Source organism: Columba livia, chromosome 1, assembly GCF_036013475.1.
Source record: "Columba livia isolate bColLiv1 breed racing homer chromosome 1, bColLiv1.pat.W.v2, whole genome shotgun sequence".
Taxonomy (NCBI): Eukaryota; Metazoa; Chordata; class Aves; order Columbiformes; family Columbidae; genus Columba; species Columba livia.
In genome coordinates, this window is record NC_088602.1 from 77,465,403 (window position 1) to 77,536,687 (window position 71,285).

The window sequence follows — 71,285 nt, forward strand, 5'->3', positions numbered from 1 at the left end:
GACATGGTGGGGCTGCAGGTAGAGAGGGCGTGAGTAGAAAGATGGGGAGAAAAACACTTGGGCTTTGGGAGCAGTGGGAGAGGGGCCTGGGCATGCCGAGCGTATGTGTGCCAGGGTCTCTCTCATGTTGCAGAAGGGATTTGTGTCCAAGGACCCCATAAACCATGCCATGACCATGCTTGTGCCTACTGTGTCTGAAAGATGTAGAGTTGGCTCGTGGAACTAGCTGTCCTGCTTGGTGTCCTCCAGTATTTTCTGAGGGTAACAAGGGTTGACTCCATTTAGGGGCCAGGAAAAGCAAGCAAGTGGAGTTCAACCACTTGTAGTCCAGAAAGGTTCTGATTTTGGTGACACCTGCCAGGATTTTCCTCTGGAGAACTAAGGCCTCTCTAGCATCTGCATGCAAGAGGTGGAGGATACATAGTGGGGGCTCAACAAGGACACTCCTCCTCTGCCTGCTGCTGGTTGCAGGACACTTGGTTGCTCTGAGATGTTCACTCCAGGCTGGAGAGGAAACAGTGGCAGAGGCAGACCTGGGCAAAGCGTGGAGCTGGTGTCTCCAGGGATTGCACAGAGCACAGGCAAAGGGACCCATGTGGCCAACACTGTTGGCCCCACTAGTGTGGGCAGGGGAGGCTGCCATGTAGGTGACCAGTCAGTCTCCACGTGCACCAGGGCTGCTGGGTGAGGAGGAATGCTCTTTCAGAACATGCTGCAAGCAGCACCTGCAAGCCCAGCTCTCAGTATAAGTCCCCTTGCCTCACTGTGCAGAGAGATAGAGGTCCGTGGTGATTCAGAAGGTCCAGCCTGGCAAGGCCAGCTCAGAGGCACTTGCTGTACTGGGGTACTGCTGTAGCACTGGTACTGCAGTGGTATTCTTAGGAGCAACGACACTTGTGTTCTCATGCGCATAGACACAAGATCAGTCTGACCCTGGTACTCCTTCCTATTCCCTGGCCCCAGGCAGTTCCCCACACAGGCCCTCTGAATTGCTCGCCAGCCTTCTAAGTGGCCCTAATAATTCTCACTGTCTGCACACGAGGGTTTGGGAGGGACACAGACCACCTGAATGAAAGGACAGTGTGATGGGTTGACCATGGCCAGCTGCCAGGCACCCACCCAGCTGCTCTTTCTCTTCTCACCTCAACAGGACAAGGGGAGAAAATAAGATGAAAAAAACCCATGGTCAAGACAGTGACAATTTAATAAGAAAAGGCAAAAGCTGCACATGAAAGCAAAGCACAAAAGAGGAATTCATTCTTTTTCCCACCAGCAAGCAGATGTCCAGCCATGTCCTGGGAAGGAGGACCTCAGTACACAGAGTGGATGCTTGTGAAGACAAACGTTATAACCACAAACACTCCTCCTTCCTCCTTTTCTGTATCTTTTATTACTAAGCATAATATATGGCATAGTAATAACATATAGAATATCCTTTTGGTCAGTTTGGGTCAGCAGTTCCACTGTCCCCTTCCAACCTCTTGTCCACCCCCAGCCCACTTACTTGTGGGGTGCAGGAAGGACAGAGACAAAGCCTTGACACTGTGCAAGCATTGTTCGGCAGCAGCCGAAACATTGGTGTGATATCAATGCTGTTTTGGCCACAAATGCAAAGCAGAACACCACATGGGCTGCTGTGAAGAAAGTTAACTCCCAGACAGATCCAGTACAGACAGTAAGCATGTTTTGTCTCTTTTGCACACACTTGCAACGGCTCAGCTTTTCTTTGCATTCTCTTGCCATCTCACTTGGATCTGGGTTTGCCTCTGCAGTGATACCCATTTCTTAAATGCTGTTGTGTCAGCTCCATCATGTATACAATGAATACTCCTTAACAACCTCAGGGGTGCTTTCACTCAGAGATGCCCAGTTCCCTCAAACCATTAGCACCTGCAAATAAGGCATACAGATATTTATGCTCACACACACCCATTTTTGTTCCTACTACAAATACAGCTCAAACACAAATGCGAACTTCTGCACTGGCGAGCTACTTAGCAACCTGAACTTTTAACACAGAGTAGACTGACTGCACTGGTGAGCAGCACTTACAATAAAAATCACGTTAGCTTCCCTTCTGGCTTCCCATCCAGACAATGTGGCAGCCTGGGAGTCAAGTTAGGTCAAGAGATGTAGAGTTCTGAACTAGCTGCAGCTGCCTCAAACAGCTCTGCAAGAATCTTCGTCTTTGTTCAGTTTTGATCCTGCTTTAATAGGCAAGAGTAACTGGTTTAAGACAGCAGGCAGAGTCCCTGGGAAAACCACTGCTAGAGCAGACGCTTGGCTTTGTCCAGTGCCTGGGCACCTCACGCAGAATGGGGACTTTGTGTTTCCTTTTAGAAGATAACTAATTCATATAACAGGTTCATGAATATTCAGCTTGTGTTTAGGGTTGGGGAGAACAATTCCTAAAACAAAGAGGCAAATTCTTTTACCCTTCATTTGGGAGAATGCAGTTCTCAGCCTACGGGCTGCGAGTAGCCTGCGGTCCCTGTTTGTCACAGTAGGATCCATTAATGACCTGTGTTTTTCCAAGCCTGAGCGTGCATTGCTTGTGGAAAAAGGGATGCAGCCAGAGAGGGCTTGGAGTTAATGTTTCTGGATGAAGGAGAGTTTAGAGGTGAGTCCAACAGCGTAAGGAGCCAACCTGGACTCAGTCAATCTAGCTGTTGTAGCCTGTCTGGCTTTGTCCCCTTTCTGTGGCTGTACCTGTCCTGCGAGGCTGCAGCAGAGAAGTCTCCCAGCAGTGCAGACATGGCTTTTTCTGAACAGCTGCTGTAGCTGTTCATTTGTGCAACGAAAAAAAAAAAAGGGTAAAGACTTTGTCTTCACCAAAGAAGTTTGTCAGCAGCGTGCTATTCCCCAAGCTGTATATGGTCTCCTCCCCCATTTTCCTTCCACAGTACACATTGTAGAGCTTAGACATACTGTCTAGGTATTGATGGTAACAAGTTACTAAGAAATAATGATTGTACCTTGTTTGTCTATGTTCAATAACACTGCACGTGCTGTGAACACAGGTATTCCTTCACAGGCAATCTGCAGCTGATGAGCACGAGTTTGCTATGCTACTGTGACCTGCGCACATATCTAGGCTCTCGTATACATCTCCATACAAAGCAGTTGTTGACATTGTTTGCAGGAACTTCCAAGTGAAATAAGCTTTCCTTGTAAGATGAAATAAGCTTTCCTGGTATAAGTGCTCTTTTGCAGCATGACTATACCTACACTTGGGTTGTTATTGCTCTGACAAAGTGCTGTCTTCTCTCCTCTTCCCAGCCCCCTCTCAAAGTGACTACATCAGTAACACTTTTAAGTACAGCCTTGTTTTCCTTGTCTTCACCCCACAGGAACTCTCCAGGCTCCTGCAACAGTTCCGTGTTGTCCAACCAAAGCAGTAGAACAAGTTGGGTGACCACTGTGTGAGTGATCACCACCCTGCATTGGAGAAGGTAAACAGTCTGGGCTGGAGCTGAGTGAAGTGGACACTGCTTGCACCAAATGAAGGCAGTGTTACTTTTGTGGATCTCTGGTCTGGTCCCAAAACTCTGCTCCAGCAGAGGCAGGTGAAGATGGTTGCAAAATGTGTACATCAGTGGTACCTCCTGGCTGTGCAAGGCACCTGCCCAGAGGTGCGTGTGCTGGGGAGAAGGCTCTGTGTGACCTCTCATCTCTGCTATATTTTCCCACTTGCCAGGAAATGTATGCAACACCAGCACCCATCGCCAGGCCCTCCTCCATACTTCCATGCCTTGCCTTTCTTTTATGAGGGTATCTGTGTGGTCCTTTCTCCCCTTCCCTCTTTTAACCCAAGATCTCCACTTTCTCCTTCTGCTCAGCTCCAGCTCTTCCCCCTGCCCCAAACTGCAACCCTCCTTCCCCCTTCATTGCCATTACTCTTTTTGTTTTCCCAGGAGACCAGCCATCCAGGCTGTCCATCTGCTTACTAAGAAGGAGGAATGGGGATGAAAGAGAGACATGGTCCATGGGCAGCAAAACCTGGTGCAGCATAACCACATGTTGCTTTTTCCCTGAGCAGTGAAGGAGAGGACTGTCACACTGGTGTGGTTGTGTTGGCATGGCAAAGGTGGGAGGGAGGAAACTGAGGGAAGGGACTTGAAACTTCAGCTACCCCTTTGTGTTTTCACCTCCTCCAGTTTATCTGGTGCCCTGTGGAATTTACAATCCTGCCCCCTGCAAAGGGCTGTTGTTATTTCAAGTCACAGAGTGCCTTCCAGCTGGGTGATAGACCTCACATAGTTTTGCCAGCTAGCCTGACCTTTAACAACCTCGAAGGGCTTAATGAACAATAACAAACTTTCTCCCAGTAACAGATTTGGGAAGACTGATTATCTCTGGTTTACAAGTGGGGAAACAGTGTTGGTCCAGTCCAAGTCTCTGTGGTGGAGCTAAGCAATGGATACAGCCCACGATTTCTCATCTATTATTCTGAGGCTGCTAACAATTCCTTGTCCTTTCTCCCTCTCCATGCTCAGCTGGATATTTGCCTGACTGAGGGAGGATAAGGACATTACATCTTGCCATTTGAAGAGGCAGAAAACAGGTAAAGCAAAGGAGAACGGGAGCGAGTCCAACGGAAGTGAGCCAGAAAAATCCCATCTCAGCAGCAGGAGCTGTCATCTAGGTATTGCTTTTCAGGTAAACCAGGTGAAGGACCTTAGAATTGTCAACCTTATCTGTTTCTCATTTCATTGCTATAGTGTGTTGTGAAGGTGACAAGAGGCAGGGTTTGAGAGGCCCGTGACATACAATTGGAAAACCACAGCTTCCAGAGCAGTTCTGCCAATAATGCTTTTTACAGACAGAGCAGCCCCTCAGTGAAGTCCCAGTGCCAGCAAGCATGAGGGGCAGCCCCATGTTAGATCACTGATCAGAATCCACCTTTCCCTCTCCTCCTAGCAGGATCACATGCAGGATGGGTTCCAGCAGTGCCAGGGCAGCCCTGGTAGCAGCCTCTTTCCAAGCACTGTGCCTTTTTCTTATTAATGGGACACAGCTGAGAGCCTTTGGGAATTAGAGAATAAGCCCCAGCACTGGGAGCATGTCTTCTGCTAGCCCTGTAGCATGGTGAGAGAGGCAGATGAATGCAGAGATGTGGATTTCACATGTCCTGTACAAGCTTTGAGGAATGCTCAGCTCCTGAGGAAGGAGGTGAGCCCTGAGGATGTGCCAGGCTGACTAGAAGCCCTCTGAGGACATGGGTAGGTGCCATTGCAGCCACCTGCATGCTAGGTGAAGCATCAGGTGCCCCAGCTACTGGGACAGGTGCAGGGCTGCAAAGTATCATGTGTTGCGTGTGGCTCTGTGCCTCTTGCCAGTTCAGCTGAAGGGTGGAAGGACACATAGAACTTGGGCAAGCAGAGTGCCTGGCAGGTATGGCTTTCTCTGAGCATTACCAGTCCAGCCTGCTTTGCCTAGGGTCCTGGGGTGGCTTTGCTGTGCTGGTACAAAAGCACCCCAAGAACACCTGGGCATCACCACACCCTGCAACACTTCCCTTCCCTAAGCAGCCTGAGGGCCCCATCAATCCTCTGCTCCTTCTCTTTGTCTATGCATGTACAGTGCCTTCAGCCTGTAGTTGGTAGCCAGAAGACTTTTAACTCCTTCCTCCCCATCCCAGGAGGGAAACACACAGATGCAGTCGCACCAGACAGAGCTCCTGTGCAGCTGAGACTCAGACCTTCGGCTTGACAGGAGTGGCCTCCTCTACATATCACCTGATGTTCCAGATGTGTCAGTGTTCCTCCTGGGTGCTAAGTTTCAGAGGTCAAGCTAATACCTGTAAAGATTCAGCTCTCTCGCCATTGCTTTCCTACATGTGGTCTCTCAGATTCTCAGAAACAGGGACACATAAGCTGCAAACCTGTTGGGTTTGCATTTATTTTGCTTTTTATATTCATAAAACAGAACAGGCCTGTTCTTCAGTAGTCTCCATTACTGCTTTACTGACATCCTCTCAGTGGGATTTGCAACAGGATAGCTGACGGACTGCATGTTTCTTGGATTGATTTCAGCTTGCCTTCCTTCTGGCTCTGCTACATCTTCTCTGGTTACCACACGTAGATGTGCTGAAACCCAGATCAGTAACTCACACCGTGCCTTCTGCCATCTGCACTTGCAGGAGAGCAAGAAGGAAAACCACCCGCAAAGGTTCCTCCACCTCAGCTGCCACACAGGGGTTGTGCAGGCTCGGTGCTCAGACCTGCAACTCGATCCCTGGGCACAGCCCTTTTGGTAAATCAAGCTGAGTGTCCCAAGTTTCTAATTCTCCTGCATTATTAATGTTTTGCTCAGGAATTAATGTGGGCCAGGCTCTGCTTATGGGCCTATGTGCTCATTTCAAGCGTAAGCTTATCTGGAGTTCGGAGATAGATAACGGGAGGATTTTGGCTCAGTCTTTCTTTTTTAAAAAACACCCTATGAATTTGTGACCCAGGGACAAGTATCCTTATAGATGGGACCCATGTTTCAGTTTTGTTTCTATTCCCTCCCCAGGGAAATTGGTCACTTAAGGCCAGAGGTAATTTTATGCTGTGGCCAGAATTCAGACTAAGTTTGCGTTATATTGGGTTAAAGACTTGGAGAGGCGAGCAAAAACTTTAAGAGAAAGCAGCAAGCTGGGCAGAGGGCTCAGAAAACATGACTTCTGAGGAATGTATAGTCTGGTGTGTTTTCCTCTGGACACAACTGGAGAGAGACCAGAAAACCTGCCCTTTTGTAAATGTTGCAATGCATTATTCTACATGTCCACAGAGGCAAGGCAGGCCTGGCTTGATTTAAAACAAGGATGACTTATGCTAGGCACTGGGGAAATATTTTTCAAGTTTTTAGGGGCTGCTACTCCTACAATAAGTACCCACAACCTCTGCTGCTGGGCTAACACCCCTCAGTTCTTAAAAGTCTCTGCAGTTTGAGTCGGGTGGGGTAGGTATCCTTGGTGCGGTCTCAGAGCAATGGGTGGGTTAGGTCAGCATGAGCTAATCGGTGAGGCAATCGGGTACGGCCCATGGCCTTTTTACTTGGAAGAAGGTGGCTTTTGAGGCATGCATTCAGTCAGCATCCCCTTCATTCCGCTGTGTAGGGCTGGGTGATGAGAGCCAGAGATCTCCCTGCTGTACCACTGTAGGAGAAAGCATGGGGGCACCTTGTATACAAGTGCATGGCGCAGTGGGGAACTACAGTTTTCTACTAAGGATGTAGCTGGAGTTTCCTAGGCTCCATGGTGAATCCTCACCAATTAGTACACAGTGTTTTAGACGTAAATATGGCTAGAAATGGGACAATGCCTGTGCAGTGAAACTTACAGCTTGATCTTCTTCATGGTTTAACTCTAAACCCTACCCTTTGGATCAAACTTTTCTTTCTCTTAGAGGTTTAGGGTAGAAATCTAGCGTCACAGTCAGATTGGTGTAAAGGTCTAGTAAGAGTGAGTAACGTTTCAGCTACACAGTGCTAAGCACAGAATTAGGTGCAGTAGTTGAATTACCTTTTTTATGACGCTACAATCTTCCTTCAAGGCATTCTTTTTTATAGTGGCAATGACCCAGTTCAGACTCATTAACTTGGGTGGACTAACAGCAAAGAGCTTGGCTTTCCTGCCCCAACCACATCAAACAAACAAACAAAAAATCCTGCATCAACGGAGGCACAAGTGCTACTTGCCAGCAGGAACCAGAGGTGTAACCTGCATCCACTTGCAGGGTTGTTTTGCACCTCAGTCTTCTCTGACCACTACATTTGCTAATGCTGTTGCATCTATGAGAGACCTTTTGCAATTTACTGCACTGTTCTCAGGCACAACAGGAGAATCAGATTTAAGAAGTTAACAGCATGAAGCGGAGTACCAGTTATTCCCAGGTCCCTCTGCAGTCCTGAAGACCTTTATGTGAAGAAGAGGAACAGACTTGTCCCATTCTGCCCTCAGCTGCCACAGCTGCCTCAGGACACCCTCCCTGGAGTCCTCATCTCCGATCACACACTGGTCCTTGTTGCGCTGTGATTTTTTTTTTCCCACAATCTTCTAAGCTGATTTCAGAATTGCCAGAAGGCCACTGATCATGAAGGCACCTGTGTTTTGCTGTCAAGGACTTTGGAAGTACTGCTAGAATCTACTTGACCCCTGAGACACTGCTGCCTGTGTTGGTGACATGGACAAAATGTATTTCCAAAACTCAAATGCAGAGCAGACTCCCTGTTTGGAAGATCAATAAAGAAATCTCCCTCCTCTTTTACCCAATCAATTTTTGCCCCCTCCTGTTTCTCGGGGGGGTATGACCTTTTATCACCCTGTCTGTTGTCTGTCATGTGGGAGAGGCAGAAAACCCAACATGACAGATCCATCTTTCTTAGGATGAAAGCTCTCCCAAAAGCCTCAGTATGATCATGAATTCCAGTACCTCAGAGAACCACCCACCTCACTCATGCTAAAACCATTTCTTGAAAGATCATATGAAGCAGTTTGTTGCGCAACTCCCAGAACATGAAATAACCCCCTTATTTATAGTATATACACCTACAACAATAAACCTCTCTCTTTTACAGCATTGACCAATATAGATTTAAAAGGCTTTTTTCCTTTCAATCAACATCTCAATTTGTTGTTTAAGCATTCAGTGCTTTGGCTTGAGAGGAGCTGGTCTTGTGACTTCCCGCAGGACTAGCTGATTAGGTTTGCAAAACCTTCTGTTTCCTCTGCTGTGGGAGAAGATGGTAGCGCTCCAATTTAGTAATGCCAGCTTCTTGTAAGAAGCTAAGCTTGTATCAGGAAGCCTGTGTTTTGAGTTTGGACGTATACCTGAGAAATGTAGCCCCAAAAATGAATGAAAAGGAATAAAGGATATTTCTTCAAGCTGTTAAGCAAGATTAAAAAAATATCTGTAACATTCAAGAGGCCTTTTCTGCAATAGCTCCAGCCTGTAAAGGTCAGCAGCAGAGCATCAACCGTTTGCAAGCAATCCCGTCCATGCCCACGGCAGCTCCTTTGGTTGGTCAGCTGAAATAACATGTTTCTGCCAGTGCCCTGGGCACCATGTCAGGTCCTAGAAGTCACATAGCTCCATGCTGGTGGCCTTGTCCAAGGGCAGCTGTCCCTTGACCAGATGAAGTCCCTCCATCATGACCAGGAGATCCACGCTGGCTCAGGCTGGGTGGCAGGTCCTGGACAGGTGCAGCACCTGAGCCACCCTAGTCCTGCTGGGTCAGCAGCACCTGGAGCCCATCCAAGGGCCACCGCAGCTGATCTGCTCAGGCTGCACTGAGCCAGGAGGAGACCTCTCTGCCCCACTCCTCAGTCCTGTTGGCCAGCATGGTGGTTTTGGCCTCTCCATCACCCAGCTTGTTCAATCCCCCTGTCATTTCAGCTAGAGAAGCGCTGACTCCCTCCAGTTCTTTCCCAGTGTTTTCCGTCTCTTCATTGCCAGTGACTTCCTTAGGGCAAGGAAATATCTTCTTTTACCCGTTGGTACAATACTTAGGGAATGATTTGCATGCTTTTATGGGCAGAGCGTGCCCTTGCCTGGAGATGCAGGAAAAGAGGATTGTACCGGCATGATGTGCATTAACTCTTCAGAACATACCTCGGGGAGGCTGTCTGGTGAGTTTTGCAATGCTCTTGGAGAGGCTTGCATGCACATTGTGAGGGTAATAAGCCACTAAGAATGAAGACAAGGCTGGTGGTGCTTGTTACTGGTGTCTTCCTACTCATTGGGGCATAAATAACAGAGAGGAGGCTCCCACTGTTTATGTAGGAACTGGAAGCAAGGCAAAGTTTTCTCATCTGTCCATTGGGATAGACTAGAGATGACTCAGGCTATTTTCCTCACTACCTCTTTGCAATATATATATATACACATATTTACTTCAGCAAGGTCTTATTCTTAAAATTTCCAGGTGTAAGTATTCCAGAGGAGCTATCCCAGCAAACCTTCCTTGTGGGAGCACTGCTTTTACTATCATAAGAGAGTCCTGTTATTTAGCTGATTTTGATAAGGGAAACAAAAATTACTGTATATTGGCAAAAAGACTTATAAGTGGATTAAACAGCATTTGCACTAAGGTTTTTGCCATTATGGAAATGTCAACTTCTCTGCCAAAAAAGAAAAAAAAAAAAGCAGGGGAGGGGAAAGATGTTCCTGAACAATATTGCTATTACGGCACAAAAAAAAAGACTTTTACAGGCTTGCCTTAAAATGAATTTTCCCAGGTATTCACTCAACTCATGATTAGCCTCTCCCCACTAAATGCTTTCAATGTAACTAGAGACCAGTCTTGAAACAAGCTGGTGCATCCAGCAGTCCTCCTGAACGCTCCTATCTAGGAAAAGATCTGAACTCTGACACTGAGCCCTCAAACCAAAATAAAATCCTCAGGCTCTTTAAAACTAGGAAAATTCAAGTTGGGAAATGCTGGGTCTGGTGGTTTTTTTGCCTTTACCTGCAACAGAGGAATCTGCTGGATTTAAGGATTAGATCAGAACATCTTGAGGCTTAAGGGTGGATCTCAGTTATGCAGCTCAGGTATATCACTAACCATAATGGGCTTTCTGCATTGTTCCCTGAGGACATGCCCGTGCAGACAATAGCTATGCGCTGGCAAGCCAAAGTCTAAACGTATCTAAACACTATGTAGTCATTAAAAAACCACACTGGGGGATGAGGAGCTGGGCTGCTGTACTGCATGTACTTGGCAGACACCTGTGTACTCTACAGAGCAATGTCATTGCAGGAGCGCAGCACATTCTCCTGGGATATGCCATTCCTCCAAGCTGCTCTCAGGTCTACAGTCTCCACTGTAATTATCTCTTAGAGTGCTAGATGTTAACGCTATGGCCCCAGGGAACGCTGATTTTTCAGTAGCTTCTGGGAAAGAACTAAGAGGGTGACAGGAGAGCACAGGGAGCAAAACAGAGGTAGGCACCTTGCTCTCTGGGGAAGAACCCAAGCTGCACATCAGCAGACTTACCACAATCTCAAGTACTGCTAAAATTGCATTGCAGTCCTGGTACAATTACATGTTGCATGAAAGTAGAGCTGCACTTGCCCAGAAGCAGGTGGTGCCAGAAAGACACTGAAAACAACCATTAGTGTCCCAGCGAAGAGCTGGTATCCAACTAAGCAGAGGCTGGGCTTTTAGGTTACCCTGGAACTGGGATTCCAAGCAGAATATGGGCAGATCTTAGCTCTGCTATGAACTTTCCAAGAAGCTCAGGGAAGACAAGTTTTGGTACAATTCACTGCCCCTAACTTTAGCTTATTCAAAAGTCTTAACCAGGGCCAAAGTTAATGGAGAAAAGTGGGGACTACCAGAGTGACACACCTCACTCTAGGTTGGGTGGCAGATGGTGGCAGAACAAATTGCTCTCTGGAGACGTGCTCTCTAGTGAGTCTGGAAACAACATGAATCCTACCGGTGCCCCTCTGTGCTGTGTTTCTGTCTGCCTCTTGCACAATGCAGATAATGGCACGATGAGGCTTTTAGTGGGACTACACTTGGAGATACAGTTTGCCAGCTCAGTAAATCCACAAGTGGCTGATGCAGTGCATCAAAGCAGCTATGAGCGAACAAGTGAGCTCTCAGAAGGGCATACCACACACACCTCTTGTTTCCCATGGCAAATGGAGAGCATTGTTCCCACAGCAGGGACAGCCTTGGGCAGCCAGGGAACTGTGTTATAAATCCACATGACCTTCCCCATTAACAGTGTTTTCCCATATGCATGGTCTGCACTGCTGTCGGCTGCCAGCTCATACTTCAGACTTGTTCTAATGTGATTAAACCCAGGACCACTTTTTCTTAATCTAGGTGTAATCCTTCAGACAGAGCCTATCACAGCCTCTGGCCGACGTGCAACTCTCTTATCTAGTGCAGCCAGAAGCGCTGCCCAAGAGTATGAGGGCTGCATGATAGTTCATCTCGTACAATGGGGTGGAGATGGGCAGCCCCCATCAGGACCTGCCACCCTGTTCCTCTCAGCAGCACGGAGGGACCACTGAGGTGCCTTGCTCGTACAGACGAGTGCGTGGGCCAGCCCGAAAGCTATAACTCAGAGGCACATCTGGACAGGTAATTCAGAGCAGCCTTTTGGCCATCTTGAAGCAGGGCTGTAAATCCCCTCAGGCTGCAGAGCCCCAAGGTCAGAGAGGGTGGAGGAAGAAACGGAGCAGCATCCTCCCCAGAGCTTCCCCTCAGTGGCTGGCTCTGCCCTGCCAACAAGGACCGTGTGACTTGCATGCCTAGAGGAGACAACGCAGGTCCTTCCCTGGTTTGAGTGTAAGTCACCACTGCTCTTAACTTTCAGAAAGATGATGAGCTCCCTGTTGCTCTGCTCTGCAGTCAGACCATGACTACACTCAGCATATGGTCACAGAGGGGTGCCAGGCTGATGCTGCTGTGAGTATATCATATGGCCATGCCCATGCAAACCCTTTCTTTGCAATGCATGCTCAAGCTGAGGCTGATTAAAGTACAAGAGCCCCCGTGTCTTTACCCAGAGTAAGCAGCATTACAGACAACACCTGCTACAACTTCACTCTGATTTTCCTGGGTCTAAAGAAATTCTTCCACAGTAAAGGTGAAACTGCAGGTTGTTGCAGGTTCTTTCTGAAACTGTAGGGGAACTACATCTTGTCCTTCCTTTTGCAGTGAGCAAGCACCCCTGGCTTATTTAACAAATGAAGCAAAGATATCTGCATGCATTTGTGTGAAACTGCTGGAAAAAATATCTGGGCTGGCACTTGACCTTGTGGACACCAGCAATCCCAAGTAAGGCCATTGAAGGGGAAGGGATTAGGCTGAGCTCTTGTGACAAAGGACAGAATGGATTTCTAAGTATTTGCTCTTTAAGAGATGCTGTACCTCTCCACCATGCCGAGGAACCCACCTCAAGAGCTCAGTTACTGCTAGTCAAGGCTGCTTTTTAGGCTCTCTTGTTTGGGTTTTGAACGCATACATACAACATTTTTAAAATTCCATTTTTGTAAAAGCCAACAACCTTGTCAACTACATGTCATCTGAGTTCTCTCTCTCATCAGTTCTCTTCTTGTAATTCATTTCCTTTTTCCATGGGGTAATATTACAGAGTGTTGATAAGCAACTCTTTTGCACCAGAAGAGTGATCAGTGCAAACAGGTAGGTTTTAAAATCCTTGAAGAGAAAGATGTTCTGCAAACAGAAACTTGTTACAGATTTAAAATCATGTTGCAGATAAGGAGGACTCATAAACTTGAAGCAAAAATCTATAGCTGGTCAGCGTTTTGCTTGCTCATGCCTATTTGAGTTGATCTGGGCAGTAAACATCCTGGGAATACAATATATTCTTGGGCTATAGCCCATCTGCATAGAACAATTTTGCTGCTGAATGCACATTTCTTACTAAGGCTAACTGCTCATCTCAAGGCTATAATGATACTGATGCACTCACGCCATGAACTGCAACCCACTGTTTTGGCAGTTCTCTTGTTTTACTTCCCCGCCGCAAGAGCTGGAATGAATTGTATTTGTTGGTGAAGGTTTTTTTTTGCTGGCTCTCCATCTCAGATGGTGGAGAATTTTATGAAGCTATCTTGTCTGCTTCAAAACCTTTTTTTTTTTAATCATCCTTTTTCCCAGCAGTTTCATTGTCCTGAAATAGCCCCATATATAAACACCAATCATGTGTGTGTGCTTCATGTTTCCCAGGGTACAAAACTTGCTGTACAAACACAGTTTAGAACTACTGCGAGCCTGCACCTTCTGGCCACCAGGCTGGCTGGCTGCACCTGGTATAGCTAGCATCCTTGCTCTTTCCTAGACTTCTTGTGCATCCCAGCTATGGAAACAAGCAATTTTTCTGCCTGTAAACTACAGAAATCAGGAGTACTTTCAAACATCAGGGATTTGAACCATAATTTGAACCATGATTTGGCTGTCCCAAATCCAGACTGGGGATCTCCTTCTTTGTCATTTCTGCAGGACACCAAGGGTGTCTTACTTGAGGCCCTACCTCTGTGGCTCAGGGAGAGAAGAGCATTTCCCTACTGTTCCCAGGGGCGGAGAATGCTTTTCCAGCTGTGAAGTGCTTGGCCATTATAAGCTATGGGAACCATACAGGAACTATACTCCATTACAAGCAAATCTGGAGGCTCCTGGTTCCTGCGTAGAGGTGGCAATGTCAGTTCACGGCAATGCTGCCTTGTCCTGGCACTGCTGTTTGTGGAGACCTGATGTGAGAGCAGATCCCCAGATAAAAGGCTCCTAGGAAAAAAAGATGGAGGATGCTCTCTGCCTCTTTGTTTCAAGTGGGATGGGTTCTCCAACCTATTTGACAGAGTTTGTCCACAGCACCTGGGCCCACACAGCTGCTAGGAGAGGAGATCATGGGGTTGAGGCAAAGCTTTTGCCCTGCTAGTAGTGACAGATGTTTTGGGACATCCAGGCACAGCCCCAGACTCCTGAATCACGAGATTAACCTCCCTCTTTCTTAGTGAGACATCCTTTGATTGTACCTGGGGGATATGTCTTTTTTCATTTTGGTTTCCTCCTTATGTGCTGCTTTTTAGACAATTATATGTCTGCTTTGTAGCACTTGCCTTACCACAATACCTGGTTTGGTAGCTTTTTGCAAAAATCTTCATGGGAGCCAGATTATCTTAAAAGTCAACCTGGACAATGACTGACTCCATTTCAGAGCCCAATACTTTCAACCTTTTCTCTATAAACCTGTGGCTGTATAGAAGAATTTCCCTGGCTCAGGGAAAACCAAACCAAAACCAAAACCAAAACAACCAACAGTGCCACTTCTAACAAAAAACTAGCTCTTCCCCAAAGTTGAAGCACTTCCATGCCATTTTGGTAGCTACCAACTGAAAACTACATCTGGTGGAAGACACAGAGGGAGTCTGGGTCTTGAGAACAGGGTCCTAATCCATAACCTATTACTGTGTGCAGCACTTGCCAAGAGCGCCCACACAGTGAGGTAAGGCTGCACCATGCTCTCTCCTTCCTTCAATAAAAAGTGCCTGCTCTAATGAGAAGCAAGTCCCTGATTCAGCAAAGCACTAAGTGTTTTGATGAACCAGGGCCAGACTGAACATCTTGTGCAGAACTCAGTTGTCTAGCGAACAATATCAAATATTTTATTGATGGATGCAGACTTAAATGAAAATTAAAGATGTGGCTATTTAAGACTGTAGGTGCCCAAACTCATATTGTTCATTTTTTATTTGTATGGGAACAGAAGCAGCCACCTCCAGAAAATCCATCCCTGTCATGCAGAGAAGAATATTCTCAGTCCTCCCTCAGCACCCTGTCAACCCGATGGCTTATATAGCTTGCCTAGAAACTCAGAAGCACATTCGGACTATTTCAGATCAAAAAGTTTCAGCCATATCCTCTCTTTTCCTACCAGGAACACCCAGCTTTAGTACCTTTATTGGCTGTGTAAGGTTTGGGGAAGCGAGGCATGATCACCCTGTAAGCCAGATCAGATAGAAGGTATGACTGACATGGTGGAGAACCACTAGACAGGTCATCACCTTTACTTGGCCATCAGTCAACAGGCAGGATGCTGAGTTCCATGCTGACCTCGGTCTCTGAAGCTGCAGCTGTTGAGGGTCCCCATCAGCCTTCTCTCCTCTTTCTCATTACCTCCAGCTGTCCTACTGAAAAGGGCTCTCCACTTCAGAGAACATTAATCTTGGAAAATGAAGCATTATGGCAGGTGAAGATGAACTCAGTCTATTAAAGCTGGCTCAACCTCATTTGTTGTGCAGAGTTCCACCTGAAATGCTGGATGCAGCAGTGTGTTGCAGCTGAAGGCTGTACCACTGTGCATGGAAGCAGGTGGACAGAGCAGAGGTTGGACTTCGGCACATTCTGACTTCAGGGTGTTTCTCTTTGCAAATGAATTTTTCTAACACAATTTTTTAATGGAGAGTTATCAATACCTTTTTTATGTTTCAAACCATATCTGTAGCATAGTAAAATGTCAAACAGAGCTGCTTTTAATATAGCAACATGTTATTCTCTCTCCTTCTCCAACCTAGAGCAACAATCTTCAATTCCCTTTTACTTACTAATAATACATCCATTTGCCCTCTCAGCTAGGTAAAAAACAGTGGAAATATGGATTAAAAAAAAGAAATATCTCATTTTTCACTAGCTTGTATACACACTTAGATGCAATTGCCCTGTTGCCATGGAACACAGGCAGGTGAAAATGCAAGGAAAAAAAAAAAAAAAAGAGTACATACAGACATTTTTGGCTCAACCTTGTGCTCTTTTAAATATATTTCCGTACAGCCACTAGCGCTAAAACAATTTGCAGAGAAGGCGTAAGTTACACGGCACTCAGTTTATCTGCTCAGGAATGGCAAAGTGCACACACAGATACACACTGTGGTTCCAGGGAGTCTAGGGATTTCAAAGCTGCTTTATCTCCCAGATAACTCACTGGCAAAGAGGGGCGAATTAAAAACAGCTTCGGTAACTAAAAATGGAACTATAGATTATGATTATGGCCTTTAGAAAAGAAGTGTCACTCAAGTGTGTGTTACAGCTTTGTCCAGAGCAAGAGTTTAACATTTTTCCTGAAGAAGTGCAAATCCTTGAATAACGTATTTCAGTGCATTGGCAATAGCTTTGTTTTTTGTGGTCTCACAGCATTCCCCCTCTAAGTAGTCTTTGAGGATTTTTGAACCAGTTGTAAAATCCCGTCTCCTAGCAGTCAGACAGGAACCACACTCTCCTGAATCCCACACATTGATCTGATTCACTTGCATGACTCTAGTAAGCCCCCACCTCCTCTCTGGTAAAACACAAAAAATCCACAGTTTTTAAGTTCTTGGGGCACTTTGAGCTTACTATTGAGAAAGGCTGAGGAGCCATAGTTCCCACCTACGGAAGTGCCGAGCGCCCAGGAATTTTGTACAGGCATAGCACTGAGGCACTCGAAATGACGGGAATGCTACGTATTTCTGCCCTTCGCCTCTGCACCCTGCAACACCATTGCTCTGAAGGAAGGTAATGCCATTTACGTGTGGTTGTAAAGGCTGGAGCCTTAATTTTCACAGGGCCTTTGAGATGTCTGTTATGTTTTTGCAACAGTATTTGAATGACTGCCTTTAAAGCTTCAGAAAAATGCAAAATACTGTCAAAAATGCAAAACGTTTGTATCCCTTAGCTAGGGGGAGGAAAAAAGTGCAGGAAGAAGCTTAGCCAAGCCTGACTGGGTGTAGTGGATCTTGATCTTTGCTCACCCCATAGTTAGATATTGTTCCCCCCACCCCCATTTAATAGAGTCACAGGCTTATCTCTTAAAGTCATATCATTAAAGGCAGGGGACAAGCCAGGAGGGGGTGTGAGACGTGTAATTACAGCTGGAAGGTCAACAGAAATACAGTTACATACAATCATCTTGTCTTCTCTGTATCCCTTTTTAGGGGAATTACCCCTCAAAAAGCCCTTTTGGCTGCTTTTCTGAACCACAATGATAGAGACCTCGTGGCGAAGCGTATCTCGCTTTACCTGCACTGCTGCTGCTTTTGTTGCCTGCTTTATTCTGCCAGAGGTAACCCCAGCCTCTGGAGACTCTTGAGATAAGGTACAAACAAGTGCATGGGAGAAAATAGTTTATTTGGACCCAGCTCCATTCTTTTTTTTTTTTTTTTTCTGAATAAGTGGGAGCCCCTGCTGTGAAGGGCACTGTACTGTCCACAGGCAAACTGCCCCAATGTATACATATTAATTGCCACTGAAAAAGCGGCTGTGGTTTTCAAGGTGAAGGCCAAAGCATGGCTCTTGTTTCAACACATGCAAAACACTGGTGAACTCAGGACATGTCACGGAAAGGAAAAATGGGTGGGAGAAGACATTCTTTCCTACTCCAGGGAGTATCCGTTGCTGGGATCCTATTTTTCCCAGCAAATGCTGCCCGAGGCTGTGGCAGTTGCAAAGGGACGAGGACTTGCTTCTCTGTGTCAGGCTACACACAGTCTGCTACTGGAAACAGGAATATGCCCTAACAGAAGCTGTCATATCTAGCAGCAAGAGCAAAGGGCTTTCAGACCCTTGGACTCTTAACTAGAACCTGCTAAAGCTTTTCTGCATGCCTGCCTTCCCTCTTGCTGTGACTCCGTATTGCCATCCCTAAAATTGCCATAAATATACTCCCTGCTGTAAAACAATCTCAGTTTCTCGAAGTAAAAAACACTGCAGAAGGGCTGTGTGATGTCCACAGCAGCTGGCTGTGGACATCACATAACGTCCCACAATATAATGTTACCTACCCCTGGAATTCGACTGCTGTTCAGCAGCCCACAATCTTACAAAAACAGTGAGGAGTTCGAAGGGAAAATGATGTATTGCTGCAAATCTGCAAAATTCACAATTTCTCCTGGAATGGGGACATGCAAGCCAAAGAACAGGAATTTTCAGGTATTAAAACCTGATTTGGATCTGACCCACTGGCAGGCATGAAGTTCCCTGTATGTTATCTCTGCGTCTCTCAGTTGTCCTGCCAAGGTATCAAAAAGGGTTTGTAATTGCTTGTAGACACTGAAAACAGAGCTCTCCTGATTTTTCTTAAGCTAATCTCTCTGATACCTATTATGGGAGAACACAAGTACTCTACCCTCCCTGCCTGTTTTGACATAATAAAATTTCCTTTGACCCATATGGATTTTCTCTCTGTTTTAAATCACTGCCAGTAACAGAACTGAGACGCATTTTTCTTCTGAAAGAGGCACTAGGTCTGAGTTTAAAGCACCACAGCCGCACACTACAGTTTCATGTCATGAAGAAATGGCAAGGTGTCCACTGTCCCAAGGCAAAAGATGGATCACATTGACAGTGTGCCAAATCAAGTACACTGATAGGTGGCACTTCAAGGGGAAATATGGCTCAGAAGTTGTCTGAAGATCTCTGTGTCCTATTGATAGTGCTTCACTGACACTTGGAACAAACCTAGGTTTGGTGCTGTGGATTGCTCTTAAGGAGTGAAATGCTGTTAAGGAGTCAACGTGAAATGAATAGATGACTTCAGGCTCTGAAATTTCTACCCAGTTCCTAATGCCTACCCCCTTCTCCCTGCCCACTGGCAAGAGCCAGGCCTTTCATGGAAAGTCTTAAAAGAAAACCTCAAAGATGAGTAATGAGAGCTAAATGAGAGCGCTGCCTCAGGGTCAAGACAGTACAGCTTGGAAGGGAGACAGCTGCCCAGGTGCTGTGAATTTTCCAGGTAAACTGAAAGCTTCAGCCTCCAAGTCTGTCAATACAGTGCCAGATCAAATAAAGACCATCAAAGGCATAAAATGGAGCTTATACAGAAGACTTAAAAAGTGTCTCTGAAACACTGACCTGCCATCTAAAATTGCATCTGATGGCTTTTACTTTAAAGTTTACTACATTCAGACCCAGTAGCACTTCAAGCCATTTTTAAGTCCAGCTGGAATCCCAAAGATGAAACATCCTGAATATCCACAGGAGCCAGATACATCCAAAGGTCTAAAAGCAGGTCTAGGGCACAGTGGCAGAGCCATGGTCCACCAATGGTGTGGTGCCTCCACCCCCTTTTAAAAGGCTGTGATGGTGGTTGTGGCGTCCCTTCCCCTCACACAGGTCTGTGACAGTTTGATGAGCAAGCTCTTGTGTAGGATGTTTAAGGCCTGAATTCAGTTCTCTTCTCCAGCTGAGGGGAGTTTCAATCCCTGCTTACCAGGGGGTTCTTGCTCTTGTGGAGCAAGAACGTTCCTAGCACCCCCACTGCTAATTTTTAGGTCCCTCAGCAAGAGAAACGTGGTGGGGAAGAGGCTACAGAAACACTTTCTTATTTCCAAGCTCGTACAGGTTCCAGGAGGTTCTTCTAAGCTGTCAAGTGGTAAAAGAGCAGGAGTTGATTTTCTTTGCCAGAGCATCTAGACAGAAATGAAAAGCAAAGTGATCAAACACAGAGTCATGACTTCTGCATTTGACTTTCCCAGACTTTGATGTTCAAAGGGAAGGACAATGGTCCCCCCAACCAGACTCCCTGAGCAGCAGAGGACATGGAAATTTCACCCGTATGTCTTCATCGTGTCCTTGACCACCAAGTGCTGGGACTGCCATGCTTCCAGGCAGTTTCTGGCAAGTACATCCACTTCTATCTCCCAGGGTACACAGTGAGATTTAGACACAGAAGGTCTGAAGCATCGTGAGCATCATGCCACCCCCATCTGCCCCTCACAGCTCACCGAAGCGGCCCACCACTCAGCGGCACGGGCTCGGGTTTGGGTGGAAGGGACCCCCCGGAAGTCTTGTCCCCCTCCGTGAGGCCGGCAAGACCGGCGGGAAACCCACAGCCCAACCCGTGAAACTTCAGGCTGCCGTGACGGCCGGCCGAGCTCCCGCCGTGACCGTCGGTCACGACTGATAAAACCACCGAACTCTCAGAGGGGCACCGCGGGGGGTGCGCGGTGCCCGGCGCTGCCCGTCCCGGCATGGCGGCGGCGCTGTGGTCCCGCGTGGCGCCCTCCGGCGGCCTCGCCTCAGGGCGGGCAGGCGGAGCCTTCTCTGTCGCGGAAGGGGCGCCCGCGTCCCGACCCGCCTCCCCCCACCGCGGAGAGGCGCGGCTGGGGCAGCCGAGGTGAGCCCCAAGGTGCACCCGCGGCCGGGGTGCAACCGCGGCCGGGCTGCTCCCGTTGAGCACCGCTCCCGCCCCCCAGCCTCCCCCCTCCCCACCCCGCTCCGCTCCGCTCCGCTCCAGCCCCGTCCCCTCCCCGCCTGCCCGCCGCCTCGGAGGGGCGGTGCGGGGCGGGGCGGTGTGGTGTGGCGAGGGTTCTTTATGCGGCGGGAAGCCGGCGGCTCGCGGAGCTGCGGGCGGCTGCGGCGAGAGACCGGATCGATCCGAGCCGGGGCAGAGGGGGGCGAGGCGAAGGCGAGGAGCCGCGGAGGAAGGAGGAGGAAGACGAGCGGCGGCCGGGGCGCTGCTATTGTTCCGCACCTGCCGCCGGCCGGGACACGTGGCGCCGTTGAGCCCCGCTCCTCGCTCCCAGCCGCCTGACCCGCACGCAGCCGCCCGCCACCATGGGCAAGGGGGTGAGCGGCGGGACCCGGGCGGGCTGGGCTGGGCCGGGGCGGGACGGAGCGCATGGCCGGGAGTGGGAAATTTCAAGGAGCCCGACCGTGGCCGGTCCCCCTTCCCCTCCGGGATGGGGCGGGCGGGGCTCCGCTTTGTGCCGGGCTGGGGCGGCCACGTCGTGTGAGAGGGCGGCAGGGCCCGGGCGGGCGGTAACGGCCGTTGGAGGGCGGCGCCGGTGCCGCCTGCCCCCGAGCAACGTGCGCTGGCGGCCGCCGGCAGCAGAGGAAGTAACGGGCTGTCGGGAGGGCGGGTAGCGGCAGACACGCCGGAGAGAGGCGGCGGCTTCTCCCGGCCGCGGACATGGCCGCGGAGGGGGCCCTGTGCCGGTGAGCCCCGGGCGGGGGTGTTGGACCCTGCCGCCTTCCCTTTGCCTTCGAGTCCTCCCGAAAAGGGGCCTCCAGGCCCCGGGGCGTGTGGGGCCCGCAGCCCCCGGGGCTGGTGTTATCTGATGCCCTTTTGGAGCTGAGCTGCGGAGCGTGGCTGCTCCCCTGTCTCACTGGCGAGAGTACTTTAGACTTCTGGAGACACGAGGGGCCGAGGGGGGAAGGGGGGTTGTTACGATTATTAGGGCTTATTAAGGTTAATTTGCCCGTTGGTAGCAGCGAGGGCGTGATGGCGGTGGCAGGAGGGAGATGGGCGCCCCGAGTTCATCTTTTGTATCCTGTTAATTGCGGTGATAAAAGACTTACAGAAGGCTGTGCTGCGGTTTCTGCCCTGTTGCTAGTGTTGTTTATACCTTGTAGCCCACAAGGAGAAGTCCTTAATTCAGATCATATTTTTAACTAAAGCAAAGTGCGTGAATGCTCTTGAAAACGGGAGCGAAGGCTCTTTGAAGTTGGATTTTGTGATCACGCGCCCGTCGGTGGAGCAGAAACGCCTCTTGGGTTGCTCTGATTTTATTTTGTGCTGAAGAAGCAAAGACCAGTTTCTGAGTTTCATTGTTTGAATGTTTGTTTTTTTCCCCTTCAAATACTTCCCTGTATGTCTTGCATAGTTGGAGGTGTGTAGGCTTTTATTTACTTTTGCTTTAGACTCATTCCAGGAAAATTCTCAAATTTCTCCTCAAGAAGAGGGTGCCTGTGCGGGGCCTTGAGAGGCAGAGTTGTCCCAGCCTCCAAGTATTCTGTGCTTCCCAAGCGCTGTTCAAACATGGACTTGACTTTGCATTGTCCTCATCAGTGTGGTACAATGGCAGCAATGTTGACATAACTGCATAAATAGTAGGAGACCTGCAAGAACATGGCTCAATGGACAGTTACTTGGAAAAGGGGGTTGAGGAGTGCGTGGAGTGCTTTTTTGGATTTTTTTTTTGGTGGTTTTTTCCTCAGTGAAGTCCTTTGGATGTTTGGCAGCCCAGTGTGATGTTTTCCAGTCTGGTGGGTAACAGGCAGCATGCACAATAAGAGGTCATCTAGGAGGTAAAACATCCAGGGGAGGCTTGATCTTGTTGCAGTCTGGATGCTTTAAATCTTTAAAGAAGCCATAGAGCTGTGTGTGTATGACTGCAGTGCAAAAGACTTTGGGGGGCTTAGGCTGCCTGGGCTGGACTAATGGGAGTTGCAAATGCTTTCTTATACAGAAAGCTATTAGTGGTCTTGCTGCTATTTCAGATTTCACAGGTTGCATAGGTAATAAAGCAATTGTCCTGAAACTGAGGTGCCCATGTGAGGGATAATTCAACAGTGTGTGGCTGCCTTAGGCTTTCTGGTAACAAGTCAAAAGATTTGTTCGTTTAGCGGTGAGAAGGCATGCGAGTAATTGGGTACCCCTGAGAATTGGGGGACTGTGAAAAAGGCAGTGTGTTGTTGCTTGCAACACTGAACAGTATGTGCCTGCCCTGTGTTAAGGTGCCCAAAAAGGAAACGTCTTTCCCCACGGGAATGTGGAGTGGAAGAGAAAGTAAGACCGTATGTGTGAGAGAACAAATTCCTTGTCCCTGTGGCTGCGAGGAGAGGCCAAGCGGCGTGTCTGTTTTACTTTAAATGGTAACAGGACAAGGGGAGGGCTGTGAGCTGCCTGGATATGTCGTTCAGTCCGAAAAGCAAATTATCTGAGGGGGTGTGCGTAGTGGAAGAAAGCAGACAGGATTTCATTTCTGTTCAGAGCTGCCTGGAAGCTGTTTGCAGACAGCACTATGTTTTGCTCCATCTGCCTGGCTGCACAGACGTAGCACACAGTTGTTAGGGGGTACTCTGAGTTGTTTCTGGGGGTCAGTGCTAATGCCTGAACCTCAGTTAAGGGGTTTTCTCCTATCAGAAATTAGGAAGGCTTATTGTGTAATGGAACAAATGAGGGGAAATTATGCAAATCAAAACAATCCTTATCTGGGACAATTAAGAAATATTAATATATTACTCTCCCTCATTCTCCATCTTTTTCATTCCCACTTATTATTATGGCTAGGGGATACTACTTTTGCCGAAAGCACTAGGCATAGTCAAGGCACTCTTTTGCAAAAGTGATGTAACAGGTTGAAGGGTCTCTAGCAAGTGGTCTATGCCTGTGGATTGCAATCCCACAACGCAGTAGGATCCTGACCTGCTGAAAACTGCATAAGGTCATGCTTTACCCAGACCTTTTCAAGGGGTAGCTGACATCACCAGCTTCTCTAGGGGAGAACTGTGTCCAGTCCACTGTTCTTCATGTGCTGCATAACTACTAGAGAATTCTGGATTGATGGTAAAGGTGCACTTGATTGATGGTGCACTAATATTCCAGGCAAAGAAGTGTGGGAGATGACACTCTGTAGTTGTCACAGCACTGGAAAAACCAGGAAGCCGCTCAGCTGTGCAGTGGTGGCATTTGGAAAGCCAGCTTTCTTCAAGCAGGTCCTTGAGAAGTAGAGGTGTTTGTCCTATTATCCAGAGAAGACTCATGGTGTGTGGGTGGCCCTGTTTTTACCATCATGATGAAAACCCTTCCAAGGTCTAGATCCCCTGTTACGGGAGGAGGGCAGCTTGTCCTTCCATAATTTGGGAAGCAGTAGTCTTCTCACAATAAGCAATTACAAGCTGTTGAGTGAAAACTGCTTTGTACTGTCCTAAATGCTGCAAGTCTGTTCAATTGATGCAGTTAATTAGACTTTTCATTAAAGACACGAGATTGAACACAGCTCTTGGAAGGGAGTAAGAAGGATCCAGAGAAGGCATTCGCGTCTCTTGCTGAGATTGCGTAGGGTCATGGAGCGGTGTTTCCAGCCCAATAGGCACAGTCCATATCATGACTCATCTGGTTAATATATTTACTGAAGACTGTCTCATGAGGCAGCAGGACAGTAACTTTTCTGTTTTCTCTGCGCAGTTGATTATAATGACATAAGTACTAGAACAGACCAGGCCTCCAGGGACTGTGTAATTTATTTTGGCTCTTGACATTTCTTCTTGGATTAGGTGATGTTAGAATAAGGTACTTCTGAACTTGTCTGCTGATTTGCACCCCTCCCGTTTCCTGGTCAATCATGGCTTGTGTTGAGAAAATCAGCTATGAATGGCTCAATTAGTCCAGAGCGGAAAAACATAAGCTGTATGTGAAAGACAATAGGATTTTCTGGGGGCTGTATAAAACTTCTTACGCTGGTGTATACAAATGTTTTGCTTAAGCCAATGGAAAAAAAATGTTACATGGAAAAAAAGCTGTGTTGTTTTTTCTGTTGCAGTTTTGATGAGTCAGGGTTCCTAGGCTAAGTCAAGGAACAGGGGTGACATTTCTGATGAGACAGACCTTCCTTTGTGCTCAGGCCATGTGATAATTCTCATTAAGATGTGGATCTGGAATACCATGGGCCGCCTTCTTGTTGTACGGCAGGAAAAGGAGGGGAGAGCAGGGAAATCCTACAGCGCTGAGGGGTAGGATGAACCCCTAGTCCCCTTCCAGCCCAGCCAACACAACCATTTGTTGACCAGAAGAGAGGCAAAGGCCCTGAAGACAGGGAACCAGGGCAGGACTTAGATCTATGTGTCAAGTTCAAATTTGAATGATGGAGTGGGAAGTTCATATTCTGTATGAACTGATTCTATAGCAAGAGCTGAAACTGTTGCTACCGACTTACCCTTTCTGTATGGGTAGGATGTGGTACTAAAGCAACAGAAGGGAAGATATTGTGTTGTTTGTTTTTTTCTTTTTAACTGAGAAACTCTGAACTCCTTGGTAAGATGGATTCAGTTAAGACCCAAATACTTAGCTGCTTAAAGAAGCGACTCTAGCTGCTTTTTGTACTGACTGCAACCAATGGCTGGGTTTTTTTTGTTCAGTTGTGGTTTTGTTTTTATTTTTTTTAAGTAGATCATACTTGTTCAAGGGCAGTGATCCTTTTCATGTTTGCCCACTTGTAGGTCATCTCTGCAGCTGAAAGAGCTAAGCACTTTTACATTCACCACTGCCTCTGATAAGCTAAGTAACTGCACTTCTTGTGGAAGTTTGACAGAACCAGGAGGTTTTTTGATCACCTGCAAGAGCTTGCTAGGCTTTTCTAGGTGGAAGGGGCAAAGGTGATAGAATGCTAGTCAAGGTACCAGCTCCTTCACCTTCATTAGAAAACATTTCTCATCTTAACCAGTAATGAAGAAGTGTGTGTTTTGTGCAGGACTGTGTTTGGACTTGTCTGCTAGAGTTCTAGCAGAAATCAAAGTTGTTCCGTTCAGAGACTGAAGGAGAAGACCCTTCATGCTGACTTTTTGTGAATTGCCCCGTGGCAAATTCTTGTGAGGCTGGAATGCAAGGGCTATGCTGGTTTAAGTTCTGCAACTTTTACTTTTTTAAGAAGTGAAATGGGAGTTCAGGTGCAGGGAAGAGAATGTCAGGAATGCTGACAGTCTGTAGTTGTGTGCCCTTTTCCTGGATGAGGGGAGGCAAAGAGCTCAAACAGCTTGGCTTTGCTCCACTTACAAAAAAACATTTCCACTGCACAGCTCTGTAGCTTCGTGCAAGGATTTGGGGGATGCAAAACCTGCATTTAGTGAATGGGGTAAGAGGGCTTCTGTGTATGTGCAATGTATGACTATGGCTGCAGCGTGGTGTGCATAGAGCTTTCTCAGAACAATAAAAATCCTTGTCTAGATGTGACTGATGGGTTCTTTTCTAAAAATAGTGAATTCTCCCCTGCCTCTTTTTTTTCTTTTTAATGTAGTTTCACTTTTGGTTTTGGTTTCTACTTGAGGTAATCATAAAAATTTCCTGTGCTTGCTGCTCAACAGGGTGATTCTTGGTTCCTGTTAATAGTTTCTGTATCCAGATTGCTCTCAGCTTGTCATTTGAGGTGTCCATGCAAAGATCAAACAAGGAGATGCTTTTGAAACCTTTTCTTAGTTTTGATAACAGTTCGACTCTGTCACTAACTGATGTTTCATCTCAAAATACTTCTCAGGGATCTTATTGGGTGAAAATGTCATTGCATAAAGCTTAGCAGAGCTGTAATAGGTCTCACGCAGAAGAGAAGGGAGAGAAAAGCTGCTATTGGAGGCTTGTGAGAGTCTGGAAGTATATTGAGTACTTAATGGAGGAACTGCACTGTGAGGCTGTACTGTTGCCTGATTTTGGTACCCTACAGGGTGTCCAAACATTTTGCAGTTTGGGATTATTTCTGCGTGTAATTTTTCTGTACTTCTTTCTTTTGACTTTCAGGTGATGTTTACATGTGCTACATCATTATTTCTTTGTCTTTAGATGCTTGTTTTACCCCATCATGACAAGATTGAAGTCTCTGTGTGATTTTATGTAGCATTAACCATAATGAAAGTGAATGAAAATCCATCTGAATAAAGAGGCTTTAAGCAAATCATCTGCTCTGTGAAGTGTAAAAAGGACTGAGCTTAGATCAAATCTGCAGAAGTGTATTACTGCTTTGTATACCATTCTTGCTGGTCAGACTGCCATAAATTGAAAGCAGATTTCTGTTGCGTAACCAGCCAGCTAGAGTGCCAAATGGAGAATGAAAGTGTTGGAGCTTAGCCCCTAGATTCGAACAGTTAGAGATACCACCTCTTATTTATCTTCAGTTGATGGACTGCTCCTTGCCAGAGGGTGTGAGAGACTAAAAGGGGGTAGGAGGAGGAGTTAATGCCTTGAAGGGAACATACGTATGCACTCAGGAATTGGTTTCTTCTGCTCTTCATCACTTTTTAGCTTGAGCTGGGTTTCATACATCAAGACTCACTGAACAAACAGCATGTAGCTTACTTTCCTCGTAGCTAGACTTGCACAATGTCTGGCTGTAATCTTTGTATCAGGGATGCTGTTGAACAGACTTGTCTGCTTGCTAGCTCATTTTTTAATTTATTGAAGTGGTATAACTTTAATAAACCGTAATAATTTTGTCTGTCTGGCAGTCTTGTGTGTGTAGTTCATGTCTACTGCTGTAGGAGTTGACTGTAAGGTGTTTCTTATGGTACTGTCTTTTCTTGCAGGCTGGAAGAGATAAATATGAGCCTACTGCTACATCAGAGCATGGCACCAACAAGAAAAAGGGGAAGAAGAAGAAGGAGAGGGACATGGATGAACTTAAAAAGGAAGTCTCAATGGTGAGAGTGTAGGGCATGGAAAGAGCAGCTTTAAGAATATTCACTGCCACAAAGCCTTGTGCTTCATGGAAAAGAGCTGGTGTGCTGACAGCATGGTGGGACTGAAGGCACTGATCTCCCTTTTGGTCCTCTCTGTCTCTAAGCCAGACATACTGGAAGTGTTTCAGCATCAAGATGATCACACAGCAGCCCTGAAAACATCACTTCTCAAAAGGCACTCTCTGCTTGCCTGTGTTACCTATAGCACAGTGTCGCTGCATTTCCTCACCCAGGCAAGCACTGTCTGGATAGCAGTGTTGCAGGCTTTATTGTACTGTCATGTGAGTGAGACTGCTGTTTTCATTCCAGCTGAGGAGTTAAGTCTGTACAGCTCCATTTACTGCTGGCCTCTGCTCAGACTGACCTCAGTATTATTATTCCTTATAATCATGCTTGAGGCTGTGGGGAGTGTCTCCCATTCCTTTCTGTGAATGCTGGATGATGCTATATGTCTGTGTATGCACATCATCCAGCTTGGATCTGCTCTCCTAGATGCTGATACAGGTTTTCTTTCTGTGCTGTGAATTTGAGGGTGGGCTCTCATGCTTTTGGCCCCCTCTGTTAGGGGTAAAGGGATGTTAAAGCTTGGTCCAGGAAGATATTTTGTATTCAGTAGCAATGCTCACTCAAAGCATCTGCTCCCTCCCCTGTTTGGGGGAAGAAACACTGCTTAAGCTGGCAGCATTACTTTAAAATTAGTGAAATTACAGGGTTAATCTTCTGTACATTCTTGCCTTCCTTCCCAACTAATTTCCTTTCTCCTCCTTCCTCACCATACCTCCCCACAAACAAAACCAAACAAACCCTACTGAAGCTTTACAAGATCTGTTGGGAGTATAGACACTGTACTGAGATACACTCAGAGTTTGTTTAAAAAGCTGTCATGTCATAACCAAGTAGTCACAAGAATGCTGAAGATGAGACTGCTTTGAGTTGAAGAATGAGATTGAGATTCTCTTTGCTGAACTGTTACAGATAGGAAACCTGGGGTGGGGGGTGGAATTGCTGAGTTGTTGCTGATCAGCCTGGAGGGACTGTGATCTCTTTCCCCCACCATCAACCATTTATTGTCTTTCAGGATGACCACAAGCTGAGCCTTGATGAACTTCATCGTAAATATGGAACAGACTTGAATCGGGTAGGTAAACTTTGTTTTCCCTCGCTCCTTGCCATGATCTGAAAAGAAACAGTCTCAGCTCAGAGCACTTCACAAAGGGAGATCTGGGTGGTCGGGATTTTTTTTTTTCCCTTTTTTGTTTAATCTCCCCTCCTTCAGTCAAGTTTCCCAGGCTTTGGGAGAATTGTTGAGCTCATAAATACTTCTCTTTATCCTCCCACAGTACAGCCTCACTGCAATACTTCGGTGACTTTGTTTTTAACAAAGTCATTGTTATCTGCTTCTGAATTGTTCCAAGGTCAAGTTGATTCTTGGATTTTATTTTTTTTCCTAAGGAGCTTGTAGTATTGCAGAACTAACACATGCCCAGATGATAGCTAGCAGCAGTTAAAATTTTACCCTTTTATAGTAAGAGGTGTGCAAATGTCCCAGCTAACCTCAAAGTCCAGGGCAGAAGCATTGCAGTGGTTTTGCACCTTTGCTCTTGTTTGCTTTGCTTAATGCATTTTTTTGCATGATTGCATATAACAGAGATTTGCATATTTCTGTCAAAGACCTTGGCTTCTGAAAGCTGAACTTCCTGGAAGGCCAGTCCAAAGTGTCATCATCTTTATGGCCTCCAACTTTCACTTGTTCCATAACCTGATAGGATGGATTGTACTGGGCTGTTCCTCAGAGCTCAAAGTCTGTTGTAGCCTTCTTGTCATGCCCTTCTTGAGTGTTTGTAGCCCAATGACCTGCAGGCTCCTCAAGTAGCATCCAGCATCCTGCAGTTCCTCTTTTGGTGTTCAGCTTTTGTATCTTGCACTTTTGTTGCAGAGTCCTGGCAGCTGTGGAGATCTCCGTTACCTGTTGCCATCTCCTTATTCCTATGACAGGACTCTGTCTGCCTTTTTGAGTAGAACATGAACAAATTCAGAGCCACCTTCCATAGTTGGCCTTGCAACAATGCCTGTAACGTGAACCTCTCTTCTAGGGTTTGACTGCTGCACGTGCAGCTGAGATTCTGGCTCGTGATGGCCCAAATTCTCTCACGCCCCCACCCACAACTCCTGAATGGGTCAAATTCTGTCGGCAGCTCTTTGGAGGATTCTCGCTTCTGTTGTGGATTGGTGCTATTCTGTGTTTTCTGGCTTATGGGATACAAAGTGTGATGGAGGAGGAGCCCAACAACGATAATGTAAGTAAAAATATCTGCTTTACCTCAGAGGCAGGCTGAGTGAGCAGCCTGTTTGACTTAAAGCAGATTAACTTCCTCTAAGCATTCAGTCCAGAAGCTTTTCTCATAAGCATGGGAAATTTGGTGGGTGAATGTAACACTTCTTGGAGTGTTTCCACACAATGAACAGCTGTTATGTTATGTTAACAATGCTAGCTTGTGGATGGCCTTTATGTACAAAATATACAGAGGCTGCCAGTACCTCCATGCTTTGTAATGGGCACTTAAATACCAAGCAATTTATCTGGACAAACTGGAAACCTTTCAGGCAAATTGTCCTCTGACTCACTTTCTCTGCTCCTTGTAGCTGTACCTGGGTGTTGTGTTGGCAGCTGTGGTTATCATTACTGGCTGTTTCTCTTATTACCAAGAAGCAAAAAGTTCCAAGATCATGGAGTCCTTCAAGAACATGGTGCCTCAGGTATGGAGTGCCTCATTTCCTTGATCTGCCAAGCTGTAGTGTGCTCAGGGTTATTAACTGTTTTAAACACTGGCTTCAATTGCAAAAGGCCTGTCTGTGAGTGGTATGTGTTGGCCTTTAGCAGACAAGATGTCTCTTGTGCCAAGCTGTTTGTGTGGGTTACTGGCTCTTAATGTTGAGGGGTCTATGAGACTCCTTCCTCTTTATGTTCCAAGTAACTGTGCTAATAGTCCAGGGCAGTTCCTGGCAGCCTGTGAGTTCCACCAGCTTATTAACATTCATAGGATGCTTTCTTGATAGTCTAGGGAGTTCAGTAACTGGTGTGATAAGCACTGAAACTCAGATTCCTACACAGACAGGGTTTGTATCATACCTAACCATCTTACTATCACCTTGGTAACAAAGAACTACAATACAAAGAAAACAAAAATAGCTATTTTTCTTAAAAAATGTATGTATTAGAGATAAACATCTTGGTACAAGTAGAAATCTTGTGAAATCTTGTAGAACTGTAGCACAACTATTTGAAGATACTCAGGTGTCTTAAACCCCTTCCTAAGAGTTGCTTTTGATACAGATTGTTTTACTGTTTTTCAGCAAGCTCTTGTAGTCAGAAATGGTGAGAAGATCAGCATAAATGCTGAAGGTGTTGTAGTTGGAGATCTAGTGGAGGTGAAAGGAGGAGACAGAATTCCAGCTGACCTTCGGATCATATCTGCACATGGTTGCAAGGTACAGCAGTGACAGTCCGTCTGAAAACTTCATTATGTAGGATGATGAATTAGTCGGGTTTCAAAGAATGTCTTCTATGGTGTGAATGGGTGGTGGAGTGGAAGAGAAGGGTGGGGGGCAGTGCCTAGTGCTTTTTCTGCTTTCCATGCTGAAGGCATCTGGTTGCTTGTGTATGACAAAATACTGTCTTCCATGTAGGTGGATAACTCCTCACTTACTGGTGAATCAGAGCCTCAGACCAGGTCTCCAGACTTCTCCCACGAGAACCCTCTGGAGACTAGGAACATTGCCTTCTTTTCCACCAACTGTGTGGAAGGTATGTGACTCTCCTACTTCCTTAAAACATTAACAATGCTCAGGATTGAACTGCAGAGGTAAACAATGCAAACACTGAGTTTAGTGTATTATTTGGTAGCCTACTCCTACTGTGCAAGAGCAGGCTAGAAGTTCCCAGTAAAGGCTTTACCTGTTCCAAATGCAGTATTGTACAATAGGCAGCACTGGTTGATTTTTTTTTTATTTTTTTTTTTCTTGCTCCTCCTAGAGGAGCAGTTGTGTAGTGTCTTCAAGCATGACTGCCTTATTACAGCAGTGTTAAAATGCAGGTAGCATAATGTGAACTAAGATGCTTAGGCAGAGCTGTAAGAAATAATACAGCTGCTGCAGAAAGCAGGAATTTCAGACATCTCTGGTGAACTTCCTGTTGCAGCTCGGATTATGGTGGTAGGTACTCTTTGTGCTGAAGTCCAGAGCATATTTTCCATACCCACAGGGTTTGTAGCTCTTCAGTGATGGTAGAGGATCCTGCCTGACTCCCGTTGTGTTCACTGCTGACAGATTCTGAGCAGCAAACTACCCCCTGCTCTTTTGTGCCCCTCATCTCTCCCCTACTGAAAAAGCCAACCCTGCAGTACTGAGGGACATTCTTGATCTTTCTTGAGAACATTGGGAAGAGAAAATGGGCCTCCCCTTAAAGGAGTGAAGAGGACACTGTCTGCTTCTTGAAGATGGCTTCCTCTAATTCCCTATGCAATCGGCACTTGGTTCCATGAGGTAAAAGAAGAGGCCATACAGCTTGGCTAGTCACACGGGAGTCTTGTGCATCATATATCTCCATTTATTTTGCACGCTGCTAGAGAGTAAAAAAAAAAAGCTGCAGTGGGAGATGTTAGCCATTAGAATGCCTACCTGCATTATCTTGGGCAAAGCTTGCCAAACTCTAGGACAGGCTGAAAAAACTCTGTGTTCTAGGAGGAGTTTTTGTTTTCTAAAACCTGTCTCTCTCTTAGGCACTGCCCGTGGCATTGTCATTAGCACTGGGGATCGCACTGTGATGGGCCGCATTGCCAGTCTGGCTTCTGGACTGGAAGGGGGGAAAACTCCAATTGCCATGGAGATTGAGCACTTTATTCACCTCATCACTGGTGTGGCTGTCTTCCTGGGTGTCACCTTCTTCATCCTTTCACTCATCCTTGAGTACACGTGGCTGGAGGCTGTAATATTCCTTATTGGGATCATTGTTGCTAATGTCCCTGAGGGGCTGCTTGCAACGGTCACGGTGAGTGAAGTTGGAAAAAAACTTGAGTTAAATATATGGTTCTTAAGGAAATGGAGTGCTTCATGCTCAATGTACGTTCACAGAGGTTAACATTAAAGTAATGGAAGGTACTCTGTGGTGAGCATAGAGTGGTGCTAGATGTAATCAGTGTAATCAGAGCAGTTTCCCATATCAGTGTCAAGTTCTGCAGCTGTTGTTCTGATGAAGATGGGTCCCTAAGCTAGACCTGCACAGAGGCTTGGCATCGTAGAAATGAAGTGAGCAAGACTAGGAATTCCAGGCTTATCTTGCCTTTCCTATGGCAAGAAGGGGCCTTCCTGTTACAACTGTTTGGGGTTTCTACACCCACATGCACACCAGCCCTTCCAGGTCTGAAGGGCTGGCAGAACATCCAACAAGCTTCACTGTAGTCCCAGCTTTTGATCTGGGACCTGGCAGAGATTCTTGTAAATTTGATTGCCTGAAGAGATGGTGGGAGCATCTAGTGTGCTCAGCTGTGTAAAGGGTGGTGGTGGACAGGGCTGGAGGTGTCCATACAGCCTTAGGAAGCAACTGAACCCCAGGGAATGAATAGTTGGGAGCTAGGACAAGATAAAAACCTCTGGCAAGAAAGGGTAGCTAGAGCTACTTGCTTCGTACACCAGTATGTTGCAGCCCTATCACCAGAGCTATTTTGAGCCTTCTCATATGTGCCCTGCCTCTGTCTATTTTGAGAGTTCCTATGATTAGGGAACTGCAACTTTAACTAAAATGTTAGTCTGGGACATGTTATTTCCTTTCTAATGCACTGAGAAGCAGGATACTGCTTGCCAGTGCTTTTCTGGAGGTTTTGTGTTGATGAAAGTGTGTTATTTAAACCTAGCAGCTGGGCCTAAATGCTGCTGTTTATTTTGCAGTGGTAGGGTGAACACGAACTTAGGGAATTCCTGCACGGCATGTAAACTGGTTGTCATTCCATGTCCACAGTAAGTTGGGTAGCAGTGTATTAGTGTACAAGCTCATCTAACCTGTCATCTTCCTTGTCTCCAGGTATGTCTGACACTAACAGCCAAGCGCATGGCTCGTAAGAACTGCTTGGTGAAGAATCTGGAAGCTGTGGAAACCCTGGGTTCCACATCTACTATTTGTTCTGACAAAACAGGCACTCTGACACAGAACCGCATGACGGTTGCACACATGTGGTTTGACAATCAGATTCATGAGGCTGATACTACAGAGAATCAGAGTGGTAAGACTATCTCTTTGTGCTTGAGGCATCTCATGAAAAAATGGCTTTTTCTGGGGCTTCCTGTACACCTGTGCTTCTAAGAACTTATGTTTCTGTCTCTCCAATCCAAGTGAAGTCCACAGTGTAAGGACTTTTAATATATGATGTACAGTGAGCACTGAAAGACTTGAGGTGGTGACACATAGAAAGCTTAGCACTGTACCACAGCTCTGTTTAATCCTTAAGCTCTGTATAGGCTGCTTTTGCTTGAAATTACTCCATAAGAATTTGAGCCTCTTGAATGCTGAGCCCATTGTGCTTGTCCTGTATGTAGAAATATTTGCTGTTATGTACTTCAGAGTACCTGGTTAATTTTGGCAAAATTAACCTCATGAAATTACCCCATTATAAGTTGGCCGAAAGCATGGACATGAGAGTTGTTGACCTTGGTAATAAACTAAGACTGTACATAGATGTGAATTTCCCAAGTTGAATTAGATGGGTGCCCTTGAACAACAGGGGTTTTCCCAGAACATCCCAGTTGTGTTTGCAGAGTGGTAGTGATGAATGAAGTGACTGTAAGACTTCAGCAGGAAGTTTCTTCTAGATATTGATAAAAGTCTGAAATCTCAGTGTGTTTTGCAATTGAGAGAGGTCTTTATCTCTCCAGAACTGTTTAGTACAACCAAATTCAGGAGTTTACTAGCTGTCATCTACCTTGCGAAATGTGCTTGCAACACATTATTAGTGTAAACTTTTTGCAGTGGTGCTGCTGCACCCTGCTACCAACTGCCACCAACTGCTCCAAAACACTATGCTTGTCTGAATCACTTAAAGCTGCTTTGCTCTTCTCTCTCTTTAACAGTAGTGCAAAGTAGCAAGCTGTAAATAAGATTATATTTGAAAGCATTTGGTTTTTACCTGACAACAGTTAGCTTGGCTGGAGTAGAAATAAATCTAGAACATTTCACTTCATGGAAAGTACATTAGCTTATCAGTTAACTGTTCAATTAATCTACCGTGAAGGCAACTTAAAAGCCATTGTGGTAGAAGCAGTATCTTTTCTTAAGCATTGTTCCTTTGGGAGCCATTTCATCCAGTTCCTGGGTGATGGATAAAGTGAGACCACCTGGAGGTGGAACCCAGCATCCCTTACTCAAGCATTTCTAAAAGAATGTTGTCTGTCCAGAATTCCTTGGCTTTGTCAGTGTGGCCTCTGCTGCTGCTGGATGCAGCCATTACTGGAATCTTGAAAGCTGAGGTGTTCTCTAGCACTGTTGCTATTTCACCCTCTCGTCTTAAAATAATCAAGGGCTCGTCAGGTACCTGGGAAGGGAGGAGGATTGAAAGAGATGTAGTGTGTTAACAGGCTCTGGGTGCTTCCTGTTTTTGAGCTGAAGGCTTCTTGCTTTTTAACCTGTGGGATTTGGGGCTTATGTGATTATTTTTGGGGGGGCTTTTTGACATTCGTCCTGTACTTTCAGGTGCTTCCTTTGACAAGACCTCAGCTACTTGGACTGCTTTGTCCAGGGTTGCAGGTCTCTGTAACCGTGCTGTGTTTCAAGCCAACCAGGAAAATGTACCAATTCTTAAGGTGAGTTCCTAAAAGAAACATGTCCTGTTCCCCACCACCACCCTCCTGTAATGGTAGTGAAATTGTGTCCTGTGGGTTACAGGAACTGTGGAGTAGACTTATCTGCCACTCTCAATCTCTTCTGCAGTCTGATACTCTTACGAGAGATGTGCTGTGGGACTGGGAAGACACGTTTCCCGCAGCAGGCTCCCTACCATCCACTAGTATTTACAGTCTGAGAGGTCACATACTTCAGACAGGGCTAGGAAAGACCAGAAAGCTTTCCTATACGTTTACCAATGTCTTGCTATTCCAAGAATCACTATCTTTGGCATTTGTACACTTAAAAGCTACAAACGTGTGGTTCTGGGGCTGGGAGAAGTAGACAGCAGAGCTGGGGGAGTAGCAGCTGTGGGAGACTGTCTTTGTCCAATCTGTTCTCACTGGCCAGTCTTGGCTTTTTAAGCTTTTGCTGGTTCGGTGCTAGTACAAATGCCAGGATAACGTCAATTCAGATTCCTGCTTCTGAACTGTGACCCAGCCAGAGCTGCCATTAACTGTACAGTGCTTATAATCTGTCAAATATTAGTCATGTTGCTTAGTAAACTACCTCCCAAGGGTGTTCTGATCCCGTGGTAATAGAAATGATGGAACAAACTATTTTTCCCTAGCATTCCTCTGACTATAACTTCAGGCCGCGTTTTTTAGGTGTAAGATAAAGAGCTGGAATTCTTCCCATTTAAGGAAGACTTGGGAAGGGGGAGTTTTGAAAAGTCTTTAGATACCAAAAAGCAGTATAAAAATGAAAAAAAAAAATCTAACAGACAAAGAGATTAGAAGAACAAGAAATATTTGGTTTAAATTGCAGCAAAGGAAACTCAAGCAGGACATTGCATACACGCAGATCTCCAGGGCTGAGAAGACGTGTCTACAGTCTCTACCAGTGCTAACCTTACAGTGGAGGAGGCATGGACAGATAAAATCTTCTCTGCCACAGGCTTGATGAGCTGATCTTAAACTGTGGGAGGGAGACCACATGTGTGTGCTTATGTATGCATGTAATTGGTCTCAATCTCTTATTTGCTGTTCTTCATGCAAGCAGCTTAGGGCAGTTCTTACCAAATTTGGCCCTCCAGCCTCTCTTTCTCTGCCTGTACCTGGTTATCTGGCTTTCTCTGCCTTCTTTTAAAAGGTGGTCTTGATTTTTGACAACAGAAGACTGCTACTCTCTCAGGCTGGGAGGCTGTGGCATTCTGAAATGCAATATTTGTCAGGACTAGATAATAGAATTATTTATTCTTTGCTCTCATATCATGTTATGTAGAAGCTGTGACTAGGCTGAAATGAATACATCTTTTTTTGTTGTTCAAATATCTGAACTTCTGTGGTGAGTCCACTGGGATATATGCTTTGATCATTGTCTCTTTCCACAGAGAGCAGTAGCAGGAGATGCCTCTGAGTCTGCACTTCTGAAATGCATTGAATTGTGCTGTGGTTCTGTCAAGGAGATGAGAGAAAGGTATCCCAAAGTGGTGGAAATACCATTTAACTCTACCAACAAGTACCAGGTACGCATGTGTCCGCTTGAGGGAGAGACACTGTGTGAAGTAATTATGTAAATTTGCACACAGTGTGCCTCAGAACTTGTTTTGGCAGCAAAATCTGACCTAGTGCTACTTGCTTGTAGAATGCTTAAGACTACAAATTTAAGTTAATGGACCATATTTAGTTACACCGTAAGAGCTTCTGGAGCTGCCTTGGCACTTAGGTGTCAGCTGCTGAGAAGAGATGAGATGTGCTTCCCGCCTGTGCATGAAAAGTGCATGGAGAATGGAAGAACTCAAATCTGGGAACAGGAATGCACGGCTGCAAAATGACCTTAACAGATGGAACTTGGATATAAAAAAGGCTATTTGCAACACTTGTGGTTATGTTCATGTTAAAGAATACATAGTAACTCCTTAGTTTGTGGACTACTTAAAATATAGATAGGTAAATGAAAAATAGAGCAAAATATCGCAAACAGTCCTGAGCTACTGTAATGTCACAAAACACTGAGTGATGTGATTACTTGTGACCTTCACAGTACATGTCTATAAAATGGTTTCATTTCTTCCACCCTAGCTGTCTATCCACAAAAATGCAAATCCATCAGAATCCCGTTACTTGCTGGTGATGAAGGGAGCTCCAGAGAGGATCTTGGATCGCTGCAGCACCATTCTTATCCATGGCAAAGAGCAACCGCTGGATGAGGAAATGAAAGATGCTTTTCAAAATGCCTACCTTGAGTTGGGAGGCCTTGGGGAGAGAGTGTTAGGTAAGGAAAAGCAGCCATAATAAACTGGAAAAGATTTGTCCCTTGTGCTCCTGTGCAGAGTCCCCACAGATTAAGTGTTCCTCCAGTGTAACCATAGTGTTGAGTCAAGGTCACTTCAGCAATTCCATACAGGAACAGTCCTGCCTTTAGCCTTTAATCTAAAAGGCAGCCTGCAGGGTCTTGTCTTGCCCAGCAGCTAGTCATCTAGATCAGAATAAAGCAAAGCATTTGGAACCTCAGTCTCTGTGGGGCCGTGTGGTGTTAGATTTGCTCCACTGCATGTGAACCAAGCTGTGTCTGGGCACTTAGCAACAGCTGTTAGTTATCCAAATATGAGTGTGACTCCTGCCTCAATAGCCCTGGCTAAACCTCTGATGCTGCCCTGTTATTCTTGCATAGCTGTTTGCAGAAGCAAGCTGTTCCTGATATGTAGGAACAGAGTAAAGATGGGTTTGATGTGTTACAGGATTCTGTCACTTGGCTCTGCCTGATGATCAGTTCCCTGAAGGCTTCCAGTTTGATACAGACGAAGTGAACTTTCCTGTAGACAAACTCTGCTTTGTGGGACTGATGTCTATGATTGACCCTCCTCGTGCTGCTGTGCCAGATGCTGTTGGCAAATGCAGAAGCGCTGGGATCAAGGTAGTTTATTCCTGGCTTGAAAAATCACCTTGCTGTATACCTGTGGATATAAAGGGCTTGCCATAGTCTGTGTGTTTGCTATAATGTGAGTGAAGTACTGATCAGGATGTAACTAGTACTCATTCAGGCTTCATTTCTGAGTTAAATACAAATGATTGTATTTAATACAAATGATTGTATTTAATACAAATGATTGTATTTAATACAAATGATTAACGGACTGAAAAATGGTTTAGACTCTGAACTGCTAGGGTCCTGGCAGGTACTGATGGCATGGTGTCCCAGATTTGGCTCTGCATGTGTTTGGCATGTCCCATAGCATTGACTGAGATGAGAGAGTGAATCACAGGCTGGAAGTGGAACTGGATTTGTTGATCTGGGATTAACAATTTTCTTAGTCTTCCATCCACCTCAGTCTCTTGCATACTGCTAACAAGTTCCTGCCTGTGTCTCAGGCTTGTGCTGTGCCAGGGCTTGCTATTAGAACAAAAGACTCTTCAGTCTCAAGGGACCCTGCTTCTTGGGCAGTGTTGCTCTGCAGTACCAGCAAGGCTTTCACAGTGGTTTGTTTGCATTTCAGGTTATCATGGTTACTGGAGACCATCCGATCACAGCCAAAGCCATTGCGAAGGGTGTTGGCATAATCTCTGAGGGCAATGAAACCGTAGAAGATATTGCTGCTCGACTCAACATTCCTGTCAGCCAGGTCAACCCTAGGTACTGACTGGTGGGGAAGGCCGGAACTGTTCAAAGAATTAAGCATTTACTTCTCTCCTTGCCTTGGATGATATCTCAGCATCTCTCCCTGGATGCGAAAAGCTTGCATTTGCTTAGCTCAGCATCTTGTAGCTTTTCAATGCATATCAAGAGTTAGGTGAGGAATGCACAAGGCTGTCTTGAATGTGCATGTCTCTTATGCATGGGAAGCAGTTAGGAGTAAGCCCTATAGAGAAAACTCAGGCAGTTTCTTCTGTCCTTTTTCTGCCCTGTAGCTGCCTGACCTGATGGTTTGCCCCTAAGTTGGGGAGAAAGAAACAGCTGGCTGGGCAGAGTGTTTAGGGGGCAACTTTTTCCCCCTGAGCTGAGCATTGGCCTCTCCTGGCTCATGTCACTGCACAAGCACCATGTTCTGGGCAACACAGGGAGCAAGAAAAGGTATCTGAAGAGGCATGGAGGAGAGGGGGATGGCTGTTTGGAGACTGTTTGAGCAATGCTGTTGCAGAGCTTGAAACCATGTACTCAGTGTTTCCAGATCTTGAAATAAAGGCTAGATGTACTTTTGCCCCCGAACATATACCTAGCCACGCTTAGTTAGTAGCATAACTTACAGGTTCATGGGAAAACTCTGATAAAAAAGAAAATGTCTAGTTTGTTAGTCACAATCCAGGATGAATGGGCTACCAAAAGTCAACACTGTGTAACTGTTTTATACTGTTTAGAGAGGAGCTGAAATGCCACCCTATAAACATGATCACTCAAAGCCTGGTTCTGCCCCTCTTAAACTCTCTTCTGGACCTGGTTGCAGGTGGGCAAAGGGAGCAGGACTTGGGCTGGGTAGGGCAATTGATGCTAGTCAGTAGCTACAAGCAGAATAAATATGAAAATGTAATTCCTTCTTCTTAGGGGTTAATATTTGCGTTCATAGCCTAGTGCAGAACTGAGGCATCCTCAGAAAATGTGCTTTGGCATAAGCAGGCTGTTTGCAGAATGGTGAGGCTGTCTGCATTGCTTAGATTGACCCAGCCTGTGTTTGGGCTGGAGAGTAGCCATGTAGCTTATCAGCTGTGAATAGAGACACCCTGTGGGATGAACTGCTTGGGGAAGGCAAGTATTGTGATTGAATTATTTGCCCTTTGTTTTTTTCGCCCCCCCTTCTTTTTGAGGGTAACTTCACAACCTAGCAATGCAGGCTCAGGATTGCTGGGCTGTGTGACCGAGCAGGTCAGCAGCTGGCTGCAAGGGTGGGGAAGGAATTTCCCTGTCTGAAGTGGGTGATGTCATGAGCTGTGTGGATAGTCTCCTAGATCTATAAGGGATGGTATGCTGGGTTAGAGAGGTGGTATTTTGCTGTAGTAGGCAGGGTACCAAACCAATCTAAATATAACATTGCATGCTTTTGTTGCTGAAGGGTGAAATAATTTGAAGTGGCATAGCATGAGCTCTGTCTGTGAAGAGCTGTGTGTAGATCATAACTCTGTTGCAAAAAGGATTGCTTGCAGAAGACGACAGCATCTCTTCTGATGTTGGAAGCTAACCACCTCAGCCAGAAGTTCTTGTCTTGTAGAAGCCAAGAGCTGTGGAAACAACCAAGTCTTTGCCTTGATGCATTTTTAAAAAGCTGTAGAAAGAATTAGTCTGTGCATAGGGCTTTTTATCTGTTGCTTGGTGCTGTTGTCTTGTCTTTTTCTTTGTGTTCCCCATCTACCTTTAAACTTGAAGCATCAAACTTCTGTGCAGAGGCTGTCTAGATTAGTATTTAGTCACAGCAGGAGTTGGTCTTTTCCTAGAGCATTGGAGAGCCATAGCTTTATGAGGCAAATAGAGCTCATGAGAAACTTAGTTTAACTTGTGAAGTAAAACATTACATTGTCTCTTGATTGCAGGGATGCCAAAGCTTGTGTTGTTCATGGCACAGATTTGAAGGACATGACTAGTGAGCAGCTGGATGACATCCTGACTCATCATACAGAAATTGTCTTTGCCAGGACATCTCCTCAGCAGAAGCTTATAATTGTGGAAGGCTGTCAGCGACAGGTAAAGAGAGAGTCCAAGGATTTTATATCAGAGAAATCCCCAAACATATGAACTACCAACCAGTGCTGTCTTCTGAAGTAGCAGGGCTTAGTTTTCTCAGTGCCCTGAGGTAAAGGGCTCAGTGTGTCAGCAGCCCACAGCTACTGATGTCAGGCTGCTCTACACTGCATAAATATAAGGGTCTTGCAGGAAAACATATTCAGTTTTCAGCTTTCTTCTGATCCCGGGATGGTTGCTAACACACTTAATTCCTAAATGCTCTGGATGTACTTGGGAGAGGAGGATTCAATTTATTTATATATTGTCCAACATCTTCTGAGAGAGCATCATGGTTCTCTGATAAGCTTGATCATAACAGTGAAAGGGATGAGGGGGGTGATTTCAGTCTTTCTATCCTTCTCTTTGTGACTAGGGTGCCATTGTAGCGGTCACAGGTGATGGTGTGAATGATTCCCCAGCCCTGAAGAAGGCTGACATTGGTGTTGCTATGGGTATTGCTGGCTCAGATGTGTCCAAGCAGGCAGCTGACATGATTCTGCTGGATGATAACTTTGCCTCCATTGTCACTGGGGTTGAAGAAGGTAAGTTTATAACTTGTGTGCAGTGGTGTTGAAATGGCATGCTTCAGCAATGTTATTTACAGATTCCATCTGAAATAGAGGTATCTGGAGGGCTTCTCTTTATTCAAGTTCATCTCCATGACAAGTGTTTTCAAGGAGAGCAGCACTTTCTTCCTCCCTTCAAAATCTTTTGGCTTTCCATGATGGGTAACAGTAGGAAGCAGCCAAGTAACAAAAGCTACTTTTTCTATTTGCCTAACACTGACCCTACAGTCATCTTTGCCAGCTGAGTCTGACACATTTTCCTCCCTGATGGAGCAATAGCTCTCAAACAGGAGCAGAAGTGAGGGTACCTCCAGGGGCTCTTGATGATCTTCAGAAACCAGGGCTTAGTATCCTACTGCAGTATGCAGAGAATCCTGATTGCTGTGACCAAAAATATTAATCTGTATAGGTGATGCTGTGGATGGAGCATGCAGTCTCACCCTTACTTAGAAGAGAACTCTTTGCTAGTGTTTTGCCTTTTGGTGTTAGCACCGAGGCTGCCTTTGAGCTACTTGGCTGCCTTCTGCTGATAACAGAGGGTGGCTGTTCTCTCTCCCTTGCCCCAGGGCGTCTGATCTTTGATAACCTGAAGAAGTCTATTGCTTACACCTTGACCAGTAACATTCCTGAAATCACGCCGTTCCTGATCTTCATCATTGCGAACATACCCCTTCCACTGGGAACAGTCACCATCCTCTGCATTGACTTGGGCACTGACATGGTGAATGCCTTTTTGGTTTTTTGTCTCCAGACAAAATGTGTGTGTTCTTAGGTACCCCAAAGAAAGGACAGATGAAAGGAAAATGCTTAAATACTGTTTCCTCTAGTGTTCTTATTTTAAATAAGTGACCATTTGATACTCCCTTAATCCAAACTTCCTTGTCTCATGACTCTCCAAGTCTGAGGGTCCTTCTGTTCCATATAGGGACAGACTGGGGCTGGGGAGGGTGCAAGTCCTTCCCAAATACAACACTGCCAAAAAACCCTAGCTGCAGTTTCTCAGGCTGAAAACATGGGGCAGGGAAGGCTATATACAGTGGAAAGCTGAAATGATTCTAACAGTAGTCCTACCACCTCAAAAGGTCCCTGCTATCTCCCTGGCATATGAGCAAGCAGAGAGTGACATCATGAAGAGGCAGCCCAGAAATCCCAAGACAGACAAGCTGGTGAATGAGCGGCTGATCAGCATGGCCTATGGGCAGATTGGTAAGCTGGTCTGTTTTTGCTGGCACTGATTTGAACTGGGTGGTAGTGGGGGTTATACACCATCCTGAGTCAGTGACTGTTCTGCTTATTTTGGTAGGGTTGAGGTTTGAGATGTGTAAACCAGAACCTTGGGCTGTGAAGAACTTACCATTATTCAGCCCCCATGGCACATAGCGATTGCTTGTGCTGCTTGATGTTTTGAATCGCTTTCACAGTAATTTTGTTTAATTGCATAGCACTGTAAAGGAACTGGCTGGCAACCAGCACTCCTGGTTTGAACTTGTTCAGCAAGAACATAGATCCCATTGTTAGTTTAATTAAAGTAGAGGATTCTCTCCAGTGTATCCCTAAACGCACAGTATTAGGAAACTTGATTAAAGGCAGCTACGGAGATGTGTGCAGTTCACAGGATGGTAGCTCATGCTTCATTGCAGCAGACTTTGGGAACCTTCTTGACTGCATTTTGCAAGGGTTGGGGGTGGGCAAGGCTTAATGAGAATACAAAGGGAGGCTTATCTTGTGTCCTTGAGTACCATGCCATCACAGCACAGGGCAGAACAGAAGTAACTCTGTACAAAGTTGGGAGCAGAAGCTGCTCAGCAAAAGGGTTGCAGCTGAGTGTGATGTTAGTGTGAACTATTTCTGTAGCTGCTGCATGGGAGACAAAGCCCCACAAGGGGTAATTTTTTAGGTGGTTGGGGTCTCCTGGAAACTTCTTTCTGTTACAATTGCACTGCACAGTGGTTTCATCAGTTTTATCATCCTTTTTATCTGTTCAGGTATGATCCAGGCCCTTGGAGGTTTCTTCACCTATTTTGTAATCATGGCAGAGAATGGGTTCTGGCCTTCTGGCTTGCTGGGGATCAGAGTTCAGTGGGACGACCGATGGGTTAATGATGTGGAAGACAGCTATGGACAGCAATGGGTGAGTTTTGAGGCACAGCTTACAGGCTGCCAGCCAGAACAACTAATGTCTGTTGAACTTGGTGTGAGCACCAGAGACTAAAGGCAAGCATGTCTCAACAAATGCTCTCTGCTTTCTTTACTTCCTAGACCTATGAACAGAGGAAAATAGTGGAGTTCACTTGCCATACAGCCTTCTTTGTCAGCATTGTGGTAGTGCAGTGGGCAGACTTGATCATTTGTAAGACCAGAAGAAACTCTGTCTTCCAGCAAGGAATGAAGTAAGTTGGGGTGTCCATGGAGGATTTAGAATTGGACTCTGTATTCTCCAGCACACTGCATTCTAGTTCTTCATCCCAGCAGTGTCTGGGCCTCTTGGCATAAGTCATTAACAGTGTGGTGCCTTGGTAATGGATAAAAAAGGGACTGTGCTCTCTTGTAGTACCTGTTAGAGTTGTCAGGCCGAGACAAAGTGAAATACTGACTTCTGCTGGCATTGTTTGTGGGAGCTAGCCCACCTCAGAGGACAGTGACATACTCCAGCACACTGCCTTCTGCAGCAGCAGAGCAGCTGATATCTTAAGAGTTTGGGTGGCATGAACCCCAGTCTTCTTCTGAATTTGTGATGAAAGCAATTGCTCATTGACTTAGTTGTGAACTGGAATATCTCTGTCTAGAGACATAAAAGACCCTTTTGACAATTGTGCCATCAGGTTGGATGGCCTGATAGTCCCCACCTGATGGACTGCTGGGCTAGATTGGAATGTCTTTTACCATTCAGTAGCATTTGGGAACTAAGTGGTTTTTTGGGTTGTCGTCTGTGAAAACACTTTGTCCCTGATTGCTTTCCTGTTTCTACTAGGAACAAGATCTTAATATTTGGTCTCTTTGAGGAGACTGCTTTGGCTGCCTTCCTCTCCTACTGCCCTGGAATGGATGTTGCTCTAAGAATGTACCCTCTCAAGTAAGTTATATCATGCTTTTTGTGCAGCAGGCTCTACCATAGAACAATAGTGCTCAAGTGGGGACATAGATACAGTAGTAAGCTTGTGGAGCATGAAACCTAGTTTTAAACCAGAAGAGCTCAGGCTTATGGGGGCAAGTGATCCTTTGTTGTAGTGCAGCACACCAGGGGTTTGCTTTGCTTTACTGCATTGTGAGCATGGTTACAGGGAGACTGCAGTTCAGTGCCCCACTAATAATTTGCAACACACCTTTAGTTGTGCTGATGTGTTGCGGTGCAGCTGCTCTTGTGTTTATGTGCATGGGGTATTTTTATGGGTAGGGTGCTGCACATCCAAAGAAAGCCAGTTGAATTGTTCTAAAACACAGGCCAAGTGACTCTTCTTTACTAGAGATGTGATGACATCTTGTGCCTTTTCTGCCTTGCAAAGAAATAGCACAAGAAGAAGAGTCTTTTGAAAGCTCCTGCATGGGTGCAGATGACAAGTTGGTGCATAGTCATTTTCCTAATGGTTGGGAGGGTGCCAACATCTTAAGCATTGCCCAGTGGCATTCCAACACTTCATGACAGGATTTAGTCTCAAACTTCAAACAGTCTTCTGGCACAAGTGCCATGAAACTTTCATGGAAAAAAAAAATCCTGATATATCTTGTATTCCATTCAGAAATGTTGTCTGGAGTTTGGTGCTGGAGTGTGAGCATTTCCTAACAAGAAAGTTGGCATCTGCTTAATTTGTACAGCAGCTAGATATTAGCACGTGTAAATCATAAGGGAAATTGCTGCAGTTCAAGTGAGCAAGGCTATAGGCACAAAGGTCATGTGTGCTTAGAGGAAATATCACTAGATTGATAGATGGGGAGGTTCTGGTACAGAGATGAGCAAAGGTGCTATGACACACCTTGTGTTGGAATTAATATCCAAAAGTTGGATTAACCCATTGCAGCAGAAAACTTGGTGGTAATTCTTGGCTTGGAGGATTCTCGGCTGAACCACAGCCTTGTGGGAGCTGGCACACTGGCAAGCTGGGACGTACCAGCCTTCCTGTGCTCTTCTATGCTATCAAGTCAGAGCTCTGCTATGCAAAGAGCATCTCTGCTGCCTGTGTTCTCATTGTCTCCTCTCCCAAACAGGCCAACCTGGTGGTTCTGCGCTTTCCCATACTCCCTCCTCATATTCCTGTATGATGAAATCAGAAAGCTCATTATCAGACGCAACCCTGGTGGTAAGAATATGCTGCTAATTTGTGTGTTTCCTTCCTCGCCTCCAAGCTGCTGAGCTCTGTAGAAGCTCTGATAATGCTTTGGGGCCTCTAGTGCTAAGCACTATGCAGGGGTGTATTTTGCTGTATTTTCCCTTCCTCAACATCATTAGTGCAGTTAGTTCAAATTAAGGACTTGTTCTGTCTGTCCCTCTCCCTGCATTCTCCCATAGTATATGGAAGTACCAATGCACTGAAGTAGATGGCAAAGGCTGATTAATGCTTGGGTGGTTCTAGAAAGCTGGAACAGGGCCTGAAAGCTGCAGCACATTAACAGTTTGGCAAGACTTTTCCATTGTGATGGGTCACTTATTAGCTCAAGTGCTACAGTGCAAGTTTTTGGAGCCTAGAAGGAGCTCTCATGAACGTCATACTTGGTCTGCCTTAAGGCTAATGCTGCTTTTTCCCTCCTTTTCCTCTAGGTTGGGTGGAAAAAGAGACCTACTACTAAAAAGCACCTGTAAAACATTCCACGCACAGCCCATGCCACCTCTCCACCGTCTCCCCTGTGTGCGTACTTCATCTTTGCAAGCGCAAAACTGTGCCTGGGCAGGAGTGAGCTGAAACTGAAGGAAACATGAAGAAACATGGACTGGAGGAGAAAGCAAGGGGGAGGTTGGGGAGGGAGTGTCCAACCATCAGTCCATGGGGATGAGAGTTTGAGTAGTTTTATGTGCCTTTTTGTTTTTGTAAAAGGAAACTAAAGATTTTATATGTGGATTTTTACAAATAAAGATGGATTATAAGAGGATGCCCCCACATGGTCTTAGGTGGATGTTTTTCTCAAGGCAAAAACTGGTCAGAGCAGCTTCACCTCCCTGTTTAGGGTGTGGTGGTGACAACATGGATTAGCCCCTGGCTTCCCATTTTTGTAACAGGGAAAGAGACCTTGTGCTTGACCCAGATACAACAGCATATGCAGTTCTTAAAAGCCCTAATGCATCCCACTCTGTAGCTCGGTGCCTAATATGACAAACTGCTTGCAAGCACTTGCATTTCAAAGCCTAAAGCTCAGAGAGCTTGCTGATCTCTAACTATGCATCTTGGCTACTTTCTCCAAATGTAGCATTGAGTGGAGAGAAGGGCTGGTGGCTGGATGTCTACTCTGGCCTGCCTTAAGAGGCTGTGACTTGCTTGGGGGTTTCTAAATGAGATCAGGCTTCCACTGAATGTCACTTGGATCTAAGCATCCTTGTTCTCAAAGTTCTGATACTGACTTTTCCTGTGTGCTTTGCCAAGCAAGGGATAGTGTTTCCTGGTGTCCCCTGTGCATGCACATACTTGTTCCGCTGTGGTATTTGCCCCATCCTGATACTGACTTGTGCCTGCTGTGGAGTGAGGGCAGAGGCTGATCATGCGTACAGGATCCTTACACATCTTCTGCTTTTGAGAAGGGCATTGCTGTTGTCTGGGCTCCAAGTCGTTTCTGTGGGCTGAATATCTAGCCGTTCACTGTATGTTTTCATTTACTGTTTAATGCTTGTATGGTTCACTTCTGAGAACTTGGTGGGAGAGCTGGAATTCTGCATGTGAACACTTACCATGAAGTCCTAACGTTATGCTCCTAGTGCTGTTGTGCTAAAGCCATCTGGAAATGCTTCAGGCCCTTGGTCCTGTTCCTGAACTGGTGGTCTGTATCACTCTTAGATGTGTCTGCCTCTACAAAGTTTGACTCTAAACTACAGCACTAAAAGGATCTACAGTTAGAACTCCATGTTGTCATCCCTTCTTCCTTGTTACTATATTTTTTTAAGGTGTTATTTTAAAGCCAAGTCACTTCTCTCATGTACTGAACAATATGAACTCAAATAGCAAAGAGAGCACTAGGGAGGGGAAAAATGAGAGACTGAGAGTGGCAGCTGTTTTAACTTGTCTTGGACACTTTAATGTGGAACCCCCAGTTGGAGATCATTAAAAAAATAATAAAAAAGTCTTCCAGTTCTTGGAGTCTGCCCATGCTAACAGTTGAATTGTTCCAACTGGACGTGAGGTGATCCTGGCTGGGAAGGGGAGAAAAGGAGTTGTGTTAAGGGAGGAAGGAAGAAGGTGGGTTGAATTTTACAGAATCTGATGATGATGGAACAGTGATGCAGAAATGAAACTTGTTCCATCTCAGATGTGACACTTGAACTTTCTGACTAGTGCCATGAAGTTACAAAATCACCCTTGCTTTGTCTGATGCATGGAAAAAAAAATAAAAGGAAGCTTGTTCTTCCCCCTGGCATTTCAGCTTTAAGCTGCCTTAGCAGTGGGATGCTCACTAGAAGAAAAGATGTAGAAGGACCCTTGAAGGTCCAACTGCCTGCTCAAGGCACAGCCATTTTCAATGCATGGTCAGGTTGCTGATGGCCTTGCTGAGCTGAGATCTGAATATCTGCAGGAAGGATGAGGGGTCCCACAGCTCTGAGCATCTCTGCCAGGGCTGAACCTGCACCCAGTAAGCCCACATGGTTCCTTGCTGGGCTGTCCTTGTGCTGTAGTGTAGCTGAGGCTTCTCTGCAGCTGGTTCCAAGCCATGTCCTGCAGGAACGCTTCTTGGCTATCCTTGCTACCCTGGAGTGTCTCAGGATGTCCTCACCTGGACACACCAGCCCAGGAATGTCTCTTGCATCTCATGCTGTCACTTGCCAATCTGGTTGCCATCTCCTGAAAGAAACCTGTTCTGAAGCCAAGCTTGGAGCAAGGAAAGCTTCACCATGCTATGGCTGCTTTAACATCCTTATCCAGATAAGGGACTGAGGGAGCTGTGACTGAGGCAAACTGAGCTCTGATGCTTGGGGAAGAGAGCGGATAGCCAGGGCCAGGGTGGTGGTGAAGGCAACATGGGATGTTTTATATTGGCTCTAGATGTCGGTTAATATTTACAAACTAAGCAGTACCCAGTAAAGACTGAAGTTATTAAATGGTGCCAAAGGTGGAGTAGAAGATTTGGACTAAAAAAGGTGCAGATTTTTGTAATAAGTGACCTGTACACATTCTTCATACCACTTCAGAGAGCAGGTCCTGGGAGGTCATGAAACTGTGTGAACAAGGCCAGGCAAAACTTCCTTCCCTCTTCCTTCCTGTCATGGTGCCGAAGTGGAACAACCATCTAAATGAAAGTTCATTGCAGCAGTTTTCCTAGTGCTGACACAGCCATAGTAACAGTATTTGCTCTGTTCTTCTCGTGTCTATAGAGCCAGCATCACTTGCATGGGACTGTGTAGCTGCTGCCAAGCCACAGGCAGAGGTACGGCATGGCTCTGTGCTGAGCAGAGCAGCATTGGGGCTGCAACACTTGCACTCACCTGTCAGTCTGCTCCAAGGGTTTCATGCCACCAGGATATTTGAACTCCCAGTGCCAGGTTCTTCAAGCCTTTAGAAAGACTTCCTGACCAGCATCACTTTAGATAAAGAACGAATGAAGGGCATGACGGCGATTTCTTGTCATGGATGGTGGATCTTTGGGCTTTTGGCCATCTGATGCCTAAACGGTGGTTCTCCTGAAGAAGAGTGCTAACTTTGCTCACATGCTGAGTCCATGCTGGTTCCCTTCAGCCTGGCTACAGAGGAACAGAGGCTCAGACTTCCTTTTGTGGTGGCCTTTGATTCCTGATGTTGAAGCTGCTGTGGATGTGACAGGTCTGGCTAGAGCCCAGTGCCACCCAGAGTTGCAGGCACAGATCAGCTAGACGTATGGTTATGAAGGTGACAAGCCCAGGCTGCACCACTGGGGACTGACCACAGCTTGGAGAGCACCTAGATATTGTGCTTGCAATTCAGATGCAGCGAGCAAGTGCAGCGAGTCAGCAAAGGTGTCCAGGACCCTTTGGCCCTTCAGGCTTGCAGAGATGGGAGCATGGTGCTGTAGCTGCACTGTGCCCATGCCCACCACTTGGCTCATGGTCATGGCTGAACCAAGCTGCTTTCCACCTCCATCACTGCTCCTGGACTTGGGAGGGCACAATGTCATCTGGCCCCTGCCAGAGCACAGCACGGTCTCCCAGATGGAGTATATTTCCACTTGTTCTGTCACCCCACTCAGAGGTGGGTAGATGGTGAGATGGGGCTTTGATTCAGCAGCCCATGATGGAAGGGCTCAGCACCCACCTCCGGATGTCTTCAAGGGTGACAGTGGCAGCCAGTCACCACCCTCCCGTGTGCTCTGACAAAGCTGCTGTGTGACCATCACACTTGAAGGCTGAGGCACCACCTGCAAAGACTCAGCTCAAGCCTCGCAGCCCTGCTGTTTTCTTTGGGAAGCCAGCTTAGCCACAGCAGGCAGAGGCAGGGAGCCAGCCGCATCTGTGGCAGCAGCACACTCCACCTTTGCCAGCAGACGGGAGGTGAAAAAAAACAACTGGTAACCACCTGAATTTGCTGCACTCGTGCCAGGCGTGGAAGTTTAATCACTGCCCCAGGGGCTTGGCAGCCAGGCCAAGCATGAGCAGCAGGCATCTTGTGCAAACAGTACAGGAGAAAAGCTGGAGCTGCTTCACTCCCCTGACCTTGGCTTTCGGAAGAGTAACCCACCCCTGGTAACATTCAAGGCCAGGCTGGACAGAGCTCTGAGCAACCTGATCTAGCTTAAGATGTCCCTGCTCATGGCAGGGGAGTTGGACTAGAAGAGCTTTGAAGGTTCCTTTTAACCCAAACTATTCTGTGATTCTATGATTCTATAAGAGGTTCCTTCCCTAGCCTGGATGAGTTTGACTTTGAGGGCAGCCCTTTTTGCAAGAGCTTATGTGTGACCTCCCTGGTGCACGGGCAGGTTGGAAAACCCCTGAAGCATCCCTCTGGGTCCCTTGGCAGCCCCTGGCAAGGAGGGGAGGCAGAGCTGAGTCGTGGGCTGTGGGACAGTCGAAGTGACTGGGGTGGTTTTGAGTAACAGGAAGGTCACGTCTGCCGTGATTAAACAACACCAGACCTTGAATGTCTGTCGCCAGTCAGCTGGGCGGCATCACACTTTCAGAGTGATTTTGGCTATGGTTTTGTTGCCTTGTCGGGGTGAGAACATGAAGGCAGCCCAGGTTTTGAGCTGCCCCTTTTTGTGCAACTTATTGGCTCTGAATAAGGCTCTGGGCTCCCTTTTGTTTCCCACCCAGGAGTTAACAGCTTTCTGAGACCCTCTGTGTGCTGTCTCCTCAGAGAGACTTGTGGGATGAACATTGTAGAGGTTTTCTAGAGGAATGAAGGCTTTTTTTATGGACCAGTTTGGAAATCGCCTCATGTAACATGCTGAAGAGGTCAGACCCATCCTCAATGTTGCCAGCAGAAAGGTATTAGAGCAAACATCTGCTTGCCAAGCCTTGAGCTCAGGAGGTCCAAAGTGGTAGAACAGCCACCGCTGACACATCCCATGGCTATGACACAGCCCCCATGAAAAGCATTTTATGTGCAGGTTTGGCAGGAGGGGCAGCATTTACAGCAGCTTCCCCTTAGCGCAATGGGCTCTTGCCACATGGCTGAACTCATCCTCCTGACTCTTTTTCCACCCTCAGAGGTGGGATGTGCTTCTGGTGGCAACAGCCCCTGATTTAATCTAAAGCAACAAGGAACAGTTTGCACTGAATGCCCCTGACTCACCCTCTCTCCACCAGCAAAGGGACCTGAAATAGCAGCAGCCACTGAGCAGATGGGTGCAGAAGGGCTCCCAGAAGAAAAAGTTCACAGAGGACAGAGGGACAGCACAGATGTGTGTATGACCTATGCATCTCCTCTGCTTGAAGTGGGGCCCTGAGACAGAAGGGTGAGAGCAGGGCATGAGGCCAGCCAGGGATGATGCCCACCAGGATTTAGAAGCCTCAGCAGACCCCTACAGAGAAGTCACCTCACGTAGTGCTTGGCTCTCACCAAGGTGGTTTTCTTCCCCACTAATCCTTTGTTTTCATGAGACCCATTAATTAGCAAGAAGAAAGGCACTAGTCCCTCCTGAGGACCTGCTTCCCAGCACTGTTCTTCAAGGGATAAAGCACTTCTCTGCCAGACCTGACAGCAGGCAGCTCTGAGCTCCTCCACATCTGTCTCTCTCTCCTGACTCCATGGCCTGAAAACAGGAGGAGGGCAAACCAGCCCACTCCAACCTCCTAGACCTCTGACCAGCAGATTAGCCAAAACATGAAGCAGATTAACCCCAATTAGGTGGAAGTATATAAACAAACATAATCAGTAAAGCCTCTTGGATAGGGTCCCCAGGAGCCTGGCTTTGAACATACCTCCCAGGGATCTCCCCTAGCTCCTGCTCACAGCTTCATGCTCCATCAGCTCCAAAACAGTACTGATGCTTGGGGCCCGTTCTGTGCACTACCATAGCTCCCTGCTGCAGGCTTGCCCAGACCCTACCTGCACTTGCTTCAGATGTTGCTGTGTCTCCTCTCCTCTCCTCTCCTCTCCTCTCCTCTCCTCTCCTCTCCTCTCCTCTCCTCTCCTCTCCTCTCCTCTCCTCGCCTCTCCTCTCCTCTCCTCCTCTCCCTCTCTCTTCTCCTTTCTCTTTCTCATCACCTCAAGCCTCCAGAGCCACTTTCCTTTTCTTTCCCTCTTACTCTACGTGCCACGCCAAGAGCCTCTGGACTCTTGAGTTTTGCCACTGAAGAGTATGGTGGAAGGTCAGTATCTATGGAAAGGCAAATCCTTCTCACCCTACTTGTCTTTCCTCCCATGAGATCATCTCTCTCCCTGCTTCTTTCATCCGATTTCCGAAACATAGCAACATCTTCATTTGCGTGAACCTTTGAGCCCTCTGACTCTTCAGAAGGCAGGAAAGTCCATACAGCCAGTGTGCCCAGCTCTGATAACAGCAGCAATGGGATCTTGCATTTCTCGGCTTCCTTTCACTTTAAAAGGCCCCAATTTCCTGCACCATACACAAAAAATTCCCTCTGCCTCCAGGAGGCTTGTGCTGCTGTCAGGCAAACGGCCAACTCAAACAGCCCAGAGGGGAGATCTGATCAGGAGGAAGATACCAAAAACCTTCCAGTGAAATGCCACAAGATCTTTACTACCACAGCTGGAAAAAAAAAAATAAAAAAAAAAATCTGTGGTTCCTAAGGAGCCTGAGACTCCAGTCCCCAGGCCTGGGAATGTTGTTGTCTCTCCCCAGAGGTTTGCCCAGCCAGCACCTCCGTGCCCAGTCCGCTTGCCAAACTGGATCCCCGACGACCAGAAACAAGCCAGAAAGTGAGGGATGGTTTGAAAACGGTCAGCCATGAGGAATGGGAAAACTCTCCACACGCAGAGCTGCTCAGCTCCTCCCCGTATTGCTTCAGCGAGGATGTTGAACAGCCAGCAGAAAAAATTCACAGTAACTTTTTAAATGTTAAAGGAAAAAAAAATAGGATTCCTGACAGAGTGTCAGGTGCATTGACTGGGACCCACAGCTGACTGGAATCAGGGTTAAAAATAGACATCTATGCTAATGGGCTCAGAGCAGCCCTCGGTGAATGAGCCCCAAGGTGAATTGCGAAATCTAATATGCATTCTCTCCCTAACAAGTGTGGTTCCTATTGAGGGTTATTTACCTTGGTCTTCATACCTGCTGAACACAGGATACACTGCTCTCCGGTTTCACAGCTAAGCAGAGCTGGGTCTGAGGCGGACATGGCCAAGAAGTTGAAAGAAGTGCTGTTACAGAGGATGCAGCTCCACACAACTTCTCCTCAGCAGCAGCACTGGCCAAAGGAGCTTCTGGTTGTGGACCCTTGCCCAGATGAAGTGACCCAGCTAAGCTGTGATGCCATTCAGTGAACACGGCTTTCAAATAACCCCCTGAAACCCTTCATTCAGACAATGCCTTCCATGCTTGTATTTGGTAATATATATTAGGTGGTGAGGATCTGGTTGTTTATGTCCAATCAATGCCCAACTGCATTATCCATCCCTATAAATCCGATTTGGTTAGGGCTGAGTAGCACGGCTGCGTTTCTGTTGAAAGAACCAGAGCACTGTATAGAGCTCACGATAGCTTCGTGCCATGTGCAGGAGGACAGACCGCACCTGCTCCAGGAAAACAATAGAGCAGCACAGGCATGAAGCCTGGCTGTACAAGAACTACTGTCACAAAAATTCACAAAAGATTTTGAACCAACGAGTTTATACTCATCTGCCCTGTGTATGGCACGGCTAGGGTGTGTTTTATCTGGTGTCAGGAGCCCTACAGTCAGGTTCACCACATTGTCAAGCTACAACTTGAAATGGCTGGGAAGAGTCTCCCCTAAGTGCCCTAAGCTGGCCCCATGGGCAGATGAGAGGGGGAAGAGGCTTAGTAGGCAGTTAGATCTTTTTTTTCCCTGGTTAGGCTATTTTCCCCTGTTGTTTTCAGTTGTAACTAGAGCTAATCATCCAGGAACCTTTTTTTCAGTTTCTTTTTTTGACGTTAAAAAATAGTTGCCAAAAGCAAATCAGTGCGACAGCCAGTCTGAAATGTGGTTGGCCCCAGCCTCCTCTTCATCACATGTGCTCACACACATGCTCTTACTTGTCTGCTTTCCCTGTTTTTTTAGGAGGCAATTCATCCCCAGAGAGATTAAAATAGAAACGAAGAGAGATTTTCCTTGGAGAGAAGAATGTATCTGAGTGACCTTCGATCTCCTTCTCAGTGAAAAATTACCACCTTGGATTAATTGCTCCCAAAGCAGCTGATAACACTCACAGGCTTCGAGCAGTGTCTTCTCATTATTGTAGACCAGGGGTCAGGAACAACTCAGCTGCACTCCTGGCATCCAGTGCAAGCTAGTGGAAACTGTGATCACCTGGAAATTTGAAGGCATGATAGGAAAGAAAACTTAATACTGAGATGAGCACCCTCAGGATCTGCTGGGGAAGATCTATTTTAGTCACAGACAGAGCAGTCAAGGCAAGATCCATACTACCTCCCCTGGAAGAAGCCAGACAGCTACAGTTTGTCTGAGCCTTCCTCTTTTTCGTTCTGGATTTTAGCATATTTTTGTAATCTGCAGTCTGAATTCATCAGCATCTTTAAACCTCCACGTGTCATTACTGGCACCAAGGAACTTGCACTGGTGTCAGCAGAGTCCCTTTTCATGCCCTCATGACGTAGCTGGTTTCGCTCTATCAATGAGGTTCTGTGAAATCCCCAATTTGCTACCAAATTTGGAAGAAGTGCTAAGCATCTCTTCCTCCTCTCTGTGCCTCATCCTTGAGTTAGCTCCTCATGTGAAGCTCTCTACCCACACTGCTGCATGTACCTGGTTGCTGGATCCTCAGCCAACACATATGAACCCACCTCCCCAAAACACACACACGTGGTATGTAACAACTGTGCTATAAGAGGACTTCTCTGTTCATATTATACTTGAGGGCTGCCCTGTCTTCACTCATGTCAGTGGAATATTAACACCCAAATGTTCAGGCAAGATCTAGTTGTTTAAATACATGACAACAGATGTCTTACAGCTGCAGCTGTATAAATACAGCTACGTAAACAGTCTTTTGCCTGCCCACCTTTCAGGCTTGAATAGGCTTGTCCTGATATCTAGGGAGAATTCAGCAGTTCTGTTGCTTGCAGGGGATCACTAGAACCTCACCTCCTCACCCAGCAGCTCAGCATCCTGACCTTGCCCTAAAGGAGAGCAGAGACCTGGCTCTGGAAACCCTCAACAGCAGTCTGGGGAGGGTGCAGCAGCCCCCAGGGATGGGGTTTGCACCCTCTGCTCAGTGGGAAGAGGCAAGTATTTTGGCCAGGGTTTCACAGGAATTAACTGATCTGCCAGCAGTCCAGGGGAGCAGCTTAGGCAGCTTAGGATATGTCTTGTGGGGCCATGTGATGGCTCACAAGGGATGGGGGAAGGAAACGCTCTCAACACAGGTTTGAGAAAGGCAGCCTGATAGATGCAAGCTAAAGAAAGGAGTGCAGAAAAGCCTTTTCTTTCACAGCTTCACTCCTACCAAGCCTCAAGCAGGCAAAGGGATGTCAGTCCCTCTCTGAATTTCAGGCTGGATATAAACTGGAACACAGGAGGTTCCATTTAAACTTGAGAAACTTCTTCACAGTGAGGGTGACAGAACACTGGAACAGGCTGCCCAGGGAGGTTGTGGAGTCTTCTTCTCTGGAGACATTCAAAACCCGCCTGGAAACCTTCTTGTGTAACCTCATCTAGTTGTTCCTGCTCTGGCACGGGGAATGGACTAGATGATCTTTCGAGGACCCTTCCAATCCCTAACATTCTGTGATTCTGTGTGATTCGGAGATCTGGGATCCAACCCTAACAAAGCTTGTCCCACATTGCTGAGGGACAAAAATGTCCCCAGAGGCCATGTGTTGTGTTACTGTTAGACAAACAGCTCCTCAGACGTCCATGGGATGAGTTTCTGTACTCACTGAGTATGGCTGGGACACAACACTCAGTCCCTCAGAGGTGAGGTGGGAGTCACATGGTCAGAGAGGTACATTTGATGGGAGGGGATGTGACATGGGCAAGAGAAGAAAAGCTCTTGAACCCTCTCAGCAGCCATGTGAATAAGTGCACAGTGTGTCCCACCTCAGCCTTCTGGTTCCCCTTTAAGCTGTTGTTCTTCCTGCTGCCTGCTCCTGACAGCTGGTGGGACACCTCCAGTGTACCCTGGATAGTTGTGGCATAGGCTGAGGCTGTAGAGCATCCCCTTTCTCACAAAAAAAAAAAAAAAAAAAAAAAAAAAAAGAGAGAGAGAGAAAGAGGTTTTTTGCTTTTCTTCATTGTAAAGCACTTGGGAGTGGACAGATTTTTCTATAAATGGCAACTTTTTGCCACTCTGTGGGGAAAACTATGTCACCCTTGGCCTAGAAGTACAGGGCTAGCCAAATTAGAGGTATTCCTCTGTACTCACATCATTTCCAGCTCCTTAAACTTCCCACCACCAGCCAGGGCTATGTATTGAGGAACCCAGGACAGGGGGTGAGAGGTAGGAGCAGAACGGGTTCTTAGGAGAAGATCAAATCTCAAAACATCATATTTGCACTCATTAGGAGGCTGTAAAGAAACTAAGCAGGCAAGACAATTAGAGATAAGGGTGAGCAACACATTGTTCCCAGCCCCATGTCCTGCCTGCTGGTAAAAGTAGGGGTGCAGCCCAATGCATTCTTGACATTTTGTTCTCCCAGCTGATGCCAGCTCAGTTCTTATCAGATATTTCCACGGCCAATGATTTTTCACAGTGGATAAGATGGCTGAACTGCACAAGAAAAAAACCATAAATGTCTGTCCTAGACAGCTAAGCAGAATGTTCCCCGGCTGGCCTTCATTTGGGGGTATATATGACTACCTTTTCCACCTTTCTTCACTTAACTTTCCTGCACTGCATATTTATGGCTCTGACCCACCCTGAGTTGCATGAAGATGAGGAACCTCAGACTGGATCCTTCCTCCACCTGCCCTGGTCCAGCCTGATGTCCTCTTCCACAAACAACCCAGACTCACTGCCCCTACTCCTGAAGACTGAACCCACTCCTTGATGGTTCCCTGCTGGTCAAGCCAATTTTAAATTGCAGGGCCAGTGCATCCAGCACACAGGCTCAGAGTTGGGGCAAGAGGCCACAGCCAGAGCAGGGCTGCCACCAGGCGCTGCTGTGGCAGTGGGGAGAGGCTGTGCCTTGTTCCAGGTCCCCCAACCCTCAGTGACAGGAGGATGCCCCCATCCACTCTCCCCACTGAGGAAAGCCATCTCTGTGCTTGAGGGTGCTCCCAGCTCTATAGTTTCTGGACACAGCACCAGGTGCCTCCCACAATTTCACATTTAGTGTAGGGATTGCCTTGCAGCCAACGGAGCCACCTCTGACAGGAATCTGACCTTGCACTCTCCAGCCTGACCTCCCAGCAGACGTGGCACCTGAAGCTCCCTCCCGAGCGGATTTTGGCTGAATCTCAAGGATGCTTTTGGTGCTGTTCTTCCTTTACACTCAACTACGTGAAACTGGGCTTGGTGTCACCAGGCCATGCAAGAGAGACACCCTCCTTGTTCTGCTCTGTGTCCAGCTCTCTGTTAAAGCAATATTTGGGAAGCTCAGTTATGTGCACTGAAGCCAGGGGAGCCAGGGATGCAATCCAATAGCTTCCCTTTAGATTCTGTTCTCTGGGATAATAAATCTTTCCAGTACGAGATCACACCCTGGTGATAACAGCGACAAAAGCACACCCTTGCCTTGGGTAACACGTGATGGTACTGTTAACACAAGCAAAGTGCTGCTCTGCCCTCCACCCATGGCTATGACAGCCTGAGGCTTTTTCAGGACTCCCTGGAGTGGTTCCTCACAGCTTAGGCAAGAAGAAGCACACTAATTCTGGCCAGGTAGTGCTGGCTTCAACCTACCCCAGGCTGCTCTGCCCTCAGGAGGGGGAAGAAGGCTGTAGGGGCTGGGCAGATGAGGACAGTGGGCTACCATCCCCATGGTGCTGAGCTCTGTGGGGCTATCTTGTAGTCCTGGGATTGCTGGGGGACCCAGGCATTTTGCAAGAAACTGCAGATCTGCCTTTTTCTGTGCAGCACAACTTGCACTGCAGCCTGCCTGGACAGTCAGGGCTATGTCTGGCAGGTACCATGCCCAGTCCAACATCTTCCTTTCAGATCAACGTGGGAGAAGAACAGCAGAATTCTTTAGTGTTGGGCATCACTATAAACAGCCAGACAACCCTCCTGGACAGCAATGCCCGAGAGCTGCTGCAGCATCCACTGCAATAGTTCATACTTGCAATGTTCCTCCAGGACATCAGCAAGTTCCACCAGGAGCAGAAGTTTTCCTCAGCTGGGTATTTCATAGCACCTGCAGGGCTCAGGGATCTTATTCTGCTGTAGCCCTTTCCTGCTCCCTAACCTCAGATTCTGGGGGCTGTTAGTTGCTTTGTCTTCCTTGTCTCTTTGTGCTGCTTCAAAGTCCACGTGTCTTGGCCAGCAGGGTCTTTCTCTTCAGGTTTCTGTTGAAGGTGATGTCAGCAGGCAGAAACCCGCTCTTCATTAAGTGCTCTGTTGTAACATATGCAATATATATAACATATATAAGTGTACTACATGTACATTGCCTGTGAGTGTGTGTATATCCATGCATATACAAACATACACATGCATAAACAGACATACATATATTTGTCATCTGTGTCTATATTTACACATGCAATACTATAGTCTCACACTACTAGGTACTCCACAGAGCTTTAAAATAGAAGTGTTTGTGAAACAGTGGTAGCAGGGTATGCAGGATATAAACTCCATACCAAGTTTCTGAGCCAGTTTAGGCCCTTCTCTGGGTCTTTTTCAAAATAAGCAATATTATTTTCCATTTTGTCCATTCTTCCATTATGTTGGTAATGATTGGCATCAACAGCCACCTGTCTGAGTCTCTTCTGTGCAGGCTGCTCTACCACAGATCCACTGAAGTGCAGCCAGTCTCAGCATCAGATATCAGCTACATCCAGCCATGTTCATATTTTTTGTGGCTTCTATGGCTTGCCTAGGGCCCTCAGGTCTGTGTGCAGCCATCCTTGACCCACACACCTTGCTCTGCAGGTCCTAACTCCCTTTCTTACGGTGCTGTGAATTCCCAGCTCTGCAAACAGTTTCAGGAACCTATTTTCCCAGCTGTAGCCATGCTTTAGGAGGGGATGCACTGTGTTGCTTGGCATAGCCAGGGTTAGTTCTGGCTCTCCAGCAGTCATTCTTGGTTTTGGTTCCAGTCACTGGCTGGTCTCCTCTAAGGGAGTTGGCTATGCTCCTCTTTTCCTTTCTCCTCCCCTAAAACTACCAAACCTATCAAGCACATCAGAGCCAGCCAGTGTAAGAACTAGGGATATTTCTCAAGGCCTTTTTATTTCCTCACTCTTTGTACAGGCACCGAGTGAAACAATCTTTGACCTTGCTCTGCTGCTTTACACAGTTCCAGAGTTCCAGTGGAGTTTTAAATGCCCCATCCTTCTGCTCTGATATATGTGACTCTGTGAGATCCTCAGAGGTTACTCAATAATTCTGGTATTTACTTGCAGGACAGGGACCTGCCTGTGATCAATGAAGAAGTGCCTTTCTGTTTATTTCAGAACGTATAACCAATGGAAACCCTTCAATACAAAAGCCTGGAAGCCACAGGACTGCCAGTTCCCAGCTTCTTGCAATAGCAGGACTAGATCTCCCAGGTTAAATCCCAGGGGAGTAGAACGTATCCCTGTAGTTCTTTCCTATCTGACCATGACAAAGATTTTTTCCTGGCTTAGATCTGGATGCTGGGTTACCCTTGAATACATGAATAAGATACACCAGGGAAGTCCTTAAGAGGTTTCCCAGCTCAACCTGAACACATACCAGCTGGTCTGTCTACCTGTGGCCAATCTCTAGCACTTCAGAGAGTCAGCCAGAACTGTTCCGATTTTACAGGAATATGTAGCAATGGGGAGCAGTTGAGCAAGTGGCTTGCAGACAGAGACCCAATCTAGGCAGACCGCATGCCCTCCTCCTGACCATGTAGATGTTCAGCACAGCTGTGGTGGGGAAGGAAACTTTAGAGAGTGGTCTTTGCACCTGGATCACAGCTCAAGATAAAAGGGAAGCTGTAGCTCAGTACCCTTTTTCTGAGGGCAGATGGATGGCAAGGGCAGGGACATCTCTCCCGGGCCAATTGCTGCACCCGGAACTCCTGGCTGGCTCTAGTTCCAGGGGTTATCTAACGACAACACAAGGTCATCAGCCAGCAGTCAAGCTACGCCACTCGAGACTCATTCAATGTCTGTACGTCCAGCATCCAACGTCACAGTCTTGTTTCCTCAGCGGTGTTTCCTGCCCAGAGACCAGCCCACAGCAGGGACTGGCTGTGGCCTTTCTCCCAGCTCCAGAGGAAACTCACTGGAAGACCCCGGTCCAGTGACTACTCAAGCCTCCAGCAAAGGCAACCCAAAGGAGTACAACGCACTGTCCCACTCATTTGGGTGGACATGATGCCGTTGGTGCACACTGTTGCTAATTTCAGTGGTTAACATTGTTTGCTTCTCTGAGGGCAATGTTGGCAAAAACATTTGATCTCCCCAGCGATATAAACACACAGCTGCTTCCTCCAAAATAGGAGGTAAATGGAAGAGAGAGGAGTGAAAGTGCGTGTGCGTTTGTGATGCTCATGCTACAGAGAAAGAGAGAGGAAATGAGTCTCTGTGCAAAATAGAGGAAGTGGGAGAAAAACAACACAAAGCGAATGCTGCATCCATTGAACAGGATGTGAATTGATATCTTGGCTTCTGTTTGACTAACTTATGGTATCACTAAATCCCATTCTCCTCACAGGGAAAGAAACCCTGCAACTGTGCATTGTCAGTGTGACGGAAGAAACAACGGCAGCTGATGCTGGTTGGGTCAGTATTACTCTCGGTCTCACAAACCGGCCTTTGTTCCTGGAGCGGTGACAAAGAGCTCCCTTCTTTCCTTTACCTCCCTCGAGTTGTTCATAGGCATGTTGCAACAGCGTGTGTTTTAAGACTATATTGGCTATGGGTGGCATGCCTTAGCTGGCTCCCATCAGGACCACCACCACCCCATCCCTTGGGACATGCTTCTCTCTTGCACAAGTGCCCTCCGTGGTGGCCACAGGCAGAGGTATTGCTTGATGGACCTGTGTGCTCCCTGGAGCCCACTGGTACTAAGCATGACTCCAAGTAGACCACGAATCCTGATCCAGTAGGTCCACAGAGGACCAGGAGTCTGCACAGTGCTCGTATCACATTCTGGTTCATCTCTCTGGTTACCCTCCATGCCCCCTAAACTCGTTCACTTGGGCACTCTGCTCTCTCGCCTCTCCTGGTGGATGAATGCAGGGGAAAGGGAGGTGGTGTTGGTGAGTCTCAGCTGACATTGATCAGGGTGACTTCTTTCTCCCCTCACATGGAAGAAAAGACTTCAGAAGCTTTTGCCAGTGCCTCATAAGGGCCAAGTTACTGCTGCTGGTGTAATCCCAGCCTGTGGTGCATGCTTGTCCAGGAACAGGCAGCCTGTCAGCTAGTGATTTCTGGCAAGTGACTGTGCCCATCATCTGTCAGAGGGGAAGAGTCTGCAGGACTTTGTGATGGGTGGCAGAAGGGACTTGTTTGGAAGACATATTTCCCATGTTCAGCTATCCTCTGACTGACAGTGAAGGTCTCCCCTCCTGGCATCATCTGTGTGTTGTACATGGAGAGCGCATGCAGGGGAATAATATCTGAAGACATGAGAGTACACCTGCAAGCCCATTTGATGTGATCTCGCTATTCCCAGTCTGTGCACTCTGCACTCTGGTCTGATCTGTCAGTCTGCCTGGATTATTCCACCCACATTTCTAGTGTTTTTTAACTTAACTGGCCAAAGGGTTTCGCCTTCATTACTCTTCTCACATTCTTGGTATAGAGGGACGAACCTGTGCAGAGATGTGCAGAGACATAAAACAGAACCCCTGTCCCAATGCACACAGGTCCTACCATACAAGAACACACATTTGGAGACAAATACACAGAGACCCACTTGCAAAATAAGGATCTTTCATGGACAAGCAGAACAGTACATGGAGATAATGACAGACAGACAGATGTCTTCTAGTGCTTTGCAAGAAATCCTAAGTTTCATTGTCCCCCAAGACAAACTGAGAAAAGCAGCATAGTACTTTAGAATTGAAGTTGATGTTTCAGTGTCTCCCTTTAGAAAATGGAGAAATAACTTTTTAACCTCTAAAAGCAGCAAACAGCAGTGTATAGATGAGCCAATATAGGGTGCCACAGCCTCCACTATAGTTTTGATGCATGAAAAGACCTCAGCAGGTACATCACTTGCTGGCCACCATGTCTGCACACAGGTCACACCACTGGGAGATGCCTGCTGTCAGGTGATCCCAAATCTATCTTTGGAAGTTGTGTCTGCAGGTCACATTTGTACAGGGTAGCACAACTGCAAGGAGTAGCCTTCCTTGAAGAAAAGATGAACATTTCTGAATGGAAGTTAAACAGGTGGAGCTGACCACATCAGTCAAAACAAAGGGCTCATGACTAATACTCTCCTCCTCTCTCCTTACACTTCCTTGGGAGCTAATTTTGCCCCCTTGGGCTGTGCCTGATGCCAGGCACATGACTCGCATGAAGCCAAGAAGGCACTGATGCATACATATGAGGACAGACCTGCCTCTGTCCTGAGGCCTCTACTGGCAGCCCAGAAGCACAGCTCAGACACTCTGGGTTTGGGTCCTGGATCATTGTTTTTTTGGATTAGGATGGACCAGATGACCCCACATATATGTAGGGTAACATCAGGAGAAAAAACAAAAGGGAAGAAAAAAGATGCTTTGTGATGCAAAACATCTTGCTTAACCCATGTGTCTTTATTTCTCTTACCTCATGGGCTACTGTCCAGAGCCCTCACGAGGAGCTGTGGTATCTTGTCCCCTTGTATCAGAGTGTGCACAATGGTAAAGGCTGTGCCAAATACATGCATTTTTGGGGCAGTGAGCAAAGAAGTTTCTTCTTTATGCTAATAGCAGCCACCCATGCATCCACTTCCCAGGAGCAATGAGACCAGGGACTGTGCTTCATAGCTCAAGTGAAGCTGGGCAAAAACACGTGCCCTTGAATCTATGACATTTGGGGTCACTGACCTCCTGCAGCAGGAATTACAAGTTACCTACAGCACGGCTTGGCTAATGTTTCCCACAACAGAGCAGGGGGAAAGGCTAAAACTTATTTGAAACTGGTCAAAAGAGAGATAGAGTTTGTCTCCAGAGCTATTTCTATGGCACATATCTGAAAACAGTTTACATGTGGCTAGAAGGAAGCCTCTATGTCAGAGACTGTATAAATGTAGAAGTAGTTAAATTACATTAGTAAAATTACGTTAGTCCCTTTGAAGGCAACCACGAGGCTGCTGTGGTCCCCGGTGAAAATGAGTTTGACACCCCTGATCTGTGTTATTGTGGTTAAAATGACCTCTTAGTATCTAGTCTCTATTTTAAGTAGGTGATGCACACATGTTCTCATGCCAGTACTCTTCAATCTTTTAGCTGAAATAGCAGTTCTCTTTCACTGGGATTTTCCCATCTGTTGTATTAATAGACAGCAATCATATGCCCTCTTAACATTCCTTTTGCTAGGCTAAAAAAAGAAAAGACTCCTACTATCACCTCTGTCTTTTTCCCCAGATCACACTCGTGTCATTCTTTGCACTTGTTACAATTTTCTCTCTCTTTTTCCAGCCCTTCTAGATGGTACTTTTCTCCTCCTTAGTACTGGCAATGCCTCCTTGTTTTGTCTCTCCAGCAAACATTTTTCCCCCAAGGTCAACAGTGAAGATATGAAATTACCTGGTGCCAAAACCAGTCCCAAAGGTATTTCATTAGCAATTGCCTACTACTCCGTGTTTCAGGGTCTCTTCATTAAGTGATTTGTCACTCACTTTTCAGTTCAAGTGTGAATCCCTGTACTCCTCTGCTTTCACAACTTCCCAACCACCTTCTGTGAAACCAAGATATATTTCGTATACCACATAACCAACATTTAAAAAATGATCTATTCCCCCCCGAAGCTTAAAAAATATATATATACCACCTTTCATAAAACCATGTTGAATTTTGTCCCCTTGTCTGTGCACGTCAATATCTTTAATTATTCCTACTTTGTCCTAGGATAAAAAGAAAAGTTGTTCGAAGCCTTTGGGTCTATAAGTAACCACATCTCTTTTTTGTTCCTTAATTAAATTTAGGTGAAATTGTCGATACTATGCAACTGTGTGATCCCCATTCAGACTTCAGTCGAACAGATTGATTGAACATCAATGCTATTGAATTGACTACTTGATGTGTCTCCAGTAACCTTCTGATCTGAACAAACCTTGCCACTTTCGCCTTGACCTCTGATGGGATTGTTTCTATTTCCAGACACTTCTAGCCACTGACTTGTAATTCCCTTGTTCTACAGTGTCTTTCCTGCAAAACGAGGCACAACTTTTGGTTTCTGAGGCATACCTTGAGCTTAGCTGCATTATGTAGGAGTCTGATCTCTTGCCTTGTTCTTTTCACCTTTACAAATAAATTCTTTCAGCAACTCTGCCAGGCCTATCTCACCTTGATTTCCGCCAACTGACGTGTCTTTTTCCCTAAACTTTGTGACCTCTGCAACGTAGATTTCTTTGCTGACCACTCCCTTCTTTCACTGAGGAATTTTTTTCACCAGAGAGAGAGACGACTTTTGTATATGCTTTGCCTTCATTCTCTTGTTCAGAAAAGCAAGCTAGCTTTTGCCATGCTGAGTCTGAATGCCTTCCACATGCAAGTACTGGAGACCTTTAACTCAAACTGCTTCATCATTTCAATCCCATAGCTTCTCTGATCACTTCTGCTTTGAGGCTGAAAAATCTTAGCTGGGGCCCCATGATATTTACTCTTCCATTTAATTTAAACAGAATCAGTCTTTGCCCAGCCAAGGTTGAAAGTTATCTTCTGCGACATTGTTCTGTGATGCCTCACTGGTTACCAAGACCAGGTCAAACACAACAGCAGTTCTGATTAGTTTTCTGCCTCTTTAGTGAAGAAATACGTCAGACAGTACATCCAGGAATACTTGGGCCCAGCCTACGCTAGTTGCAATTTTTCTCCACTTAAGAAGTTAAAACCTGTAGTAATGACAAACCCTGCTATTGCATATCTTCCTAAAAAACATTAGAGACCTTTGTCAATATCCTGATGCAACCTTGGGCAACTGTAGCAGAACTACAGCTGTCTTTCTTCAAGGTGATTTGAACCCAAACAGACTCTGTTTTGTCACCTCTGCTGCTTTTTGTTTCTTCACACTCAACAATGTAATTCACAGGCAATACTACCACACACCCCACTTTTCTTTGCTCTTCTGAGCAGCGCACATCTTCCAGTCTCAGTGGTCCAGCTTTGACAGCTGTCGGTCCTGCCTCCAAAAGCTGTGGTATACATAGTTTTATACCCTAGTGTATGTATGAGCTCCTTGCCTTAGCATTCAGGCACTTCCATTGTTTCTTCCAGTGTCCCACATATACTGGCTATATAATCTTGGATGGAGTGTCAGTCTTCTGCTCAAATTAGCATTACGCTCCTGCTCTCATATGTTGCTCTAGTCATCACTGTATCTTAATATCTATGCTCTTCCTTCAACTATTCATCAAAAGTCAGCATGGAAACTACACAAACTCCGACTAAAGAGCCCACACAAAATTCCAAGTCTTCCTCCCTGTGTCTTAGTTTAAAACTTGTCTCAGCTGCCTCACTCCCAGCAGGCTGCCCCCCTCCACATGCACACTCAACCTGCCAAGGAGAGCCCTGTTTCTGTGAATGTCTTTGAAGAGACAACACATTGCTGGCAGCAGTTCCCAAGGTATCTGTAATGTCTGGGCCATGGATTTGCCCTTCTTCTTTTAGGACATGTTTTGTTCAGGTATATAAAGTGCCTTCAACAGTGTCTGCAGTCATCCTTCCTTCATTTCAATGGGAATCTGGCTCCCTCATTTGTCTCAACGTGAAGGAAATCACTGAATTATTCTCTCTTCCTGTCAGGCTCCTTTTCAGCTGTAGATCCCCTTTTGTAACAGGGTGATGATTTGTCTTAAAGCATCCCCACTCACACAGACCTATCTTTCCTGGTGCTCCAGCTTCATTTTGTCCCTTCCCTTTGCCCTTTGCAGCTCCTCCTGCAGCCTCTCTTCCTCCACAGGTTCCTGGACTCATGCTTCCCTGGTCCCTGACCTCGAGCCATCCACATCTCCTCTTTCTGTTCTCTGCTGGGTTTAGTTTTTCCTTTCTCCTTGTTGCTTTTCCTCACCATTCCCAGTCCACAAGCTTTTCCTTGAACTTCAAATAATGCAGTAGCAGGGAAGAACACGCTAACGTGCCTGAAAAACTTCTGCTCTGATATTTGCTCAGAAGGTACGATAGGAATGACCTAAGCACATTCCTCTCTATACTGAAAATCTGAACTCCTGAAAAGGGCTGTGAGATTTCACCGGCACAGAAGCTGTAATCCTAATTTAGCCTTATCCATCTTCCAGCTCTGAAGTGACTTGCTGACTTAAAGCAACTAGGGTGGGCTGCAGCAGCACAAGGCCACAACATACAGCGGCCTTCACCTCAAGACAGCAATTCCCATTACAAGTTTGAGTTAGCAATCTCATTTCCCCAGGAGGTAAGCAGCTACTACTACTTGTATTGTACATCACGGTGACAGACAGAGTTTAAGTAACCCACTTGTTATTGACAGAAGGCAGCTATAAACACCTCTGCTGCCTGCCCCTCAGCACTGGATGAGAGCTGCCAGGGGGTGGGAGACTCAGGTGGTGTGCCTTTGTTGAAGATTTCTTCACCTGACCATGTTGCCTAGACTCCCTGGTCCTAGACAATTAACTCAGGTGAAGGCAGAAATGATGGACACATCTTCAGCACCTCAGTCCAAGTGTCATACCTCTCAGTCCTCTTTACTAACGCCTGAACCACAGTCCTCCCCAGAGCTCTCCTATTTCCTTTGCTTGAGTATCGCACTGTTCTGCGTAACACTGCTGGGTAGCATTACTCAGGTAGAGCACATGTGTGTCCTCTGTTAAGTTTCCATCCCAGATAGGGTGGTGTTGTCCTGAACGAGTGACACGATGCTCCCACTTACTGGGCTGAGAAGCAAACTGCCATGGCACAGCAAAGGACAGCATCCGCGTCATGGGACGGTCTCCCCTCACCTCCTGTTGGCCTTGGTCAAGGTCACACTGTGTGGCAGCGACAAGAATAGTGCTCGTGAATGCCACGTCTTTATCCCACTTGTCCCAGGGCCAGGCCCTGCTGGGGAAAAGCAATATCCATCCAAGAGTGGCAGAAATGCCCATGTGTTGTTGCGGAGCTTAAGAACAGGTTAACTCTCGCACTGAAGCTCCCACTGCTGCACGCACAATAGGCAGCACAAAGTGCCAGCTCTGGAGACTCTGGGGACACACTGTGCTGAAAATGCTGGGGCCTCATCCAGCTGCACCAGCACTCCCTGCCCGTGGGACTTTGAGTTCCTCCCCGGGAAAGCAGCAACGCCCGGTTGACTGCGCTCCAGCCCCGGCAGGAAAACACCGATTATACAGACAATGCCCAGATGGGGTGATTAAGCAGCCGGTCCAGCAATGCACTGGCCAGCGTGTGAGCTGTGTGTGCGCCCTGGTGCACACCTACATGCTGGGCTGTATTTTGTGCTTCATTTTTTGCAAAGGTCTGCACATTCAGGATTCTTTGCCTGAGAGACAAAGGAGTAGCAGAAGATTTTCTCCCAACCTGCCAGGTAGCTTCAGCTCTGCCCCAGGGGCATCCTGGAGGAATTTGGGAGATCATTTACCCTCACTGAGACAGCTTAGCATGGGCCCTCCCTGGAGAGCTTGAGGGATTTGGGCACCTGAGCAAAATGTGCTTCTTTGGCTTCAGTGGAAAAGGTCATGCATCACAGGCTGCTGCCACCTGTTGAGAAATGAATTTGGACAATTAATCAATACACAATCTCCTCTGCTAATCATATTGATGGAAGATGAGCTCCATCCCCAGGAAGGGCAAAGGCCATTGAGCTAAACCATTTAGCGGCATTTATTTATATCCTTGGTGGTTCAATAATTTGAGCCTTGACTGATAGCATCAGGCACCCGAGGGCTAGGTAATATTGTCCAGCTGGAAAAAAGAAAGCAAAACAGGTATTATTTAAGAGAAAAATAGCCTTTTAATATAAATGAACACTTTAAAAGGCAAATGCACTCCTTTTCTCTAAATTTTTAACCACACATGTCCACACAAAGAATTTCTGAAATGTTCTATGCAAATGATCCAAAAAATGTCATTTTCTAAGGGGAATACTCAAAAAAAAATATTAGCAAGGTCTCAGGACATATATTACTCTCAGTTGCACTAGAATGCCCTGCTCTAGAAGTCTATCATCAAGTATTAAAAGATAATTTGTCCCTCACTCATTTGTCCTAAACCCATGACTTTCCTCCAGCAGACACGAACTGCTTTGTAACAAACCCGGCTCTGTAGGCAAGGTAAGTTCACTCTTGTGTAATTAAAGCCTATGTTGAAACACATACACACCAAGGGACAAAGATGATGTCACGGCACAGCTGTTTCTGCAACACAGCTGGTTTCCTGGCTCCCTGACACAAATGTTGCTCTTGCCAAGCTGCAGAGAAGCGGCTGGTAAAACTGTCATTTGGTATTTGCAGACTGTCCCTGCCCGTTGTGTGTGGTGCTTAGGCTGTCCCTGCAAAATCTCGCAGAACCCTTCCGTTGCATCCTCTGCCAGTCTAAGTAGCCTGCAGAGAAAGGCACTGGTGCTTGCAAAGAAGTTGTTTACTTACACAGTTGTCTGCTGGGTCTTATTTACAGAGCACTACTGGGAGCCACCAAAATCTGCTTGTATAGCTCTGGAGACAATTCAAATCCCCTGTTCCCAGACCAGTGATTAATGCTGTATGGAGAGAAGTTAGGACTGAGGATAAAACTGAGCTTTCAAAACAAGGGCCTCTGATCTCAAACTGAACAAACATTTCCCCTTGCCTGTGTCAGCTGGTTTGATTTCCAATAGAAGGGCAGATTACTTTGGAAACCACAGCCATGCCAGTGAATTACCTTCCTACTAGCCAGAGAGAGCTGCCTCAAGTACCCTCTCCGGCGCTCTCATTCAGGGCACAGGCAGAGCTACCTCTGTGAGCAGCTAGCACAAAACAGGCTCAGAGGTAGGTCTCCCAGCTCAGGCCCTGGCAGGAACAAGGCCACACACTTTAGAGCCCCACCTCCTCATTAACCTCTACTGATAAACAGCCATAGGGCCAACACGTGCTCAGAAGACGGACCAGATCCTGCCAGCAGCAGATCCAAACACAAAGGCATCAACTCAACAGTTAAACCTGCCCTTTGAAAGGACTATAGAACCTAGAACAGGATTTTCTCACCATTTGAAAGCATCTCTGGACAGGGAAGACCTAATTGCATTGGCAAATATGTGCTCCATGCAAAACAGGGTCTGTAGCAGCAACACACAGATCACTGTGATAGCAACAGCCCAAAGCACCATGCCTGGATAGTGTGGTCCTCCATAAGGAGGACTGGGCCTCCCACACTGCCCTGTCCCCCATACACAGAATATACAAAACGTGGTGGATGATTAACAGCTCTTAAAGTCTGTGACTTTTAGACGACATGCACAGAAAACACATGCAAGTATGGACATACATATGTGCTTGCACACACCATGGTTCATATACTGATGCTGTGGAAAGCCCATCCAGTTCACAGACCTCACCTCAGGTACTGCCAGTGACTCATGAGACCTTACCGAAAAGTGCTCTGAGCCTGCCCGCACTCAAGTTTAACTTTGTGCTAGCCTTTCCCAGCTGAGCCCATAGAGAACGCCGCTATTGTGAGGGACAGAGCCTTCCTGCCATGCCAACACACGCAAAGGCTGACGTTTCATAAGCTGCCTGCCATCAGGAGGACAAAGTCCCGTTGAGTGGGCATTGGCTCTGTGTTCCCTCGCAGATAACGAGGGATCAGCTGAACGCAAGTTTGGCAGCCTCCCAGGGCATGGCACAAGGCTAGCCAAGCATGTGAGGTAGAGTCATTATCAGTGCCCTGTTTCTAACAAAGTGAAGACATTCACTTTCATCTCAAACTAATATTTGTCTCTGCTCTTTCCAAGCAGAGGAAGAAAGAGGCACACTGTGCCAGATCCCCTGCTGTGATACATATCTCCTGATCTGTAGCTTGTACGGTTACAAGGAGACTGCAGGCACAGGAAAACACTTCAACATCTGAATTCAGGAATAACATCCAGTCCAGGTGTAAAGCAGAAACAATAAATAAAGTCTCTTTGGAAAGGAGGGAAGAAAAAAAATCACTTAGTTCTCTGTGTTTTCCCATCACAACAGCTAAGGAAACTGAGGTTTGCAAGGGGCAAGTGAAGAAGGTTTGTCCGCTGCTCTTCAGGTTAAAGAAGATGTCAGCTACCCAGAGCATCTGCCCTGGTGTCTCCTTAAGCACCTTTAACACCCAAGGAAGAAAAGATGAAGCTCTGGGACCTCTCTCAGCATTTTAGTCCTGGTTTAAGGACACAGACCAGTCAGCCTCACAAGTTAGCTAAGATGCTGAGGCACACAAAGGGACTTATTTTTGCTGAAAGTAACCGTAATTCTGCATGACGTTTGTGTATTTTATTTGGAACTTTT

The 71,285-nt window shown here is 46.6% G+C and overlaps 1 protein-coding gene across 1 annotated transcript; it reads left to right on the forward strand.

The window, feature by feature from the left end:
• Window positions 1-20,646: 20,646 nt before the first annotated feature.
• On the forward strand, window positions 20,647-48,081 carry ATP1A1 (ATPase Na+/K+ transporting subunit alpha 1). Its single transcript, XM_065063495.1, has 23 exons — window positions 20,647-21,066; window positions 27,511-27,624; window positions 28,742-28,801; window positions 29,757-29,960; window positions 30,307-30,420; window positions 31,018-31,152; window positions 31,351-31,468; window positions 32,442-32,710; window positions 33,740-33,938; window positions 35,402-35,511; window positions 36,924-37,058; window positions 37,615-37,807; window positions 38,274-38,449; window positions 39,030-39,166; window positions 41,053-41,203; window positions 41,616-41,784; window positions 42,375-42,529; window positions 42,891-43,014; window positions 43,794-43,939; window positions 44,068-44,198; window positions 44,780-44,881; window positions 46,012-46,103; window positions 46,562-48,081. The coding sequence occupies exons 1-23, from the start codon at window positions 21,055-21,057 to the stop codon at window positions 46,588-46,590; spliced, it is 3,075 nt and encodes a 1,024-aa protein (XP_064919567.1). The 5' UTR covers window positions 20,647-21,054; the 3' UTR covers window positions 46,591-48,081.
• The last annotated feature ends 23,204 nt before the right edge of the window (window positions 48,082-71,285 follow it).

Excerpts from the sequence above, each read along its gene's own strand:
- ATP1A1 (XM_065063495.1), top strand. Across the intron at positions 31,469-32,441 it reads TTCCACCAACTGTGTGGAAG|GCACTGCCCGTGGCATTGTC; the intron begins GTATGTGACTCT and ends TCTCTCTCTTAG. Across the intron at positions 37,808-38,273 it reads CCTTGGGGAGAGAGTGTTAG|GATTCTGTCACTTGGCTCTG; the intron begins GTAAGGAAAAGC and ends GATGTGTTACAG.